Here is a 72089-nt window from a genome sequence, read left to right on the forward strand (position 1 = left end):
AGAGAGAGAGAGAGAGAGAGAGAGAGAGAGAGAGAGAGAGAGAGAGAGAGAGAGAGAGAGAGAGAGAGAGAGAGAGAGAGAGAGAGAGAGAGAGAGAGAGAGAGAGAGAGAGAGAGAGAGAGAGAGAGAGAGAGAGAGAGAGAGAGAGAGAGAGAGAGAGAGAGAGAGAGAGAGAGAGAGAGAGAGAGAGAGAGACTCCAGATATAACAAACTGACCCTAGCCCCCCGACACATAAACTACTGCAGCATAAATATTGGAGGCTGAGACAGGAGGGATATAACCCCACCCACTTTGCCAAAGCACAGCCCCCAGCTTACCATCCTGAGACAAGGCTGAGTATAGCCCACAAAGATCTCTGCCATGGCACAACCCAAGGGGGGGCGCCAACCCAGACAGGTGACGCACCCCCTCCAGGGACGGCATGAGAGAGCCCCTGTAATAGGGGTAGAGGCAGAGAATCCCAGTGGAAAGAGGGGAACCGGCCAGGCAGAGACAGCAAGGGCGGTTCGTTGCTCCAGAGCCTTTCCGTTCACCTTCCTACTCCTGGGCCAGACTACACTCAATCATATGACCCACTGAAGAGATGAGTCTTCAGTAAAGACTTAAAGGTTGAGACCGTGTTTGCGTCTCTGACATGGGTAGGCAGACCGTTCCATAAAAATGGAGCTCTATAGGAGAAAGCCCTGCCTCCAGCTGTTTGCTTAGAAATTCTAGGGACAATTAGGAAGCCTGCGTCTTGTGACCGTAGCGTACGTGTAGGTATGTACGGCAGGACCAAATCAGAGAGATAGGTAGGAGCAAGCCCATGTAATGCTTTGTAGGTTAGCAGTAAACCCTTGAAATCAGCCCTTGCTTTGACAGGAAGCCAGTGTAGAGAGGCTAGCACTGGAGTAATATGATAAAAATGTTTGGTTCTAGTCAGGATTCTAGCAGCCGTATTTAGCACCAACTGAAGTTTATTTAGTGCTTTATCCGGGTAGCCGGAAAGTAGAGCATTGCAGTAGTCTAACCTAGAAGTGACAAAGGCATGGATTAATTTTTCTGCATCATTTTTGGACAGAAAGTTTCTAATTTTTGCAATGTTACGTAGATGGAAAAAAAGCTGTCCTTGAAATGGTCTTGATATGTTCTTCAAAAGAGAGATCAGGGTCCAGAGTAACGCCGAGGTCCTTTACAGTTTTATTTGAGACGACTGTACAACCATTAAGATTAATTGTCAGATTCAACAGAAGATCTCTTTGTTTCTTGGGACCTAGAACAAGCATCTCTGTTTTGTCCGAGTTTAAAAGTAGAAAGTTTGCAGCCATCCACTTCCTTATGTCTGAAACTGTGTGTCATCCGCGTAGCAGTGAAAGTTAACATTATGTTTACGAATAACATCCCCAAGAGGTAAAATATATAGTGAAAACAATAGTGGTCCTAAAACGGAACCTTGAGGAACACCGAAATTTACAGTTGATTTGTCAGAGGACAAACCATTCACAGAGACAAACTGATATCTTTCCGACAGATAAGATCTAAACCAGGCCAGAACTTGTCCGTGTAGACCAATTTGGGTTTCCAATCTCTCCAAAAGAATGTGGTGATCGATGGTATCAAAAGCAGCACTAAGGTCTAGGAGCACGAGGACAGATGCAGAGCCTCGGTCCGATGCCATTAAAATGTCATTTACCACCTTCACAAGTTCATTCATCAGATCTGCTCTCTGTTTCTACCCTCTACACAATCATTCATCAACGACCATATGCCCACACTCTGAGATCTCTGCAGCATGTGTTGTTGAAATAATTCAACGTTGTTGAGATAATTCATGGCTGTTGATACAGTGTCCTTCTCAGAGTGGGAGTCTGGATACGTCACCATTCATGTATGCTTTATGGAGCTAGTAGAATTCATTGACTCTGGTCATCGTTGGTCTATATACATTAAGGCGAATTAGTGTTTGTTTACATTTACTTTGTTTACAAACATTTGAGTTAAACAAGCTTATATTTTGGGTTCTGATGAGGTACGCCAGTTGAAATAAGGTCATGAGGCATTTCTAAGTTTTGTTCCTCAAGAATCAATAGGTACATGTCATTCATTTATAAGTCCTTAAATTTACAGTATGCCTCCTTCAATGCATCCTTCTAGCTTTTCGCCGCCACACAGCGACCAATGAAAGGACTGGATGGGTGAAAGCAATGTTTCCTCCAATTAGCTTTAACTGATCCATGTCCATCATTTCTGTAATGATGCTTGTGAAAACGTTCTATAAAATAAAGTTGTATACAGCATTATGAATTTGTAGTGCCTTATCTATCACACCCATAACGCATTCATACCAGCTGTAGGCTGTTTACAACAACCTGCATGTCTTCACATGCATTCATTATGTCTTAGTCATATTTCTCAGTGTACTCATTTCTCTTAGTGTACTCATCTCTGTACTGTAGAAAGTATTCTTGAAAGCTCTCCCTCTGTCTTGCAGTCTTTGTTGTACGTGAAACCCAAGTGTAACTATGCAGAGCCAGCTCAAGCGACGCAGAGCTCTAAAGTGCTCAGCTCCGACTGCACCTCACAGGTCTGGGGCAGTAATCTGAACTATTTAAAGAGTATTACATCCTTCACAGTAGCCTTTGGACTAGAATAACACACACACCAGGGTGGTTAGGGTGACATTTTAGTCAAACGGACCAACCCTGAGCCCAGCCGGAGGGGGAAATTATAGACCTAAAGTAGATGAGACACATGGACGGTAAACCAGGGGATGGGGAGAACTAAGAACTAAGATCCCCCTCCTCTTCCTCCTAATTGGAACGTCCCCTTGTCCCTTTTGGTTAAGTGTAAATAAGTAAACCGACCCAATCAAGGGATGGGGGTGAAGGGGGAGGGTGGACTGAATGTTTGTGTGGGATTAAACAAAAGCAGAAAGGTAGTTGGCTGTGTTAAATTATTTTGAATTTTACCAAAGTAAAAAGAGAAGGAAAATGGAAGAAAGAACGTTAGTGAGAGAAAGGCAGAGAGTAGCTGGCGTTTTTTGAACTGAGCTCTGGAGGACCTATCATTACCAGATGGTACTGAATGGGAGCCTGCCAGCCTAGTCACTGCTTATTGCCTTAACTCTGCCTCTCTCTCTCCCTGCATTTCTCTCCCTCCTTTCTCCCTCCTTTCTTCCCTCCACTCTCCTCTTCTTGTCGCTCTGTGGCTGTTCATTTTTTAATTTTCCTCTCTTTTCTCTCCCTCTATTTCCAGCTGTTTTTGGAACGCTCTCTCTCTCTCTCTCTCTCGCTCTCGCTCTCGCTCTCGCTCTCGCTCTCGCTCTCGCTCTCGCTCTCGCTCTCGCTCGCTCTCTCTCTCTCTCTCTCTCTCTCTCTTTTGCTGGGGGAAGATCTCTCCACCAAGTGTCTCAATTTAACAGGAGCTCCCTCCCTCTCTCTCTTCCTCTCTCAGCCCCTTCCTCCTCCCCTTCGGCCGTGACAGAGCACACCTGCTTGGTCTTGGCTGCGCGCGCTCTCAGTGCAATTATCGCTCGGCCCCTTGCAGCACAGTGCAGAAGGCTCACAGTGATTCAGCCTATAGCCCCAACTGGATATTTGGAAGGAAAACCATCTGACCTCGGCGCACTCTAACTCTCTCTCTCTCCCACGATTCTAAAGAGCACAGGTAGGATAACACACTGGTAGATAGAGGGGATGGATCTTTGGGGGAAACTCTGGAAAGACTGGATTATAGGCCTGGCGAGTGTGGGAAGAGAGGGGGATTGTGAGGGGAGTTGTTAAAAGGGATTTGGAATTGGGGCTATTGTGTTTCGGGGGTCCCAAACGTGCAGACTTGGTTAGTAAAATGGTGATGCTGTGCTTGTGGTTTGAGGTTTTCTAATGGCTTGGTAGGTTCTGTGATGTGGATGCTCTTTTGATGTTCCTTCATTCCTTAACTCTGTCGCCAGACTCTGTGTGCAGTGGTTTTGTGGTTGAACTGGTCATGAACGGTTGTTCGTTTCAATGCTTTTGCACATACGTTCAATTAGAATGTACGACATGAGACATGCCAGGCATATCATGAAAGTCGTGCGTTTGTGCATGATATTGCAAACTTGTTGTGTGTGGGCGTAGGGTTAGTGTTAGTGTGTGTGTGTGTGTGTGTGTGTGTGTGTGTGTGTGTGTGTGTGTGTGCGTGGCCAGGTCTTAGTCTCACAACAGGACTGGCTTAGGGAGGAGAGACCATAGCTAATCATTCCCATACCAGACCATGTGATAGCCTACAGAATGATGAAGACAGCACCAGCTATAGGGAGGGGGTGTGGTGCTACTGTTGATGCTAGCACTTCACTCCCATGCCAATGTATGAGAAAACCCTACCCTGTTTATCCAACAGAGGATACCATGTTATCTTTCCTTGACTTTATGGGTTTATCTCTTGGCTAGCGGATTTTAGGTTTTTACCCCTCAAGGCACTTGAGCAAGTGAGCTGTTTTGTCAGTTAGTTGGCTTGTGGTTGTACATGTGGTTTTCCCTTACATCAAACTGTCCAGTGTGTTCGTTTATGGCTTTACATGCATTCAGAGGTGTTGTGGGCAGAGGAATAGAGAGAAAGAGAAGAGGTTTCTTTGATGTGAAGTCCCTGGAGAGGCTTCTCTCCTCTCTTGTCAGTAACTGGCCCTGGTGGAAAACCCATTACGTTTACCAGTGTCCTTTTCTTCAGTTGTAGCACTTTAATGCATTGCTTTCTCTCTTTTGTACTCTCCCTCTGGCACTTGGAGATCCTACAAGCGAAATAAAAACACAACAACAACAACAGGGATTTCTTTGTATTGCCTCAAGCCATGACAGTTCACTCTCAGCAGTTCAAGTCAGAATGAACCCATCCAGGGCATTTTAGACTGAAACAAATCGATCTGAAATGGTTTATTTAACTTGTCGTACTGCTGTTCTGTTTCACATCAACGTTAACGCACCGTTTCGGCCCACCTCGTGACCACTCTGCTTTGATGGATGCGCTGTAGACCCAAATCGCCCGGGCAACCAAAATTAAAGGGAGGACCTGCTTTGAAGTCGAAGAAAGGGGGAAAGAAAAAGCAGTACCTGGCAACCCAAAGCCTTATTAATCTACTAACAGTACAGCTTCCTCTACCACAGAGAGATCTGACTGATGGCTTCCCTGCAAGACACCGCAAAACTCCCAGCTAATAGCCAACATCCTCCAACACAGAGGGAGTTTTTTTTACAGGGCTGAACTGGAGTTGGAGAACAGAGTGGAGAGGAAGGGATTATGAGTTGGAGAACAGAGTGGAGAGGAAGGGATTATGAGTTGGAGAACAGAGTGGAGAGGAAGGGATTATGAGTTGGAGAACAGAGTGGAGAGGAAGGGATTATGAGTTGGAGAACAGAGTGGAGAGGAAGGGATTATGAGTTGGAGAACAGAGTGGAGAGGAAGGGATTATGAGTTGGAGAACAGAGTGGAGAGGAAGGGATTATGAGTTGGTGAACAGAGTGGAGAGGAAGGGATTATGAGTTGGAGAACAGAGTGGAGAGGAAGGGATTATGAGTTGGAGGACAGATTGGAGAGGAAGGGATTATGAGATGGAGAACAGAGTGGAGAGGAAGGGATTATGAGTTGGAGAACAGAGTGGAGAGGAAGGGATTATGAGTTGGAGAACAGAGTGGAGAGGAAGGGATTATGAGTTGGATAACAGATTGGAGAGGAAGGTATTATGAGATGGAGAACAGAGTGGAGAGGAAGGGATTATGAGTTGGAGAACAGAGTGAAGAGGAAGGGATTATGAGTTGGATAACAGAGTGGAGAGGAAGGGATTATGAGTTGGAGAACAGAGTGGAGAGGAAGGGATTATGAGTTGGAGAACAGAGTGGAGAGGAAGGGATTATGAGTTGGAGGACAGATTGGAGAGGAAGGGATTATGAGATGGAGAACAGAGTGGAGAGGAAGGGATTATGAGTTGGAGAACAGAGTGGAGAGGAAGGGATTATGAGTTGGAGAACAGAGTGGAGAGGAAGGGATTATGAGTTGGAGAACAGAGTGGAGAGGAAGGGATTATGAGTTGGATAACAGATTGGAGAGGAAGGTATTATGAGATGGAGAACAGAGTGGAGAGGAAGGGATTATGAGTTGGAGAACAGAGTGGAGAGGAAGGGATTATGAGTTGGAGAACAGAGTGGAGAGGAAGGGATTATGAGTTGGAGAACAGAGTTGAGAGGAAGGGATTATGAGTTGGAGAACAGATTGGAGAGGAAGGGATTATGAGTTGGAGAACAGAGTGGAGAGGAAGGGATTATGAGTTGGAGAACAGAGTGGAGAGGAAGGGATTATGAGTTAGAGAACAGAGTGGAGAGGAAGGGATTATGAGTTAGAGAACAGAGTGGAGAGGAAGGGATTATGAGTTGGAGAACAGAGTGGAGAGGAAGGGATTATGAGTTAGAGAACAGAGTGGAGAGGAAGGGATTATGAGTTGGAGAACAGAGTGGAGAGGAAGGGATTATGAGTTGGAGAACAGAGTGGAGAGGAAGGGATTATGAGTTGGAGAACAGAGTGGAGAGGAAGGGATTATGAGATGGAGGATAAACATGTTGATGGAGTCAAAATCTCGTTTGTTTGGACTAATTTGTACAGTATAGTTTGGTTAGCTCTGTATTAGAAAAATAAGACATGGGTCTTTAGAGGCGAGGCCCAGGGCCACATTTTCCCGTCTGGACTCACTGTAACTGTCCAGGTCGAGAGAGAACAATAAACTGAAAGATGGACGTGAGCCACAAATGATTTTTCCCTCATTGGAATAATATAAAGTTCCATTCTCCAGTAGTGCTCTTTCCAAAAAGGAAATGGTACTGCCAAAGGGTCAAAGAATAAATGTCTTAATCTATGGGAGATGGAGGGAGAGGGAAAAGAGAGAGAAAAGGAGTAGATGTTCACATCTGTTCAATACAGGCTGTAGATAATACAGGCTGTAGATAATACAGGCTGTAGAAAATACAAGCTGTAGATAATACAGGCTGTAGATAATACAAGCTGTAGATAATACAGGCTGTAGATAATACAAGCTGTAGATAATACAGGCTGTAGATAATACAGGCTGCAGATAATACAGGCTGTATATAATACAAGCTGTAGATAATACAGGTTGCAGATAATACAGGCTGTAGATAATACAGGCTGTAGATAATACAGGCTGTAGATAATTCAAGCTGTAGATAATACAGGCTGTAGATAATACAGTAGATAATACAGGCTGTAGATAATACAGGCTGTAGATAATACAGGCTGTAGATAATACAGGCTATAGATAATACAGTAGATAATACAGGCTGTAGATAATACAAGCTGTAGATAATACAGGCTGTAGATAATACAAGCTGTAGATAATACAGGCTGTAGATAATACAGGCTGTAGATAATACAGGCTATAGATAATACAGTAGATAATACAGGCTGTAGATAATACAAGCTGAAGATATTATAGGCTGCAGATAATACAGGCTGTAGATATTACAGGCTATAGATAATCCAGGCTGTAGATAATACAGGCTGTAGATATTACAGGCTATAGATAATACACGCTGTAGATAATACAGGCTGTAGATAATACAGGCTATAGATAATACACGCTGTAGATAATACAGTAGATAATACAGGCTGTAGATAATACAGGCTATAGATAATACACGCTGTAGATAATACAGGCTGTAGATAATACAGGCTATAGATAATACACGCTGTAGATAATACAGTAGATAATACAGGCTGTAGATAATACAGGCTATAGATAATACACGCTGTAGATAATACAGGCTGTAGATAATACAGGCTATAGATAATCCAGGCTGTAGATAATACAGTAGATAATACAGGCTGTAGATAATACACGCTGTAGATAATACAGGCTGTAGATAATACAGGCTGTAGATAATACAGTAGATAATACAGGCTGTAGATAATACAAGCTGTAGATAATACAGGCTGTAGATAATACAAGCTGTAGATAATACAGGCTGTAGATAATACAGGCTATAGATAATCCAGGCTGTAGATAATACAGTAGATAATACAGGCTGTAGATAATACAGGCTGTAGATAATACAGGCTGTAGATAATACAGGCTATAGATAATACAGTAGATAATACAGGCTGTAGATAATACAAGCTGTAGATAATACAGGCTGCAGATAATACAGGCTGTAGATATTACAGGCTATAGATAATACAGGCTGTAGATAATACAGGCTGTAGATAATACAGGCTGTATATAATACAGGCTATAGATAATACAGGCTATAGATAATACAGGCTGTAGATAATACAGGCTGTATATAATACAAGCTGTAGATAATACAGGTTGTAGATAATACCGGCTGTAGATAATACAGGCTGTAGATAATACAGGCTGTAGATAATACAGGCTGTAGATAATACAAGCTGTAGATAATACAGGCTGTAGATAATACAGGCTATAGATAATACAAGCTGTAGATAATACAGGCTGTAGATAATACAGGCTGTATATAATACAAGCTGTAGATAATACAGGTTGTAGATAATACCGGCTGTAGATAATACAAGCTGTAGATAATACAGGCTGTAGATAATACAAGCTGTAGATAATACAGGCTGTAGATAATACAAGCTGTAGATAATACAGGCTGTAGATAATACAAGCTGTAGATAATACAGGCTGTAGATAATACAAGCTGTAGATAATACAGGCTGTAGATAATACAAGCTGTAGATAATACAGGCTGTAGATAATACAAGCTGTAGATAATACAGGCTGTAGATCATACAAGCTGTAGATAATACAAGCTGTAGATAATACAGGCTGTACATAATACAGGCTGTAGATAATACAGGCTGTAGATAATACAGGCTGTAGATAATACAAGCTGTAGATAATACAGGCTGTAGATAATACAAGCTGTAGATAATACAAGCTGTAGATAATACAGGCTGTAGATAATACAGGCTATAGATAATACAAGCTGTAGATAATACAGGCTGTAGATAATACAGGCTGTAGATAATACAGGCTGTATATAATACAGGCTGTAGATAATACAAGCTGTAGATAATACAGGCTGTAGATAATACAAGCTGTAGATAATACAGGCTGTAGATAATACAGGCTGTAGATAATACAAGCTGTAGATAATACAGGCTGTAGATAATACAAGCTGTAGATAATACAAGCTGTAGATAATACAGGCTGTAGATAATACAGGCTGTAGATAATACAAGCTGTAGATAATACAGGCTGTAGATAATACAAGCTGTAGATAATACAAGCTGTAGATAATACAGGCTGTAGATAATACAGGCTGTAGATAATACAAGCTGTAGATAATACAGGCTATAGATAATACAAGCTGTAGATAATACAAGCTGTAGATAATACAGGCTGTAGATAATACAGGCTGTAGATAATACAGGCTGTAGATAATACAAGCTGTAGATAATACAGGCTGTAGATAATACAGGCTGTAGATAATACAAGCTGTAGATAATACAGGCTGTAGATAATACAGGCTGTAGATAATACAGGCTGTAGATAATACAAGCTGTAGATAATACAGGCTGTAGATAATACAGGCTGTAGATAATACAGGCTGTAGATAATACAAGCTGTAGATAATACAGGCTGTAGATAATACAAGCTGTAGATAATACAGGCTGTAGATAATACAGGCTGTAGATAATACAGGCTGTAGATAATACAGGCTGTAGATAATACAAGCATGGATATATAAATGTCAGCCATACAATACTTCCCAATTAAAGGGTCAAACGCGTTGTAACCATTCACTGGCTTTAACCTACAATGGTCCAAAACAGCACAGACGCTTCAGGGCTTTCTGCGGTCTGTCAACGATATGTGTTTTTATGACCCAAATTCTGAATATCTTTGGAGTTCTCCCAAAGAAATGCAAAGCTCGCAGACGTTGGTCTTGCAACTATTGTGACCACCGAAGGGGTTAGTGGTGCAGGCATTTCCTGTTGACAAAGCGCTGGTATATTATCTGTGTGCCCAATCTACCCATCACTTGACATGGATGGATCTCTGGTTTTCTCCCCATATAGATAAACTCTGTTGAACAATGACAAATGGAGACCTGTTAGTAGGATTTCAATATGGAGGCAGACGAATCACGCAGACAGACAAACTGGGTCTTGAGGACTGGAAATGGTTAGAACTGTCTGGGTATCTGTGTCTGGTTGGGGAGGAGTTGAGTTGTTGATGGGTTTAAAGGGGGCACACATGTTTCAGACATCTTGTAGCCTTGTAAACACATCCCATGGATTCGATACTGACAGGCCCCATGGATTCGTTACTGTAAACACAATAACCCTCTGTCATCCTCTCGCAAATGCTGCACAGGTCTGGAAAGGTATGAGTATGGGTTGATGACCTACATACTGTACATGTGGCATGGATGGAATACAGCTAATACAGCTGAATGGTGTCCGAGAGAGAGGGGGAGAGAGAGAGAGGGGGAGAGAGAGAGAGGGGGAGAGAGAGAGAGGGGGAGAGAGAGAGAGAGAGAGAGAGAGAGAGAGAGAGAGAGAGAGAGAGAGAGAGAGAGAGAGAGAGAGAGAGAGAGAGAGAGAGAGAGAGAGAGAGAGAGAGAGAGAGAGAGAGAGAGAGAGAGAGAGAGAGAGAGAGAGAGAGAGAGAGAGAGAGAAAGAAAAGACTGATATGTTACATAGTGTCTCTACTGTAATCTGCTTCCTCAGAAGTGTGTCAGAAAGTGGTGAGGGAGGGAAGGAGAGAGGGATGAGGGAGGGAGGGGGGTTGACAAGGCTGCTGCAACGAAAGGAAGTGTCAACCCCCACCCCTCCGCTCAGAGAGAAAGATCAGACTTGCTCTGACAAAACACAGCCCTTAGGCCTTACAGAGAATGAGAGGAGGAGGAGGAGGAGGAGGAGGAGGAGGATGAAAGGGAGAGGGTGTCTTTTGACTGCTCCTACCTTTCGATTATTGAACACAGGCAGTCAGACGCACACACACACACACACACACACACACACACACACACACACACACACACACACACACACATAGTATGAAGACACACACACAGAATGGGGACACATACACACACACACACAAACACATAGTATGAAGACACATACACACACACACAGTATGAAGACACACCTCCTTTTACACATTTTATTGAGGACACAAACTTTGAAGGCTGGAAAATAACCACTGATCTCAGAACTGTTAAAACTCTCTAGACCCTCATTGCACCGTGTTCCCTACTGATCCGGGAACTAAATAACATCTCGCATTACGCATCCGCAACATTAAAGACATCGCTCACAGCTAGCACTACAGCTAGTTACAGCCCTCCTCCTGTACGATCCAAATACGGATCCCGTCAGACGTCATTGTGTCGCTATTTACGTGTTTGTTGTCAATATCTCTAATCAATCTGGTTCTAGTAATCACGGTGATGTTGACCAGATGACACAAGTTGACTAACGTACACTAATTGTCACCTCATTAAAATACAAATAATTGCTAGATTAGGTCCACTTGAATGCATATGAACAGTATCTGGCCCTGTTGCCTTTGCTACTGTAACAGGCAGACAAAAAGATGGCTCTGACGTGATTTGGGGGGGCATCAGCGGAACGGCACGAATGGTGAGAGAGTTCAACAAACATGCCAATGTGCAAAAGCATATTGGTGGGCATTGCCCAGAACATCAATGAGACTAACTCAACTTGAGTGGTAAACCACACTGTAAAGTGCCACACTATTCTGCCCATTCAAGTTCCCTAAGCCATCAAACAATATCCAGAACAATAATTTGCATCGATGTCAAATACATGTTTTACTCTGCTGTATACACTAGTAAAATAGCCACGATCATATCAAATCAAATCAAATTTGATTAATCACATGCTTCGTAAACAACAGGTGTAGACTAACAGTGAAATGCTTACATGCGGGCCCTTCCCAACCATGCAGAGGGAAAGAAAATACAGAATAGAGAAAATAGAGAAAATAGTCATTAAATGTAATAATAAATACACAATGAGTAAGGATAACTTGGCTACATACACGAGGTACCATTACCAAGTGGATGTGCAGGGGTACGAGGTAATTGACGTAGATCTGTACATACAACTAGGAATAAAGTGACAGATAATCAACAGTAGCAGAGACAAAAAAGTAACTGCAAAAAGGGTCACTGCAGACAGTTCAGGTAGCTATTTTGTTAGCTATTTAACCAACTATATCCAATGGTCCTTAGATCCCTGACAACTGCTTCCCGGAGACGTTACCCTACAGCAGGGCCAACTACAACGCTGTGTGGTCTAGATACCTAGACACTGACTGAACCCATGTAAGGCCTTCACTCACACACTTTGCATTGTGCACCTCAGCCCTCTCAAAGCCTTTCATATACATTCCCTTTGGAATTAGTCATTAGAAGTACACTGAGAACTCATTCAAAAGATCCACCTAAACAAAACATCAATTAGAGAGAGAGAGAGAGAGACCTTGCTGGCCCAATAGACATTGCCAAACAGTTGGGAGATTGAGGACCAGCCAAAGGGCTGATGGGGGCAGGTTTTTTAAAATGGTTTAGCAGAGGATTGGCTCTGTCGTGTCGTGGCGTGCCGTGGACAAAGCCCTCTAGGTTCACACACAGACTTGCACTTCGAAGCATGTTTTTTTAGGGCCGTCTGTGATCTAACCAATGGATGCTCCAGATGCACCATGGGGGCCTCGCCAGATCAGTTCTTTATGCTTGTGAAGCTGTACCTCCACCCTCTCTCCTCTCCCCTCCTCTCTCCTGGATATCTTTCAGGAAACTACTGATGAAAGAGCCAATGCCTGGGGCTCCGTTGGACGTCTAATGGGATGTGTCTGCCTGCACAGGTTCAACCAAACTGTGACGAACTCCCTTCTGCATTGTTGGGTCTCATGGCATCGCTCAGCCTCTCTAGAATACAGATTAGTTAGAGAAAGGAAATGCATTCACTGCAGTTAGGCTACTGCACCTTACTATTAAATGGACTGGAATCAAGATCTAGATTGGCATGGTTTGCATGGTTTGCATGGTTTGCATGGTTTGCATGGTTTGCATGGTTTGCAAGCTTCCAACGTTTCCGTATTCACATTTTTCTCACAATTGTGTCAAATCCTTATCGTATTTTGCCTGTACACATGAAATAAGCTAACCTAGACATGTATTCCAGTTTTGATCATTACTAGCACCACATTGGATGTGACGTTGTTGGGTTAGCATATTACCAACCAATCAGCAGGTAGTATTATATAGTTGTTGCTGATGTGCCAGTTTAAGAGTTCATTAATAAAAACATGACTGACAGATCTCCCTCTTCAAGGAGATTGGTATCTCTTCCCTCCTGCCCTGCTTTGTTTTAATACGCCTCAGGAATGTTTATTATCACCTAGAAATGGGAGGACACACAGGAGGCTGCTTTTAATATGAATTCCTCTGTGTGTGCGTGTGTACGTGTGTGTACGTGTGTGTGCCTGCCTGCATGTACCTCCAGCAGTGGCTAACGTCCAAACACTGAGGAGATCAGGATCAATGCTTAGTGGTCAAGGACTATACGGGTCGTTCCACCAATTCAGTGCCTTTTGAGGAGTGTAACTTTAAAAAAACATGTGATTTCATCTTAAATCCGCCATAAATCCCCTTGTGACAGGGGGAATGGAAGTGTGTCGTGTGCAACAGGGAGTGGCAATCATAAAACAAAATCAATTGTTGTAACATTTCTAGCCTGTCTATCTATGGGTAACAGGGTAGACATGTTATGTGCACAGAGGGACATGTCAAAATGCTGAATTTTTGCACTTCAGCCAGTCTTTATCCATATAAAAAATCAGATTTATAAAATTTTCATTTAATATGACAGGCTTTTAAAATGCCCTATTTTTGTGGAATGACCCTTATGCAAATTAGTACAGCATTCCTGCTCTCAAACAGCAGGTTTCCTGCTCTCAAACCAATGAAGGTTTAACTAACAGGGCATTCCTTATGGATTCCCCTGCATATTGACTTATAGATAAGTTAAACCTAGAGCCAAGATTTGCCCTGTTCAAAAAGATTGGACCAATATGTGTGGTCCTCCATACTGTTAAGCTAAGATTGGACCAATATGTGTGGTCCTCCATACTGTTAAGCTAAGATTGGACCAATATGTTTGGTCCTCCGTACTGTTAAGCTAAGATTGGACCAATATGTGTGGTCCTCCATACTGTTAAGCTAAGATTGGACCAATATGTGTGGTCCTCCATACTTTTAAGCTAAGATTGGACCAATATGTGTGGTCCTCCATACTGTTAAGCTAAGATTGGACCAATATGTGTGGTCCTCCATACTGTTAAGCTAAGATTGGACCAATATGTGTGGTCCTCCATACTGTTAAGCTAAGATTGGACCAATATGTGTGGTCCTCCATACTGTTAAGCTAAGATTGGACCAATATGTGTGGTCCTCCATACTGTTAAGCTAAGATTGAACCAATATGTGTGGTCCTCCATACTGTTAAGCTAAGATTGGACCAATATGTGTGGTCCTCCATACTGTTAAGCTAAGATTGGACCAATATGTGTGGTCCTCCATACTGTTAAGCTAAGATTGGACCAATATGTGTGGTCCTCCATACTGTTAAGCTAAGATTGGACCAATATGTGTGGTCCTCCATACTGTTAAGCTAAGATTGGACCAATATGTGTGGTCCTCCATACTGTTAAGCTAAGATTGGACCAATATGTGTGGTCCTCCATACTGTTAAGCTAAGATTGAACCAATATGTGTGGTCCTCCATACTGTTAAGCTAAGATTGGACCAATATGTGTGGTCCTCCATACTGTTAAGCTAAGATTGGACCAATATGTGTGGTCCTCCATACTGTTAAGCTAAGATTGGACCAATATGTGTGGTCCTCCATACTGTTAAGCTAAGATTGGACCAATATGTGTGGTCCTCCATACTGTTAAGCTAAGATTGGACCAATATGTGTGGTCCTCCATACTGTTAAGCTAAGATTGGACCAATATGTGTGGTCCTCCATACTGTTAAGCTAAGATTGGACCAATATGTGTGGTCCTCCATACTGTTAAGCTAAGATTGGATCTGTTTTATCTCAGAGTTTCAACACATTTCCGCATGGCACATGTTTCCAACTCAGTGGCCTTGTGGTTAGTGTGTCCACCCTGAGATTGGAAGGTTGTGAGTTCAATCCCTGGCTGAGTCATAACAAAGACTAAAAACGGGGCCTGATTTGTCTCGCTTGACACTCAGTGTTTATCTCCTTAAGGAGATAGATTGGAGGTAAGGCCCTGTGATAGACTAGCATCCTGTCCAGGGGGTGTACTTGTACATCAAGCTGCCTCATGTTACAGAAACAGGAGAATGGCTCCTGCCCTATGAGTCGTTCCAGCTCGAAAAAGCCAAGGCTCGTGCAGGGCTACTTAATAACATGTTTCCATAGGCTACGGCTCAGTCCTCCATGGAAAATAGAAGTCAAAGTCACAGCATTACAAGTAAAATCCAATTGAATCCTTGTTTTGTTCGTCCACCCATATTACGATGAGCAGAGGCAAATGTCACACAGTTGGAATCCATTCCATTTCAATCCATCAACCCATACATTTTTTCATTAAATTGATCCCAACGGTGATAAGGTATTCTCAGAGAATACTGTTCCCATTGAGTGCTGTAATGTAGCTCTGTCTGTCTGTGTGATGGCTGTAGTGTGGGTTAGACCTATAATTACCCTGGATGTTCAGAGAGAGCCGCCGTAATGCCTGATCCTGTACCCATTGACCTGACGCCACCCTAAGAACCGGACACACACACACACCCAGCAATCTGTCTGTCATGCAAAGGTCCAGCAGACCCGCCTCTCTCTTTGGTCCCAAAGTAATTGAAGGGGCGGTGTGTAACCACAAACATCATGAGCTGAATAATAACACTGACCCTGAACCAGTTGGAGAGAACTGAAAGTACAGTATAGTAATCAGGCTGTGTTTGTCTGGGCTTGGAGTACAGGGTCAGTTTGACTGGACAGAGTGTGTTTTATGTGAATGGACTGGCCAGAAGGCTTGAGTGGGTCAAAAATGAACTGGAATGGATGACCATTGCGGTCATGACTTGTTGGTCAGAGAAGAAGACTGGAAGACTTCTCACAGCATATGGCAGGTTACCTATAATCTTAGAGGGCCTTGAAATGGAGAGAGATAAACAAGGAAAACACTATAAGTACAAATTATACAATTATACAAATCCTGTACAATTATACAGATATCAGTCATTGGTTCGACAAGATGTTTTTCACAAATCGTTACCATATATTGTTAATATGTATGCATACTTACTGTTTCTGCCCTGTGAAAGTGCACATACACTTGGTACAGCCTTGGTGGTCCCCCATTTTACAGATTGATACATTTTGCAATGTTCTTGGCTTTGCCCTGACCTCTCCTCTTTAACCTTTCTTAGGTAAATAGGCCATTCTCCCCCTGCTGACCTGTTACAAACCTAAGCAAATCCAGGTGCTTGGCCTTCTAGCCTATAGCCTCCTACCTCTGACCTTTACTCTTTCTCCTTTGCCCTCTCACCTTGTCACCCCCACACATCACCTCACAACCCGTTACTTGAATCAAAGGTTGGCCTCTTTCTATCCTTGACCTCTTAGGGAAGGGATCACTGCCGCCACCTCGCTTTGGAACCCAGGTGTTTGAGTTGATGAGCAAACTGAAGGAGAGAGGAGAGTCAGCAACGCTTGGAGGACAATGGAATACAATAAAAAAGCTTCTTTATTGCTAAAAGTAGAACACCTTAACCTCTCACCTCTGCCCCCATCCTTTACCACCCACCAATACCCATGCACCCCTCTACAGTAGTTCTAACCTCTAAGCCATGACCTTTTCCCTCCCTCCTAGGCTCCAGGACAAAGGCACCATGAGGTCAGCCTGTCTCTCCCTGCTCCTGGTCACAGCGTGCTGGTCACTTCCCTTCCGCCAGTCGGGCTTCCTGGACTTCATGATGGAGGATGAGGCGGGCTCTGGCTTGCCAGAGGTGCCCAGCGAGCCCAGCGTGGACATCCCCACCATGCCCGAAGGACCCAAGTGCCCCTTCCGCTGCCAGTGCCACCTGCGCGTGGTGCAGTGCTCCGACTTAGGTGAGACACTCTCCCAATAAATTATATTTAATATCATAACAGTATGTACTTCTGTGATTCAATGTGCTTTCATGAGCTGAGGTCAATTTGTCAGTGTAATACAGACAACCTGTTGCATCAGCTCTTCTCTCCCTCTCTCGTCTAACTGAGGCAGTACCTTAGTTTACAAGATACATCTTCCTGGTTCCCAAAGAGGTGTTCCCTCCATCTGGGGACCTCAGAGAAATGTTCAAAGAGTGTCTGGCGTTTGATCTACCCATCATCAGCTCGTTAATTGGCCTAAAAGAATATCGCCCCAGCCTGACCACTTTAAATGCTCTCAGATGCTGCGATTTTCATGCTCTTCCGCGACGATGACATAGTTTTGCCGTGACTTTGGCCTTTGTCTAATTTTCCTAATTGTTTTTGCAGACGCAGGGATATAAAAGGTTAGCGGGGCTTGGGAAAGTCTCGAACTCACCCCGGTTTAACAAGCCCAATGTTCTATAGCTTGTTTTTTTCTCCATCAGATCGCTCCTTTCTCCATCCCCACTGGAGGCAAACAAACTCTGCCACGAATTAGCCTGGCGCTCTGTTTCCACACAGTTAAAATGATTTACTTGATCCTCTTAATTGTTTGCGAGATGATCCTGTTTATTTGCTTCATTCACCCTTATGCTTTGTCCTGACTCATCTCTAGGACTACTGCTCTGCCAAGGGAAGTCACTGACCCAGTTGTTTGGCTGTAGCTTATGTAGCTTGTATAACTTCTCTTCTCTATGAGTTTGGTTGGTTTTGGGGCTTTACTCTTGTTTTAAAAGGGAGGAGCACAGAGAGGAGAGAGAGAAGAAAGAAAGAGACAGACAAAGACAGAGTGAGAGGTACAGATGGACTGGGATGTATGCACAGAGAGGAGAGAGAGAAGAAAGAAAGAGACAGACAAAGACAGAGTGAGAGGTACAGATGGACTGGGATGTATACACAGAGAGGAGAGAGAGAAGAAAGAAAGAGACAGACAAAGACAGAGTGAGAGGTACAGATGGACTGGGATGTATACACAGAGAGGAGAGAGAGAAGAAAGAAAGAGACAGACAAAGACAGAGTGAGAGGTACAGATGGACTGGGATGTATGCACAGAGAGGAGAGAGAGAAGAAAGAAAGAGACAGACAAAGACAGAGTGAGAGGTACAGATGGACTGGGATGTATGCACAGAGAGGAGAGAGAGAAGAAAGAAAGAGACAGACAAAGACAGAGTGAGAGGTACAGATGGACTGGGATGTATGCACAGAGAGGAGAGAGAGAAGAAAGAAAGAGACAGACAAAGACAGAGTGAGAGGTACAGATGGACTGGGATGTATACACAGAGAGGAGAGAGAGAAGAAAGAGACAGACAGACAGAAAGACAGAAAGAGAGAGTGAGAGATACAGATGGACTGGAATGTATACACAGAGAGGAGAGAGAGAAGAAAGAAAGAGACAGAGAAAGAGACAGAGACCTGTGAAAGAGAAGGAGGGAGAGGGACAGAGAAAGAGAGGAGGGAAATCAAGGAAACTGTGAGTTCCAGTGGAGGAAGAGAAAGACACAGACAGAAAGAGACAGAGACCTGTGAAAGAGAAGGAGATAGAGGGACAGAGAAGGACACAGACTGACCCACGCAGCCAGACAGACAGACAGAACAACTCCGACAGACAGATGGAGAGACTGATGATCAGGAAAGGGCTGGTTCCATTACCTCACTGGGTCCTGTTAGCGCTGAACGTCTCCCAGGAGCCCCAGAGTTGGATCGTCATCTCTGGCACCGGCCCCTCTGGCCTGGAGACTGCATCTGTTCCCCAGACCTGCTGGCACAAACACAGGCCTGGGAGGGGAGGGGGCTGGATTGGATTGGTTTGCTTTCCATCCAATGTCACCCCCTTTTACAGTTAGAAAACTGGATGATAAAGGAGAAGTTAGCACAGAGCCTTATTTCTGCAGGTGTCCAGCTGGCGGTGCGTGCTACAGTTATCAAATGTGTATGTGCAGAGATGAAGCGGGAAGTAGGGCAGAGGCTAGTAGTCTAGACGTTCACCAGACGTAGTTACAGTACATTTATTTCAAAAATACTTTTGGCAATTACTCGACAGGCATTGTGGTGTACAGGGTTGGGTAGGTTACTTTCTAAATGTAATCCATTACAATTACTAATTACTTCTCCAAAATTGTAATCAGTAACGTAACTTTTGAATTACCCAAACTCAGTAACGTAATCTGATTACATTATGTTACTTTTAGATTACTTTCCCCTTAAGAGGCATTAGAAGAATGTAAAAATGTATGTTACCAATTGAACATCATCTATTGCAGGATAAATCAGTGTTAAAGTTTACATAACGGGCCATAGATGGATCTTAAATTTTACTTTATGGGTTGGTTATGTTGGCTTCTTCTAACCCATTGCTTTCTCCTACAAAAAAGAATAATATGATTAAATTATATCTTTATATTAAAAACCAAAGTCTATCAGAAATCCAGTCATTCCAATAAATGTTATACCACTTGATCGTTAAGAATAGGACTTGGAAATATGGAAGTATAGATTAGCCAAATAGTTTTACCTGAGCATGACCCTAAAAAGAAGGACTTATTAGCGAGCCCTACTCTGTTGTTTATGATTTTGTGGTCATGGAGGACTAATTGGGCTCGTTGATTCGAGTTGAACAATAAATGCTATGCTCATGGAATGGCTTGCTTTGAGCACTACCGAAAGTGCTATTTACATGTGAAAGATGAATGTCATATGCTGCATTAGCTATTGGCCTATTGTTTACCTTTTTGTTGGTGACACTTTGATATCTTGATAATATGCAATTATCAGCAAATCCACAGATGAAACAATAAAACGGCTGCCCCGCCTCTGTTTTGGTTCAAAGCTGAGGGATGGGCCTGGAGTGATATAACCACTCTCAGATTAATATTTGTAAAAATGTTTTATCCATGGTATAAGGCTAATGTTTACAAACATTGGAGTAAAACAAGCTTATATTCTTGGTTCTGATGGAGTGTGACAGTTGAACTAAGCTCATGAGGCATTTATAAGTTATATTCTTCAAAAATCAATGGACATACTGTATATATAATTTATACGTCCAGAAATGGATGTAGCAACTACAGATTGCCCCTTTAAGTATATCAAAGGTGTGCAAGTGTGAGCATGTGTCCATTAGGCCTATGGATTTATAAATTTTTTTCAGCATGAATTAGATTGAGCAATAAATGCACCCACATTTATTTCATAGTCTTGGATCCACACTATGCAGCTGTTGCAAGAACACATTTTTCACTGGCTGTCCACTGGTTTCAAAAACAATGATTGAGAGACAGCTTAAACTTCTTGAATTGATACATTATTGGGTTCAAATACACATTTAGATTTGTGAACAGCCATCCACAACAACCGCAATCCATAAGGTGCAAATAGCTAAAAGAGAGAGCAGCAGTGTGACTCACATCAATGCGCTGTGTAGATATCAATAATAAGTGATATCCGTATCACCGTACACTACACCACTACTGTCATCCTTACCTCCAGGCGTTTATTCAAGTTGGATAATCTTTGGATGCCGACAGCAGTCACACCATTGGAAGACATATGTTGGGCTGTAGCCTACAAAACCTTTTCCTGCTCTTTTCCCACGATCCATCAAACACATTTGGTGTGTCGTCATAGCTCATATAAATGTCATTGAGAAAACAGAGAAATGTCAAAGATGTATTTTTTCAAATATCCTGAATTAAAAAGTAATCCTTAAAGTAATCATCTAGTTTTTCAAAAGTATCTGTAATCGATTTACTATATTACATGTAATCCGTTACTCCCCAACCCTGGTGGTGCACTATCAAAACAGATTCCTTTCTTTCTGAGTTAGGAAATTAGGTTTAATGAACACAAGGCTCTTCATAAAAAAATGCTCAGTTTCATTAAAGTTTAGATTAAAAACAGGCTGATGTTACAGTCGTCAAAGACCTTCATCCGACAGGGATATAAGGTTCCCAGTTACCTTGAACTATCCTATCTAGGAGTTTGATTTAATGGGTCCCTATGTGTCAACAGGTGCTGTGGATGACAGAAGCCCTTCTTTTTCCCAATGCTCTAACTGAACTGAGTGATTACTAGTGTTGCTGACAGACGTAGCTACACTGTGCTGCTGTGAATGGACAACATAATGGAAAACTCACGCTCAACTAAGGGACAATCAGACCCATAATGACTGAACAGACCTTCCCCTCACAAGGAGAGAAAGTTACAGTACACTCCCCAAATAAAGGATTGCAGGGCGGAAATTGTATAAACGTTGCAATTAATTATTGGATGTGCTGAAAGCATGAGGGCGAGAGGCCAGGTCAAACATATGCTTGATATCACATTAATTTGGCTTTTATTGAAATTGCTACAATAAAGGGACTATGTTGGCATTCAGCTCCTATTTTTCTAGTCTGCCACTTGTCAAGAGGTCATCTTACCGTGCCAGTATCTCAACAAGAACAGAGCGTACTATCTCAACCTCTGGTTTCTCTCACTTACTTACTGTATGTATCAGCCAAGCCGACTTTCTTAAATGAATAATCTGCAGAGCACTGAGACGATCTGACCAGCCATTTTACCCGTGACATTGCTATGGAAATGCTCCCAAGTTTGAACAAACTAATTCACTTAATATATTTTTGGGGAAGATTCCAATCAAATCAAATCAAATTGTATGAGTCACATGTGCCGAATACAACCTTACAGTGAAATGCTTACTATCCATCCCCTAACCGACAGTGCAGTTTAAAGAAATACGGAGAAGAATAAGAGATAAAAGTAACAAGCAATTAAAGAAGAGCAGTTAAATAACAATATATACAGGGGAGTGCAGGTACAGAGTCAATGTGCGGGGGCACCGGTTAGTTGAGGTAGTATGTACATGTACGTAGGGTTTATTAAAGTGACTATGCATAGATGACAACAGAGAGTTGCAGCGGTGTGGAGACAGGAGGGTAGGGGGGGGGGGGGGGATGCGAATAGTCTGGGTAGCCATTTGACTAGATGTTCAGGAGTCTTATGGCTTGGGGGTGGAAGCTGTTTAGAAGCCTCTTGGACCTAGACTTGGCCCTCCAGTACCGCTTGCCATGTGGTAGCAGAGAGAATAGCCTATGACTAGGGTGGCTGGAGTCTTTGACAATTTTTAGGGCCTTCCTCTGACACTGCCTGGTATAGTGGTCCTGGATGGCAGGAAGCTTGGCCCCAGTGATGTACTGGGCCGTTCGCACTACCCTCTGTAGTGCCTTGCGGTCGGAGGCCGAGCAGTTGCCATACCAGGCAGTGATGCAACCATGCTCTCGAAGGTGCAGTGGTAGAACCTTTTGAGGATCTGAGGACCCATGCCAAATCTTTTCAGTATCCTGAGGGGGAATAGGCTTTGTCGTGCCCGCTTCACAACTGTCATGGTGTGTCAAGGAACGACTGGAACCTCTCAACCTGCTTCACTGCAGCCCCATCGATGAGAATGGGAGTGTGCTTGGTCCTCTTTTTCCTGTAGTCCACAATCATCTCCTTTGTCAAATCAAATTTTATTTGTCACATACACATGGTTAGCAGATGTTAATGCGAGTGTAGCGAAATGCTTGTGCTTCTAGTTCCGACAATGCAGTAATAACGAACAAGTAATCTAACTAACAATTACAAAAAAAAAACTGCTGTCTTATACACAGTGTAAGGGGATAAGGAATATGTACATAAGGATATATGAATGAGTGATGGTACAGAGCAGCATAGGCAAGATACAGTAGATGATATCGAGTACAGTATAACATATGAGATGAGTATGTAAACAAAGTGGCATAGTTAAAGGGGCTAGTGATACATGTAGTACATAAGGATGCAGTCGATGATATAGAGTCCAGTATATACGTATGCATATGAGATGAATAATGTAGGGTAAGTAACATTATATAAGGTAGCATTGTTTAAAGTGGTTAGTGATATATTTACATCATTGCCCATCAATTCCCATTATTAAAGTGGCTGGAGTTGAGTCAGTGTCATTGACAGTGTGTTGGCAGCAGCCACTCAATGTTAGTGGTGGCTGTTTAACAGTCTGATGGCCTTGAGATAGAAGCTGTTTTTCAGTCTCTCGGTCCCAGCTTTGATGCACCTGTACTGACCTCGCCTTCTGGATGACAGCGGGGTGAACAGGCAGTGGCTCGTGTGGTTGATGTCCTTGATGATCTTTATGGCCTTCCTGTAGCATCGGGTGGTGTAGGTGTCCTGGAGGGCAGGTAGTTTGCCCCCGGTGATGCGTTGTGCAGACCTCACTACCCTCTGGAGAGCCTTACGGTTGAGGGCGGTGCAGTTGCCATACCAGGCGGTGATACAGCCCGCCAGGATGCTCTCGATTGTGCATCTGTAGAAGTTTGTGAGTGCTTTTGGTGACAAGCCGAATTTCTTCAGCCTCCTGAGGTTGAAGAGGTGCTGCTGCGCCTTCTTCACGATGCTGTCTGTGTGAGTGGACCAATTCAGTTTGTCTGTGATGTGTATGCCAAGGAACTTAAAACTTGCTACCCTCTCCACTACTGTTCCATCGATGTGGATAGGGGGGTGTTCCCTCTGCTGTTTCCTGAAGTCCACAATCATCTCCTTAGTTTTGTTGACGTTGAGTGTGAGGTTATTTTCCTGACACCACACTCCGAGGGCCCTCACCTCCTCCCTGTAGGCCGTCTCGTCGTTGTTGGTAATCAAGCCTACCACTGTTGTGTCGTCCGCAAACTTGATGATTGAGTTGGAGGCGTGCGTGGCCACGCAGTCGTGGGTAAACAAGGAGTACAGGAGAGGGCTCAGAACGCACCCTTGTGGGGCCCCAGTGTTGAGGATCAGTGGGGAGGAGATGTTGTTGCCTACCCTCACCACCTGGGGGCGGCCCGTCGGGAAGTCCAGTACCCAGTTACCCAGGGTCTCGAGCTTGATGACGAGCTTGGAGGGTACTATGGTGTTGAATGCCGAGCTGTAGTCGATGAACAGCATTCTCACATAGGTATTCCTCTTGTCCAGATGGGTTAGGGCAGTGTGCAGTGTGGTTGAGATTGCATCGTCTGTGGACCTATTTGGGCGGTAAGCAAATTGGAGTGGGTCTAGGGTGTCAGGTAGGGTGGAGGTGATATGGTCCTTGACTAGTCTCTCAAAGCACTTCATGATGACGGATGTGAGTGCTACGGGGCGGTAGTCGTTTAGCTCAGTTACCTTAGCTTTCTTGGGAACAGGAACAATGGTGGCCCTCTTGAAGCATGTGGGAACAGCAGACAGGTATAGGGATTGATTGAATATGTCCGTAAACACACCGGCCAGCTGGTCTGCGCATGCTCTGAGGGCGCGGCTGGGGATGCCGTCTGGGCCTGCAGCCTTGCGAGGGTTAACACGTTTAAATGTCTTACTCACCTCGGCTGCAGTGAAGGAGAGACCGCATGTTTTCGTTGCAGGCCGTGTCAGTGGCACAGTATTGTCCTCAAAGCGGGCAAAAAAGTTATTTAGTCTGCCTGGGAGCAAGACATCCTGGTCCGTGACTGGGCTGGATTTCTTCCTGTAGTCCGTGATTGACTGTAGACCCTGCCACATACCTCTTGTGTCTGAGCCGTTGAATTGAGATTCTACTTTGTCTCTGTACTGGCGCTTAGCTTGTTTGATAGCCTTGCGGAGGGAATAGCTGCACTGTTTGTATTCGGTCATGTTACCAGACACCTTGCCCTGATTAAAAGCAGTGGTTCGCGCTTTCAGTTTCACACGAATGCTGCCATCAATCCACGGTTTCTGGTTAGGGAATGTTTTAATCGTTGCTATGGGAACGACATCTTCAACGCACGTTCTAATGAACTCGCACACCGAATCAGCGTATTCGTCAATGTTGTTATCTGACGCAATACGAAACATCTCCCAGTCCACGTGATGGAAGCAGTCTTGGAGTGTGGAGTCAGCTTGGTCGGACCAGCGTTGGACAGACCTCAGCGTGGGAGCTTCTTGTTTTAGTTTCTGTCTGTAGGCAGGGATCAACAAAATGGAGTTGTGGTCAGCTTTTCCGAAAGGGGGGCGGGGCAGGGCCTTATATGCGTCGCGGAAGTTAGAGTAACAATGATCCAAGGTCTTTCCACCCCTGGTTGTGCAATCGATATGCTGATAAAATTTAGGGAGTCTTGTTTTCAGATTAGCCTTGTTAAAATCCCCAGCTACAATGAATGCAGCCTCCGGATAAATTGTTTCCAGTTTGCAGAGAGTTAAATAAAGTTCGTTCAGAGCCATCGATGTGTCTGCTTGGGGGGGGATATATACGGCTGTGATTATAATCGAAGAGAATTCTCTTGGCAGATAATGCGGTCTACATTTGATTGTGAGGAATTCTAAATCAGGTGAACAGAAGGATTTGAGTTCCTGTATGTTTCTTTCATCACACCATGTCACGTTGGCCATAAGGCATACGCCCCCACCCCTCTTCTTACCAGAAAGATGTTTGTTTCTGTCGGCGCGATGCGTGGAGAAACCCGTTGGCTGCACCACTTCGGATAGCGTCTCTCCGGTGAGCCATGTTTCCGTGAAGCAGAGAACGTTACAGTCTCTGATGTCCCTCTGGAATGCTACCCTTGCTCGGATTTCATCAACCTTGTTGTCAAGAGACTGGACATTGGCAAGAAGAATGCTAGGGAGTGGTGCACGGTGTGCCCGTCTCCGGAGTCTGACCAGAAGACCGCCTCGTTTGTCTTGATCACGTTGAGGGAGTTGTCCTGGCACCACACGGCCAGGTCTCTGACCTCCTCCCTATAGGCTGTCTCGCTGTTGTCGGTGATAAGGCCTACAACACTGTTGTATCATTGGCAAATTTAATGATGGTGTTGGAGTCGTGCCTGGCCATGCAGTCATGAGTGAACAGGGAGTACAGGAGGGGGCTGAGCACGCACCCCTGAGGGGTCCCTGTGTTGAAGATCAGCGTGGCGTATGTGTTGTTACCCTCCCTTACCACCTGGGGGCGGCCCGTCAGGAAGTCCAGGATCCAGTTGCAGAGGGAGGGGTTTAGTCCCAGGTTTCTTAGCTTATTGATGAGCTTTGAGGGCACTATGGTGTTGAACGCTAAGCTGTAGTCAATGAATAGCATTCTCACATAGGTGTTCCTTTTGTCCCAGTTGGAAAGAGCCGTGTGGAGTGCAATAGAGACTGCATCATCTGTGTTTCTGTTGAGGCGGTATGCAAATTGGAGTGGGTCTAAGGGTTTCTGGGATGCAGGTTACCTTAGTGTTCTTGGGCACAGGCACGGTGGTGGTCTGCTGGTGTTACAGACTCGGACAGGGAGGGGTTGAAAATGTCCATGAAGACACTTGCTAGTTGGTCAGCGCATGCTCGCAGTACACGTCCAGGTAATCCGTCTGGCCCTGCGGCCTTGTGAATGTTGACCTGTCTAAAGATCTTACTCACATCGGCTGCAGAGAGCATGATCACACAGTCTTTCGGTTGTGCTTGGGACCAGTGAGTGTGACCAGAGGCACTGTAAATACATCCATTACACACAGGTGGCTCATAACAGAAGTCTGTTGTCTGCTATTCAAACCTTCCAGAGGACAAAAACCCTGATACTAAACATCTCAACCAGACTTTCCTGCGACCTGCCTCTCAGTAACTGACCTCTCATCCCTGTATCCCTCTCCTAAACGTAGAGAGAAGGCGATGGATGGAAAAGGGGAGTGAGTAGATGAGAAAGAGACGTGATGGAAGGGTGAAGGGATATGAGAGAAGGACATGAGGAGTGAGAGAAGATATTAAGTGGGAGATGGAGAGAGGGAGCACAGTGGTGATATGCTGCACAGTGAGAGCCTACAGACAGCTGTGTGGAGGATTGTGGGGCTTGGGCAGGGTAGGAGAAACTGATAGAAAAGCCATCTGAGCTGAAGAGAATGTTTGTGCTCAAAGCTTTTAAGCCAAAGTGTGTCTGCATATGTGGAGTTTAAAAGACACAGCTTTTAAGCCCTGAATAACTAAACAGCTATTCCAGAGACAACCGCCGTCTTCTAGAATGGAAACTAGCCATGTGAACCTTGACCCTTAGACATTGTGTTGATGACTTGTGGTAGCTCTCTGTGTTCGCCCTCTATTTAAAACAATACCAATAGAATAGAATAGAGTAGAATATGGAATAATAGAATAGAATGGAATGGAATAGAACACAACAGAATAGAATAGAATGTAATAGAACACAATAGAATAGAAAATAATAGAATAAAACAGAATAGAATAGAATAGAACACAATAGAATAGAATGGAATAGAATATAACAGAACAGAACAGAATATAATAGAAAAGTTTGAATAGAACAGAATAGAACAGAATCATATTACACAAAAATACATAATTTACCCAATACATCTACATGGTGTATACATCACCCCATCTCATAATTCCCTCAGTGTTCTCCCTCAGAACATATGGTTCTGGTTTACCAGTCATATAGACAGATGACATTTACTGTCTCAGTGCCAAATAATGCAATGTACTCTCCAACCCAAACTGCATGCAATGAGGTCAGTGTCCAGGTATGTGGACACTTGAAATTGAGGGAAATTCATTTTGAGTCCCATTTCCACACTGTGTGCCATAGATTGTTTCAATGCTAACTCATGGGGTATCTGGTATCACTCATATCTGGACTATTACCATGAAACACATCATACATTGGTTCTTTGTGGTTATTCACTGTTGACATGCTAAACATTTAGACATTTCTGACTTGCTAACTGGTTGAACGCGGCACATGTATAACTACAACCAGTTAGAAAGTCTGAAATGTCCTAGTTTCCTTGTTCCGACTAGCACGTGAAGACGTCATAATCTCTCGACCACACTTTACTGCGAACTTCATTTCCCATCAGCTAGCAGGCACAGCTGCAGCACAGCTCAGGAAGTCTCCTGTCACCTGGACCAACATACCAAACACACGGCCAAGCGTGCACACTATCTCTCACACACACACACACACACACACTCCTTGTCGTGCCTCATCATGCACACAAATGCTTAAGGCAGGGTGCTATGAAACTAGCTTCAACGGACTGGCCTAGAAGTATCTCTCCTCTCCTTCCTGTTTTGTCTCGGTCTGTGAGTATCTCTACTCTCCTTTCTTTCTTCTGCAGGGCTGAAGAGTGTTCCAGATGAGATCCCAGCAGACAGCACCCTGCTGGACCTGCAGAACAACAAGATCACTGAGATCAAGGAGAATGACTTCAAGACTCTGAAGGGACTCCAAGTAAGAGTTTACCACTCAATATGTCCCCTCCACTAAACACTCAATATGTCCACTAAACACTTGATACTGTATGCCCACTAAACACTCAATATGTCCACGAAACACTCAATATGTCCACTAAACACTTAATACTGTATGCCCACTAAATCATCAATATGTCCACTAAACACTCAATATGTCCACTAAACACTTAATGCTGTATGCCCACTAAACACTCAATATGTCCACTAAACACTTAATACTGTATGCCCACTAAATCATCAATATGTCCACTAAACACTCAATATGTCCACTAAACACTCAATATGTCCACTAAACACTTAATACTGTATGCCCACTAAACACTCAATATGTCCACTAAACACTCAATATCTCCACTAAACACGCTATATGTCCACTAAACACTCAATATGTCCACTAAACACTGAATGCTGTATGCCCACTAAACACTCAATATGCCCACTAAACACTCAATATGTCCACAAACACTCAATATGTCCACTAAACACTCAATATGTCCACTAAACACTTAATACTGTATGCCCACTAAACACTCAATATGTCCACTAAACACTCAATATCTCCACTAAACACGCAATATGTCCACTAAACACTCAATATGTCCACTAAACACTGAATGCTGTATGCCCACTAAACACTCAATATGCCCACTAAACACTCAATATCTCCACTAAACACTCAATATCTCCACTAAACATGCAATATGTCCACTAAACACTCAATATGTCCACTAAACACTTAATGCTGTATGCCCAGTAAACACTCAATATGTCCACTAAACACTCAATATGTCTACTAAACACTTAATGCTGTATGCCCACTAAACACTCAATATGTCCACAAACACTCAATATGTCCACTAAACACTCAATATGTCCACTAAACACTTAATACTGTATGCCCACAAAACACTCATATGTCCAATAAACACTCAAATATGTCCACTAAACACTCAAAATGCCCACAAAACACTCAACATGTCCACTAAACACATAATATGTCCACTAAACACCCAATTTGTCCACTAAACACTCAATATGTCCACTAAACACTTAATACTGTATGTCCACTAGACACTCAATATGTCCACTAAACACTTAATACTGTATGTCCACTAAACACTCAATATCTCCACTAAACACTCAATATGTACACTAAATACTCAATATGTCCACTAAACACTCAATATCTCCACTAAACACTTAATATATATATATATGTGTGTGTGTGTGTGTGTGTGTGTGTGTGTGTGTGTGTGTGTGTGTGTGTGTGTGTGTGTGTGTGTGTGTGTGTGTGTGTGTGTGTGTGTGTGTGTGTGTGTGTGTGTGTGTGTGTGTGTGTGTTCTATTTTTGGAGTGCTGATTTCCTGATCACATTCCAAACCACTAACATGTTTAACTAACATGTTTAACTCGGATCAAAGATCCTAAAAATAGTCTACCAAAGGAAACAGCACTGTAAACATTTGTTTTAACCACAGGAATCCAGGTACCAATGTGCCATGGAAACTATTCTCCTCTGGGCCATCGCGTGACCTCTCTACACGTGTATAGCTTTCTGACCTGTAATAAATAGCCTACCTCTGTGAAACGGCCCACACTATTTCTACCCCCGTACATTAGTTGTTCTCTCCAGGGGGAATTTTCTGTATTCTCCATTCTTCCACCCCCGTCTGCAGCCTTGAGTAAGGAACGGTCCACTAGAGACACAGCAATTTCTCTTGCGAAATTTCACAGAAATTGCCTCCAATCACAACAACCCTGGCGCCTGTACTCTTTAAGACGAGGTCCAAGGGTGTGTTGGGCTTACTGAACAGACGTTAAAAACAATCTCACATTTCAGTTACCTTGGATACGTTCAATTGAGTCAGTCCATACTTGGGAAATGTAATCAAACAGTCTGCAATAGGTCTAGAACATCGTATTTTGTTGATGTCAAGTGTTTAAGATGCTCGTCGACTAGTACAAAATAGCCTAAAATAGTCCAGTCTGTTTGTGAAGCAATTTTTGCAACCTCACTATGATATAATGAAAAGTCTGCCTTCAATTACTTCATTTTACACACATAAACAATGATCACATACACCGACGGGAAGTTGTAGCCACATTAAAGTAGCCAGTGACGAAACAAATTTCAGAGTAACACATTGGGGCGCCAGGGTAGCCTAGTGGTTAGAGCGTTGGACTAGTAACTGAAAGGTTGCAAGTTCGAATCCCTGAGCTGACAAGTTACAAATCTGTCGTTCTGCCCCTAAACAGGCAGTTAACCCACTGTTCCTAGGCCGTCATTGAAAATAAGAATTTGTTCTTAACTGACTTGCCTAGTTAAATAAAGGTAAAATTAAAAATTGCTAATGATAATAGTGATATATTGCAATAATGAAAAAGCAATCTCAAATAGAAAAAGCAATCTCAAATAGAAAAAGCAGTTGCCCAATTGCACATTAGCATAAATATCTACATAGTAATTAGCATTACCACAAACATACTCATTATAATTAGCATAAACATATAAATGATAATTAGCTAAACATACACATTAGCGTTAGCTTAAATATAACAGGGATTGTTCTCTCTCCAATCTCCCCAGACCCTGATCCTGGTGAACAACCAGATCACCACAATCCACCCCAAGGCCTTCCTTCCCCTGGGCAAGCTGCAGCGCCTCTACCTCTCCAAGAACCACCTCAAGGAAATGCCCGCCAACATGCCCAAGAGCCTGCAGGAGCTTCGCATCCACGAGAACGAGATCACTAAGATCAAGAAGGCCTCCTTCGAGGGCATGGCCCAGGTCATCGTCATGGGTATGAACCAGACCTGGGTTCAAATAATATTAGAAATCTTTCAGATATTTTGTGCCCTTGCTTTAGCCTGCCTGGATTGCCTTAATGACAAGTTTGTTTTCTTCTGTTGGGTGCATGGTGAACTCAACCCATCCCTTGTTCTGTACTCAAATTCCAAACGATAGAACTAGTCTAATCCTTTACACACATATACCGTACACACAGTCACTTGAACATGTTTCCTTAATTGACTGTACAGTAGCAATATGACAGGAGCAAGTTAACAAGTTTTCAGCTAAAAAGTACACTAAAACATTACAGTCAGAGACTGATGATCAAAGTGTTGTGTAACCATGAATTACAACGTGTCAGTGTTTTAGAGAGTGCCAGCAATCGCCTACAGAGAGGAAGGGTTGGTTCATTGCTTGCAGAGTGGAGAGTGGAATTTGAAGGTGCCAGCAGCAGAGAGAGTGACAGAGTGTGTGCGTGTGTGTGTGCGTGCGTGTGTGTGTGTGCGTGTGTGCGTGTGCGTGTGCGTGTGCGTGTGTGTGTGTGTGTGTGTGTGTGTGTGTGTGTGTGTGTGCGTGCATGTGTGCGTGTGTGCGCGTGTGCGTGTGTGTGTGTGTGTGTGTGTGCACATGTATACATTTATTTATAATGTCTCTATTCTGGTGTGTGTTACATTCCCTCTCAGAATGTAAAGTATCTCATTACAGCATAGCTGAAGTACTGGAGCGGTATGCCCTAAACACACTGATCCTCAGATTATATCCCCAGTGTGACAAATCGGCCAATCCAGCGAGGCTAAAGGACAGGGCTTATGGACAATATCCCACGCCGGCCGCAAACCATGTTTATACATGAGTCAGGTTGAGATTCCCGTAACACACCGGGACTGGAATGTGGTTAATGGACCTTTTTTTTCCTCTGTTTTCTTTTCTGTCTCCTCCCCTGATTGTCTACCTCTATTTATCTTCCTCTCTGTCTCTCTCTTGCCCTCTCTTTATTTCTGCTCCCTCCATCTCCCTTAATTCTCTCTCTGTCTCTCTCTCCCTCCTTCTCTTTCCAGAGCTCGGCTCCAACCCCCTGAAGAGTGCAGGGGTTGAGGCTGGGGCGTTCGGGGCCCTGAAGAAGGTCTCATACATCCGCATTGCAGACACCAACCTGACAGAGATCCCCAAAGGTACTGCCCTCTCTGGTCACCCCATCACAAATCATCCTTCCTTCCAGTCCCTTGAAGGGATCATAGGAAATCTAACACAAGGCTAGGTATGAGATCCATTACATAGCTTTCACCTATCCAGCCATGTCAGATCCTTTCACTGTGAGGATCCAACTAAAGAATATGGAAAATAACATGTCATTTCAATAAAGGATGGCTGTAAGGATTTTGACCACACTACAACAACAAAAGATGTATTCAACATACTGTATAATTCTAAGGCAACCAGCTGCAATGGGATTGTGAAAATGTTTGTTGAGCAAACTCACAACAATAGTTGGTGTGTGAACATTTTGTTGAGCAAACTCACAATTGCAACTTAATGCCTTTCAATTGTACGTTGAATCAACATCTTTTTTTTTACAGTGCAGGGGCTGAATCTCTATTTTCAACCAGGACTGGTTTGAATACTTCACAGCTCAATAGCTCCAGCTAAAACAAAGGAATTCAAGTTAACAGCGAGGATCTCTTACTCAATCGACCACAGCCAAAATCATCAATCATCTTGCACTGCAAGAATGCACATGTGGATTCATAGGCTCCACTGAACAATGGATACAGTGTGGAACCAAGACAGGAAAACTAAAACAGCATATTCATTCAAAGGCGTGTAAGATGAATGTTATCTGGTCCATTGTGGGAATCTGGCAACCAGTTCAGATGGAATAGTACTCAGAGAGAGATCCTCTAATCTAATGCTTTAATAGGAATAGAAGGGATGAAGGATAGGCCTCTGGATGTTAGAGGCTGCGTCTGAGTTTGCATCCTATTCCCTATAGTGCACTATTACCTTGTCAAAAGTAGTGCACTAGGGATTAGGGTGCCATTTCAGATGCATTAGACTTAGTATGGATTCAGAGTCCTACTGGCATACTGTACGTAGACTTACCTTCCCCTCACCATAACTGCTGCGGTTTCCCCGGTTGTTTGTCCTCTCGTCACTGTCTCTCTCCTGTGGGTTGCCAGGTCTGCCCTCCTCCCTCTCCGAGCTCCACCTGGACAGCAACAAGATCACCAAGGTGCAGGCGGACAACCTGAAGGGCCTCAAGAACCTGGCTAAGTAAAGATGTTTCAACACTTCTACTCAATGTTTCAAAAAAAAAAAGTCAAAAACGGTTGATAAATGCTCTTGACGAGGACAAAGCATGCTTACAGTATTCTTCTTCACTGGATTTGATGAGTGGGTCAACACTTCATAAGTAGTCCTGTAGTGGGATATTGGGTCATCTCTAGACAACAGTGCCCCGCACACACACACACACACACACACACACACACACACACACACACACACACACACACACACACACACCCTAGTATGTATTTCAAACCTCAGCAACAATCCTGGGTTAGTTCAGTTATATAAGGAGTATTTGAATGATGCGGTGCTTCTTGGCTTTGTTTTTTGTACCACATCGTCTCATTCACTAGGGAGGTTAGACTGGAGCAGCATGTCCAAAACTCCCTGTCTGCCCTGTACTCTGCTGCTAGTACTGTCTCTCTCTCTCGGTGTGTCTCTCTGTGTCTCTCTCTGTGTCTCTCTGTGTGTCTCTGTCTCTCACTCTCCCACTCTCTGTCTCTCTCTCTCTCTCTCTCTCTGTCTCTCTCTCTCTCTCTCTCTCTCTGTGTCTCTCTCTCTGTCTCTCTGTGTGTCTCTCTGTGTCTCTCACTGTGTCTCTCTGTGTGTCTCTGTCTCTCACTCTCCCACTCTCTGTCTCTCTCTCTCTCTCTCTCTGTCTCTCTGTATGTCTCTCTGTGTCTCTCTCTGTGTCTCTCTGTGTGTCTCTGTCTCTGTCTCTCTCTCTGTCTCTGTCTCTGTCTCTGTCTCTCTCTCTCTCTCTCTCTCTCTCTCTCTCTCTCTCTCTCTCTCTCTCTCTCTCTGTGTCTCTCTCTGTGTCTGTGTCTCTGTCTCTCACTCTCACTCTCTGTCTCTCTCTCTCTCTCTCTCTCTCTCTCTCTCTCTGTGTGTGTCTCTCTGTGTGTCTCTCTGTGTGTCTCTCTCTCTCTCTCTCTCTCTCTCTCTCTCTCTCTGTCTCTCTGTGTGTCTCTCTGTGTGACTCTCTGTGTCTCTCTGTCTCTCTCTCACCCTCTCTCTCTATCTCTCTCTGTGTCCCTCTCTCTGTGTCTCTCTCTCTGTTTCTCTCTTGCACGCACTCTCTCTCTCTTTCCCTCTCTCTCTCTCTCTCTCTCTCTCTTCCTTCGTCATCACTCAGTTGTCCACTCTGCTCAACGCTGAGTGCGTTCTGCAATTGGAGTCCACTGCTGTATTTGTGGAAAGTCGCCAGGGCTTGAGAAAGAGCTATACATCAGTACCAGATCTAAACCAACCAGACAGACTCACTCAGAGAACCCAACCTCTGGTTCTCTCTCACCCCTTGTGGCTGTGCCTGTCAGAGCTCTCTCACTCTGTCACTCTCTCTCTGTCTCTCACTCTCTGTCTCTCATTGAGACATTGGGGGCGTTGATTTATCAAGGCATTATGTGTTTGAGAGTTTTGACCAAATTGATATGAAAGCAATGTTTCTGAAAATCAACAGCTTGGTTTATAAGATCACCACTTCGAGGACAGGAAAAGACTCATGCCAAAGTAGGTAGACTAAACAACAGAAATATCCTTTCATGCAGTACAAGGCAGTTTATTTTGGAAGAGCTACAGGATTCACAGAAAATATTATTTTCCATATTCTGGATCGGCAACACGTTCGCTAGCGAGTATTTCATTTTGTCAACGAAGTTGGTCCCTTGGCAAAAATAAAGCCTCTTTCTCATTTGCTAGTCTACATTCTGCCCATGGTTTTCATTGGCAGAAAAACAGTTTGTGTCTTTCCCATTGGATGTTTTCTTTCCCTCATTTGTTTTTATACATTCTGTACATTGGGACTTGTAGGGACAGCTCAGGGCTTCATGCCCTCTTTTATCTCTCTTCTTCTGTACCTCTGTCTCATTGGCTCGTTTACACATTGTGTCTCTTTCCCATTGGCTCTGACTCATGCTGTGTCTCTTCCCATTGGCTGGTTTGTCTCCTAGGCTGGGTCTAAGCTACAATGAGATCAGCCAGGTGGAGAACGGTTCTCTGGCCATGGTTCCTCACCTCAGAGAGCTTCACCTGGACAACAATGCCCTGACCACCGTGCCTGCAGGCCTGCCTGACCACAAGTACATCCAGGTGGGTTCCACCGGACACACAGGTGTCCCGCCACACCTGGGAGAATGGGTAGATGCTTCATGTCCATGAATGTTCCACCTCACACAGGGTTTTCTCAGGAGGGTGTAACCATTACAGATCAATCTCATGATGATGATGATGAAATAAATATTAATAAGTTGATTGACACAGAAATTATTTTCTGCCATTCAACAAAAGGAATTGTGTTAGCTTCATACATGACCTTTCTATATATGCAATGTTCATTTCCAGACATCCCTCCCTCTAACCACTCATTGTGGTTGATATGTTCCCAGGTGATCTACCTCCACAGCAACAAGATAGGGGTGGTGGGAACCCAGGACTTCTGCCCACCGGGCTACAATACCAAGAAGGCCATGTACTCTGGCATCAGCCTGTTCTCCAACCCCGTCCCTTACTGGGAGGTGCAGCCCATCACCTTCCGCTGTGTGTTCGACCGCTCCGCCATCCAGCTGGGCAACTACAGGAAGAAATAGAGAAAAAGTAGTCCACCCCCAGAGAGAGGGAGAGTGTGTGTGTGTGTGTGTGTGTGTGTGTGTGTGTGTGTGTGTGTGTGTGTGTGTGTGTGTGTGTGTGTGTGTGTGTGTGTGTGTGTGTGTGTGTGTGTGTGTGTGTGTGTGTGTGTGTGTGTGTGAACCGCAGCCCCCCATCCACAACACTGATCGGCAACTTTATCCCCATTTTAAAACCATAACGAACATCCAATACAGTTTTAACAGTTACAGTACTTAATGTTTTCATGAGCAAAGACAGAACAGTTACAAAACTCAGTACCAAACCTTCCATAGATGGCTTAGTAATAACTCAAACCAGCTCTGTGTGCAAACAGTTGATTTATAATAGTCCATGTGTAATTTGTACATTTCATATTCTACAACAGTAATCACTGGCATTATCCTGTAACAGGTCTTCCATACACAATAAACTGTCAACTCATGAAATACTGTAACACTACCTCATGGTAGTTATCTGTCAAAAAGCTCAACTTAAAGGGGATGTCACCCACTTTTCAACCTCATTTTCATTATCTCCATTACAATACCATTGTCTACATATGTGAAAATGTCCCATTTCTATGTTTTGTAGAAAACAAATATCAAGTTAAAAAGATATACCCAATGACATCATCAAGAAAATACCATCCCTCTGGCTAGAAACTCGTTGCAGGTTTTGAAAATCACTGTTTTAAAAAAAAATGTTTACTCCTACCCTGTGATGTCACAGAGAAGCATTTTTTTAGGACCTCTCTTATCTTTTTACCCACAGATCATAGACTAAACGTGTCATTTTCACACATGTAGACACTGATATGGTGCTGGAGATAATGAATATGAGGTTGAAAAGTGGCGGAATTGCCCTTTAACAGAAGTCTGTGCAATGGTTTCGAAGTGTGTGCCCTCAGATTGCATGACTGAAATGTTATTTTGTGTGTGAAAGAAACATTATGAAAGACAACAAAATATTTTCAACAACAACAAAAAATATCTATGACCACTTTGAAAATATGTACACGATTAACCCTTTAATACCTCACACATGTCAACTGGTTGAGATTGGCCGAAAAATCTGAATTTGACCGGTGTAGACATGTTGTGTGCAACAAGCCTTTACGTGCATAAGTCTGTGACAATTACAGAAGGTAAGCTGACCTGCGGAGCGGGCAGCCAAAGGGTTAAGTCCTGTCTTAATATCATTAACACCAGCTAGGATACTAGAATGTACTAGAGTATATTACCTGTGTAGTAGCTAGCGTTCAAAGTGTACCTTCACAATATGTCGTACTATTTGAAAGATTTCCGATTTTCTTTCTGTCACATTGTAGTCGATTGCCATGTCTCCTGCTTGCTTCACTGTTGATGTTTGGTTGTTTTGACGAAATGTTCCGACAGTTTAAAGATTTCAGATTTTCCGTCAAGCATTTCTTTCTTCTTCTACACATTCCATTCCCCCATCTGTCATGTAACATCAGCTCCTTACAACCCAGATGAACATAGCTCTTAAAGATGTAGAATAAACAATATATACGTTCCGAAACAGAAGCCATGCCCAAAGATCTATACGCATGCTTTTCTTCTTTTGACTTGAAGCAAGGTTGTGCTTTCTGGAATGACATGTTAATGCCTGTTTTGTTTCTCTTCTTTTCTTCTTTGCCTTTCTTTTCTTCTTTTTATAAGTCTGAAGAGAATTGGAGGCTTGCAGGCGGACTGTCATGCCTTCAGTGCCCATGTTAGTGTGAATGTTTGTATGTATAGACGCTGTATATAAATGCTGTATAAGAAAAACTCTCATTGCTTAAAAGCACAAGCACTTACAGTAGTTCAGACTTAATATATCAGCAATAAAGATGTTCCTCTCTTTTTTTCTGAGCAGGGGCTCTGCCTAAGGCTTCCTGAACCAAATAAAAATACCAATTAAAAAGCAGCATTTTTCTGGGGGTGTCGCCATCAGAGGTCATAACCCTTGGTTGTGTGTGTCATTGTCATAGAGTTGGAAAGAGGGCCCACCTCCTATCTTTTACATTATTGCTTCTGTGATAGCATAGGTTTTGTGGAAAGTGCGGCCTCTAACCAACTCTATGGTCGGTGTGTGGATGTCGCTACTTGCCCTGTCGCTAGATGGAGCTGTAATATCTATCGAGTGTAGTCAAACGAGTGTAGACTTCACAGTGATGGACAAGTTTTCCAGGTGAACAAGGTCATGAGGAGGAACAGGTGAGACCCCGGAGAAAGCAGGTGAGAAAGTATTCACACTGTAATATTCTACAGTCACACACCAAACACAGAGTACTGGAGAGACTCTTAGAAGACTCTTAAAAGTTGAAAGGCCCTCATAACAAGTAAGCATACGTGATTTTGTGCAAAACAACAACTATATCCATTAGGTGAAATATCAATGAGAAATATCAATGTTTTCTGTAGTTGCCAGAACTATTGTTGTGCTGGCTCTCTGTTGAGAAGTTCAGGGAGGGGACTGGACATCTGAAAAAAACAGGATCCAAGGTAAACAGTAAGTGGTGTAATGTAGATATACAGAATAATATTATATCAACAACAAGCTGAAGGCAACAGTAGTGTTAAAAATCACATCGCTTCAGTGAATATGAGCTACATTTATGGATTTTATATTAAATATTTAAATGCGACAACTAATCAAGTAAAATGTAAATTGCCTATGGTTGTGGTTGAATAGTCTTGGGTATCAAGATACATTGTAAATACTGTATATTGTTTAATAGCTGACAGATTTGATACGAGGCCAGTGACACCCAGATAACTGTGGTAAAAAAAAGATTTATCCCCAAAAACATGTCTGCTCTATAGGGGATATCTTCAGTCTTTTTCATGAATCATACTCCCGCAACAGGCAGCATGCCCTGGACCTCACAACATGCAGCATGCCCTGGACCTCACAACATGCAGCATGCCCTGGACCTATGAACTATTGGAAGGTTGTGTTAACAAAGATAGACACTTTAAAACAAGTTTACTCCCTTGACTCTTTAAAAAAAACGTAGGAAACCCGATATATTATATTTACTGTGATAGTAATGATATCATTCATGGTGTAAGATAGGTCTGTAAAGCCTCCATGATTCCTTGCAGATTTGGGTCACTTACACACACTGAGATACCAGACAATACACATATTGCATATTGACAGGGAGATATTTATACAGCAGTGTTTCCCAAACCTCTCTGTGAGTTCTTCCAACTGGTCAACGTATTTTCAAACCTAGATTAAAATCAGGTGCGCTCAGCCTGGCCTCAGAGCCATAGGAAACATACTATACATATAGGCGAGTTGGTTGTTTAGCAACAAAACCAACGCATGCGCAACTATGGGGCAAAATTAGATTGTTGACAACATGTCAACTATATTTAGTCTCCAAATGTTTATTGAAAACAAGTAAATTTGCACAATATGCACTTGTTGTCTCTTAAATACGTTGTTACAGTTGTTGGTTAGCTAGCTAGTGAATTTTAGCCTTATTAGCATTGACATAAAATCCGTCAAAACACCTCAAAACAAGACGTGGTATCAAGAACAAGATTAAACTAGGTGAAACGAGCCACCTATGATTCCCCACATGGCAGCTTGTCATTTTTGCTAGCTTTCTGATCGTTCGGAATGATAACAAAGTACGACTTCCGACCACGTCAATGTGCGTGCATGATTTTTGTGACATTGTCAGCCAACACGTCTATTTCTGAGCACCTCTAAGACATATTATATATACTAATGGTCTAGTTATTTCAGACAGAAAGTATTGAGGTTGGTCGGGGAGGAAGGGTGGATTTAAACTGCGACTGTCTAGCAAAAGGTTGACGTCGGGGACAACTGTAGCATTTTAGCAGGATTGGGTATGTTACTTTCTAAATGTAATCCGTTAGTTACTAGTTACCAGTCCAAAATTGTGAATAGTAATGTAACTTTTGGATTACCCAAACTCAGTCAAATAATCTGACTACTTTCAGTTTCTTTTGGATTACTTTCCCCTTAAGAAGCATTAGAAGAAGACAAAAAAGGCAAACACACAAATGCATTTGGTGTGTCATCATAGTCTCTGACTTTCAAAGTATCTGGAATCCTATTATTGATTGGAATGTTTTTGCTGGTAACGTAACTGATTACAGTTTGTTTGTAATCAAATGGCATGTATCTGACTAAGTAATCAGTTACTCCAAAACGTTGCATTTTAGTTGAACCCTTCCCCTAACCCTTATTCTAACCTTAACCCAATTCACCTCACCTGGATAATATCAGATGAGGGAATGGTACAGTATTCTGGTGTTATGTACTTGTCACAATGGGGCCTGTTATTTAGTGTGTAATACACAGTAATACTAAATGCTCTACAGAATGCTCTTCTCTAACAGAAGGAAAGGTTGGTGCCAAATAAGCCTATTCTACCAGAACACAAATTGCACTGTCCATCATTTCTAGAGAGATTTATGATTTGAATGACTTGCTGTATGATCAAACAAGGTCTTCAATTAAATAACTGTCCATAACATAAGGATTACCAGAGAGCTTTTTGACAGGGCTGGAGCCCCAACCAGTAAGGTGATTGGTGGACGTTATAAGGAAGGTGAAGCATGTAGATCCATGACAGGAGTGCATCAGTGTTGGAGCCTCTGGCAGTGGCACACACACATCTGTTAGTCACACTACAGCGTCATGGGTCTCCTGCCCCTCTCTGTCGCCCCCATGTGGCGGGTATTGGCTTCTCTCCATCGCTCTCTCTGTCGACCCCCTCTGCACACACACACACGTGTGTGTGTGTGTGTGTGTGAGTGAGTGAGTGAGTGAGTGAGTGAGTGTGCATGTGTGTGTATACATAATGCACACACGGGTTGGCAGGTACATGCATGTGTGTGTTATGGCTTGCATCATGTGCATATGTGTGTGTGTGAGGGAGAGACAGGCAGGAAAAGGTGCATGCATGACAGTGTGAATGTCTCTATCCATGTGCCCATGTGTCAGAGTGAAACCGTATGTGTGAGTGAGACTACACTAGCTGTGAGTGAGACTACAGTATGTGTGTGAGTAAGATGACAGTATGTGTGAGTGAGACGACACCAGGTGTGTGAGACTACACTAGGTGTGAGTGAGACGACAGTATGTGTGAGTGAGACTACTGTATGTGTGTGAGTTAGACTACAGTAGGTGTGAGTGAGACTACAGTAGGTGTGAATGAGACTACACTAGGTGTGAGTGAGACGACAGTATGTGTGAGGGAGACTACAGTAGGTGTGAATGAGACTACACTAGGTGTGAGTGAGACTACAGTATGTGTGTGAGTGAGACTACAGTATGTGTGTGCGTGAGACTACAGTAGGTGTGAGTGAGACTATACTAGGTGTGAGTGAGACTACAGTGTGTATGTGAGTGAGACTATACTAGGTGTGAGTGAGACTACAGTATGTGTGTGAGTGAGACTACAGTATGTGTGTGAGTTAAACTACAGTATGTGTGTGAGTGAGACTACAGTAGGTGTAAGTGCGACTACACTAGGTGTGAGTGAGACTACAGTAGGTGTGAGTGAGACTACACTAGATGTAAGTGAGACTACAGTATGTGTGTGAGTGAGACGAAAAGCACAGATCTCTGCAAAAAATACCATAAAACAATCTCTCCATCATGGTAATTTAAAGTAAGTCAACTGCATGTGATGCAATTGCGAGTGGCAGTATTTGGAACACACACTGAATAATTTTCCTTCCTGTCTATTTGAAATGTTATGGTATTTTGATCAGAACAGTGATCTTTTGCATGACAAACATGTTGCCTGGAATGAGCCCAACATATATAGCCGTCAATACAGGGCTAAAATCGAATCATTCTACACCGGCTCGGACGCTCGACAGATGTGGCAGGGCTTGCAAACTATCACGGATTACAAAAGGGAAACCCAGCTGTGAGATGCCCAGCGACGCGATCCTACCAGCAGAGCTAAATGTCTTCAATACTCGCAAGCAACACTGAACCATGCATGAGAGCACCAGCTGTTCCGGAAGACTGTGTGATCTCGCTCTCCATAGCCAATGTGAGTAAGACCTTTAAACAGGTTGACATTCACAAAGCCACAGGGCCAGATGGAATACCAGGATGCATACTCAGAGCATGCTCTGACCAGCTTGCAAGTGTCTTCACTGACATTTAAAATGTTCAAGTTTTAATGTCACGTGCACAAGTACAGTGAAATGCTTTTCTTGCAAGCTCTAAACCCAACAATCCAGTAAAAAGAACAAAAAATAAGAAATCCCCTATCCTTGACCCGGTCTGTAATACCAACTTGTTTCAAGCAGACTACCACAGACCACTATAGTCCCCGTGCCCAAGAACGCCAAAGTAACCTGCCTAAATTGCTATTGCCCCGTAGTACTACCATCTATAGCCATGAAATGCTTTGAAAGGCTGGTCATGGCTCACATCAACACCATCATCCCAGACACCCTGGACCCACTCCAATTCGCACATAGCCCGCACAGATCCACAGATGACGCAATCTTTATTGCACTGCCCTCACCCACCTGGACAAAATAATACCTATGTAAGAATTATGTTCATTGACTACAGCTCAGCATTCAACACCATAGTCCCCTCCAAGCTCATCACCAAGCTCAGGACAATGGGGCTGAACACCTCCCTCTGCCACTGGATCCTGGACTATGCTTACCGGTAGCCAGTGATATAGTGTTCCAAAACATAGGTGGGTTAACTCTGATTGCCGGTAGTGGGGAAAAAAGTAACTCTCCCCATGCTTTCAATGTTTTTTTTAGGTGGGTAAACAGCATTTACTTGCGTTTTCCCTCCACTAGGCCTACACCCCTGCCGGTAGCCTACCCTCTCAGCCAAATCATTTTTAAACACATGAACACACGCAGAATAGGTAGTCTACATTCAAAACAATACATGAGTTCAATTAAAACATTGTCCATATTTAATGAGTTAAATGCTTGGAGTTTTCACAGATCGTGTGACATAAAACACAACCTTTCTTTCTTTACATTAATGCCATTTATGACAGTGTTATTTGTCATTACTATCAGGAATCAAGGTAAGACACAAGTGCTGACTGTGTGAAGTAACAATGTTTATTGTAACCAACGGGGAAGGTAAATGACAGGTCAAAGCAGGCAGGGGTCGACAATCCAGAGTAGAGGCAAATGTACAGGACGGCAGGCAGGTACAGGGTCAGGACAGGCAAGGGTCAAAAACCAGGAGGACGAGAGAAAGAGAAGCTGGGAAAAGACAGGAGGAAAAGACAGGACGACCGCTGGTAAGCTTGACAAACAAGACCAACTGGCAACAGACAAACACAAAACACAGGTATAAATACACAGGGGATAATGGGGAAGATGGGCGACACCTGGAGGTGTGTATAAATACACAGGGGATAATGGGGAAGATGGGCGACATCTGGAGGTGTGTATAAGTACACAGGGGATAATGGGGAAGATGGGCGACACCTGGAGGTGTGTATAAGTACACAGGGGATAATGGGGAAGATGGGCGACACCTGGAGGTGTGTATAAATACACAGGGGATAATGGGGAAGATGGGCGACACCTGGAGGTGTGTATAAGTACACAGGGGATAATGGGGAAGATGGGCGACACCTGGAGGTGTGTATAAGTACACAGGGGATAATGGGGAAGATGGGTGACACCTGGAGGTGTGTATAAGTACACAGGGGATAATGGGGAAGATGGGCGACACCTGGAGGTGTGTATAAGTACACAGGGGATAATGGGGAAGATGGGCGACACCTGGAGGGGGGTGGAGACAAGCACAAAGACAGGTGAAACAGATCAGGGCATGACAATTACTAAGCATTTACCAATTGAATTAGAAAATGTGGCTTAAACCCTGTATGAATCATGGATCTTGGAGATTTTGGAAAATTCACTGTAAGTCTAACTATGCCTAAGTAACATTTCATGATGTTTCTTGTGAAAAACAGTTCTCATGGGCACACAAATCCACAATAATGTCGGACTATGCCATTGCAAAATGTAATGCTTCTAACCCAAAGAGTCAACCATAGGCCTACTGTCATTAACATATGCTTGTTGGATGGATTGGATGATCATTGGTGTCTAGCTGTAGGATAGTTGTCTAGCGGTATTGTCGATCATCATCAGCTGATCCAGAAAAGAAAACAAATATTGATAGAAAGTAATAAAGCTGTATAAATGGTCTGGTACTTCTGTCCCCGGACAGCACAGAGAAGAACAGTACCCATGCGCACCTGAAAAACAAAACAATTAGCGCTCTAAACAACAGACCGACAAAAACAAACAATGATGAATCAACAGATTAAACTAATGCACTGGAATAAAGGCTATTTTTAATCAGGGACGCATGGCAAAAAAATTGAGAAAATGAGGATGTACAAAGGAAAATCTATGCATGAAGAATACTACCACATATAAATAAATGGTTTAAACCATGACAGAGAGGTAGGGGTGTTTGAGTTGAAGATTTTCATATTTACCACTAAATAATTTAGAGAAACCCCCCCAAAGTTAAAATGTTGTTGCATTTAGGGGAGCTAACATCTCATTGAGGGGAGCTGAGCCCCCCCTTGTCCCCCATAATTCACACGTTACTGGTACTCTCTGTATATAGCCATGCATTTTTACTAGTTGTTGTTCATTATTCACTGTATTTATTCCCTGTTACTATTTCTATTTTATCACATTTATCTTTATCTTTAACTCTGCATTTCATGTTAGTCGACACCTGAAGCTTGACAAATAGATTTGAAATCCTAGAAACCAAATGCTCTGTGCGCGTGTGTCTGTGTTTGTGCGGATACTCAAGTGTGTGTGTGTTGTATAAATGGGCTTAACCAGCTTAGTCCATCTTACATTAAGTGGATCTATTGGTTGCCCTTTTAATGCTTCGGTCAGCTCTGGTCAATGGTCCTGCTGCACATGTAGTACTTCATACAGTGTGTGAGTGCCAGGATGAGGGATGGGCTGATCTGGCCAGGGATGAGCCAACCTGTTTTAAGACAAATTAAACACAGAGTGCGAACAAAAAGTGTGTGTGTGTGTGTGTGTGTGTGTGTTTATTAATATCAGGACCTGGTTAACAAGTTGTTGGTTTCCCAGGAACGTACCAGTGTATTTCCTATAGTGGACATATCATTCTGTGCGCGTGTGCGAGAGTGTAAGTGTTTGCTACATGCACATATGAAAGTGTTAAATCTGGAACGTCTGGAAAATTTGAGCATTCCAATAAACAGAACAAAATGGAGTTTGTTATTTCTGGATTGGCTGTATAAAGTTGTGATGCATTGTTTAACTGAGCAGACATAATGTTCTGTATACATGTTTAAATGGTTAATGAAACCATATGCTGTACTTAATGGCTGGACATCAAAAAACTTACAGAAATAGAGGGATTTAGCTCATTAGCTAAATAAGATGGCTTAACTTAGTGTCCCACCTCGCCAACAGCCAGTGAAATTGCAGGGCGCCAAATTCAAAACAACAGAAATCCCATAATTCAAGTATTTTACACCATTTTAAAGATAAACTTCTTGTAAAACCAGCCACAGTATTTCAAATAGGCTTTACAGCAAAAGCACACCAAACGATTATGTTAGGTCAGCACCTAGTCACAGAAAACCATACAGCCATTTTCCAGCCAAGGAGAGGGCTCACAAAAATCAGAAATAGCGATTAAATTCATCACTAACCTTTGATGATCTTCATCAGATGGCACTCACAGGACTTCATGTTACACAATAAATGTGTGTTTTGTTCGAAAAAGTTAATCTTTCTAAAACCTTATTTTAAATTGGTGTGTTATGATCAGAAATGCATTGTCTCAAACAAACATCCGGTGAAAGTGCAGAGAGCCACATCAAATAACAGAAATACTCATAATAAACATTGATAAAAGATACAAATGTTATACATGGAAATATAGATAAACTTCTCCTTATTAATGCAACCGCTGTGTCTGATTTCAAAATGGCTTTACGGTGAAAGCAGAAGAACATCCAGCCATTTTCCAAAGAAGGAGAGGTGTCAGAAGAGTCAGAAATAGCGTTATAAATATTCACTTACCTTTGAGGATCTTGATAGGAATGCACTCCCAGGCATCCCAGTTCCACAATAAATGCTTGTTTTATTCGATAAAGTCCATAATTGATGTCCAAATACCTCCTTTTTGTTTGCGCGTTTATCCCAGTAATCCAAATGCATAATGCACTTGTTCAGACGAAATGTCAAAAAAGTTATATTACAGTTCGTAGAAACATGTCAAACGATGTATAGAATCAATCTTTAGGATGTTTTTAACATAAATCTTCAATAATGTTCCAACCGGAGAATTCCTTTGTCTTTAGAAATGCAATGGAACGCAGCTACCTCTCACGGGCGCACGCTTGATCAGCTCAAGGCACTCTGCCAGACACCTGGTTGAAACAGCTCTCTTTCTCTCCCCCTTCACAGTAGAAGCCTCAAACAAGGTTCTAAAGACTGTTGACATATAGTGGAAGCCTTTGGAAGTGCAATATTACCCCATAGACACTGTATATTCGATAGGTAATGATTTGAAAAACTACAAACCACTTCTTGGTTGGATTTTTTCTCAGGTTCTTGCCTGCCATATGAGTTCTGTTATACTCACAGACCTCATTCAAACAGTTTAAGAAACTTCAGAGTGTTTTCCATCCATATCTACTAAGTATATGCATATTCTTGCTTTTGGGCCTGAGTAGCAGGCAGTTTACTCTGGGCACCTTTTTATCCAAGCTACTCAATACTGCCCACTAGTCCCAAAGAAGTTAATACCAAATGGTATAAATACCTATTTAATTGTGTTGGAGCAGAGTCTTGCAGTTCATCTAAATGTATAGATGTAATTCAGAAGTTGTTGAGAAAGTAAAAAGATACTTCCAATTTTTCCATCAATGAAACAGCCATCATTTGACTTATTTACATATATTGTAATAGTTCATTGGGAAGAACTGTGGGTTACTGGTTTGTGAAGAAAATGGGACTGGAAACAGAGGTTGTATTCTGTACCAAAACAGCTTTTGATGACATAACGTTCCAGTGCCATCCGTTAGAGACTTAGAACTTGACCAGTATTAACACCAGAAAAGGAAAAACAATGTTACTGGAATATAAATGGGGAAAATAGTCCTTAGAGCCAAGACCCATCATTTTCAAACCATTGGCTCAGTTCTGAGACGTGGAGAGGATGTGAGAGCATCAGGGTTGACGTCATCAAAGCGAACAGAGGAAGCAAGGTGACTGGGAAGAATATCTGTTTTCCAAACTTTTGAGCGATTGAATAGGTAGGGGTGGGAGTCTTGCCAAAGGAAAATGCAGCAATAACAGGACTGAAACGTCAACACATCATCTTCAAGACATAAACACTGATGATGAGGTGGTAAACCAACCCACAAGGACAGGACTGGACAATGGAAAGCACTAAGAAACATCCCACTGGGCAAAAATGTCAATTCAATGTTGGTTCAAAGTAATTTCTTTGAAATTACCTGGAAACAACGTTGATTCAACCAGTGGGATTACACTGTTTTCTGGAGGATTCATAACAGTATATTTTCCACCTTTTGTCAATGTTATGTCCTTCGAGAGATGATTGAAACAATAGATTGGCTTGTACAATGCCAGAATGCCCCCTTTGAATGTTGTCAGCTAAGACAATATAAGGGAACGTATTTGGATAAACATAACACATTTAACCAGTCAGCCCCAAAGTAGATCAGTATATCTAATGACTGTGTTTACTGATCATTAATAGGTAATACATTCTTGACCCCTAATTAGTCATGCTAATAAGGTAGTGAGAATAAACAGCACCACCTCTTTAGGGGGTCTGTGGAGGACATGGATTCAGATGTCTGAACTGGTATTCATGTCTACTATAGAATGTGTCAGAGTTAGAATCAAAGCTGCCAAAATGGATGTTCATTCCAAAATAAACATTTTGCATTACTTAGACCTGCAACAGGCATGAATTCAATGAGTAATTAGCCATTTCCATTGGTTTAATCCTAACCTTCCAGCTAACCGTGTAACTTTCCCTTGCTTCTAAGGTCAGCACACCCCAAGTCCACTACAGTATCATCAAATCCAATTCAATTTCATTGATCACATACACATGGTTAGCAGATGTTAATGCGAGTGTAGCGAAATGTGGTTCTAGTTCCGACCACATATACAAACAAATGTAAAGGGATGATAAGAATATGTACATATAAATGTATGGAGGAGCGATGGCCGAATGGCATTGGCAAGATGCAATAGATGGTATAAAATACAGTATATACATATGGGATGAGTAACGTAGGATATGTAAACATTATTAAAGTGGCATTATTTAAAGTGACTAGTGATACCTTTATTAAATCCATTTATTAAAGTGGTCAGTGATTTGAGTCTGTATGTTGGCAGCAGCCTCTCTATGTTAGTGATGTCTGATAGCCTTGAGATAGAAGCTGTTTTTCAGTCTCTCGGTCCCAGCTTTGATGCACCTGTACTAACCTCACCTTCTGGATGGTAGCGGGGTGAACAGGCAGTGGCTCGGGTGGTTGTTGTCCTTCATGATATTTTTGTCCTCCTGTGACATCGGGTGTTGTAGGTGTCCTGGAGGGCAGGTTAGTTTGCCACCGGTGATGCATTGTGCAGACCGAACTACCCTCTGGAGAGTCTTGCGGTTGAGGGCGGTGCAGTTGCCGTACCAGGCAGTGATCGATTGTGCATCTGTAAAAGTTTGTGAGGTATTTAGATGATAAGCCAAGTTTCTATTGCGCCTTCTTCACCACGCTGTCTGTGTGGGTGAACCATTTCAGTTTGTCTGTGATGTTTACGCCGAGGAACTTGAAACTTTCCACCTTCTCCACTACTGTCCCGTAGATGTGGATAGGTGGGTGCTCCCTCTGCTGTTTCCTGAAGTCCACGATCATCTCCTTTGTTTTGTTGACGTTAAGTGAGAGGTTATTTTCCTGACACCACACTCCAAGCACCCTCACCTCCTCCCTGTAGGCCGTCTCGTCATTTTTGGTAATCAAGCCTACCACTGTAGTGTCGTCTGCAAACTTGATGATTGAGTTTGAGGTGTGCATGGCCACGCAGTCATGGGTGAATAGGGAGTACAGGAGAGGACTGAGAAAGCACCCTTGTAGGGCCCCAGTGTTGAGGATCAACAGAGTGGAGATGTTGTTTCCTACCTTCACCAACTGGGGGCGGCCCGTCAAAGTCCAGGGCCCAGTTGCACAGGGCGGGGTCAAGACCCAGGGTCTCAAGCTTAATGACGAATTTGGAGGGTACTATGGTGTTGAATGCTGAGCTGTAATCAATGAACAGCATTCTTACATAGGTATTCCTCTTGTCCAGATGGGATAGGGCAGTGTGCAGTGTGATGGCAATTGCATCGTCTGTGGACCTATTGGGGCGGTATGCAAATTGGAGTGGGTCTAGGGTAACAGGTAGGGTGGAGCTAATGTGATCCTTGACTAGTCTCTCAAAGCACTTCATGATGACAGAAGTGAGTGCTACGGGGCGATAGTCATTTAGTTCAGTTACCTTAGCTTTCTTGGGAACAGAAACAATGGTGGCCATCTTGAAGCATGTGGGGACAGCAGACTGGGATAGGGATTGATTGAATATGTCTGCAAACACACCAGCCAGCTGGTCTGCGCACGCTCTGAGGATGCGCCTAGGGATGCCGTCTGGGCCTGCAGCCTTGCACGGGTCAACACATTTAAATGTTTTACTCATGTCGGCCATGGAGAAGGAGAGCCCAGATTCTATGGTAGTGGGCCGTATCGGTGGCACTGTATTGTCCTCAAAGCGTGCAAAGAAGTTGTTTAATTTGTCTGGGAGCAAGACATCAATGTTCGCGACGGGGCTGGTTTTCTTTTTGTTATCTGTGATTATCTGTAGACCCTGCCACATACGTGTTTGAATTGCGACTCCAATTTGCCTCTATACTGATGCTTTGCTTGTTTGGTTGCCTTGCGGAGGGAATAACTACACTGTTTGTATTTGGTCATGTTTCCACTTAAAACCATGACCTAGGCCTTCAACTAGATGGGATGGTGAGATGGAGGAGAAATCGAGGGACAGTTGCTTAAGTTTGGAACGACCATGGGGGACATGAAGAAGAAAATGATCTAAAGACAAGAAGGATGGAGGTGAACACAGAAGCAAGCAAGGACATGGCTTTTTAAAACAGTTTGAAAGCAATACATATGGTCAAAGCTCTCGAGGATGCTAGTCTTATCAGAAGTGTCTGGAAGCTACTGCAATTTGTCAAGTTGAGAATCTTGAGCAATTCGTTTAGGTGTGAGTAGGGCGAATGTTCATTGTCAAACTAATCCTAGGTTTTTGTAACCATAAGCTTCCCAGTAGACCACAGTGGTTTTATTTCCAAGAAAACCATTGTGTGAGTTAGAAGCATGTTCATTGTTAACTGAATCATGGGTTTTTGTAGCGATAGGCTATAGGAAACGGTCAAAAAGAAGTACACACATGCTCCTCCTCAAATCCACTCTGCAGTCCAATATTGACGCGGGAAGTCTTTTCAATATAAGATGGCCGCCAGAAAGGCATGAACTGTGTTCGAATACTCATACTAACCACACTAACCGTACTATTTGTGACGTGAATTGAGTATATAGTATGTTTATTGGTCATAGTATGGATATAGTTAGTATGCCAAAAGTTCCCGGATGTCGCCAAAATATGAAGTATATAGGCATAGCACACTATTTCCGTACTTTAGGGCCCATAATGCAATTCTTCAGAAAATGGGTGTGGCTTCACATCGTTTTCAGATTTGAAGAAAATGGTGGAAAATATGCAGCTGAAGTACAACGAGAGTGGATACAAATTCATTGCTTTAACTAATTATGACAAATGTTAAGAAAAGTTTGAGCAATGTAATAAAGTAATGACTTCAAATAAGTTACCTTACACGTTATGTTGACTGACAATTTGTTAGCTACGCTGTCCTTACGAACCACATTGCAAATCATTACAGCAGTATGTACTGGTATGTCAAACTTGCCAGTATATTAACTATAGGCTATCTAACTACCCAGCGTTTATTGACTTGATTATTCCAGTCATTCTTAGCTTTGCTAAATGGTATAGTCGTTGTGCGTTCTCAATGGACATTCGGGTGCTTTCGTAAATTCGGGCTGGCTATCTACTCTCGTCTGAGTGTACCAGAAATCAGAATAATGAATTTATTTGAAAATGGCCAGTGTCAGTAAACGTTGGCAAAAAACCCATTGAAAATGGCTGGTGTCAAAGAAACGTCGCGAAACGCTCTCTGAATTTACAAACGGACAACCTGAAAACGCTCTGAATTTATAAGCGCACTCTGACACTCCACATTGAATTTAAGAACACACCCGAAGTTGTAAAATGTCTAACTAGTCATTTGTTATGCTAACTAGCTAACAAGAGGTTGCATAGCAACAGCGTCAACATCTTGTAGACAGGTCGAAGAGCTAGTACGCTCAAATGAAAGCATACTGTTCGTTTATAGTATACTAAAATGAACTAATAGTATATAGTGTGTAGTATATACTCATGAAGTATGTAGTATACGGTATGTTAGTATGGGTATTCAAACACAGCTATGGTTTCCACTAGTAACCACAGCCACAAAGTCAAAATTGGCTATATCGTAAAAATATTTGAAAACAAAAAGTACTTATTTGGTCTTAATTTAAGGTTAGGGTTAGGCATAGTGTTATCAGTGTGGTTAAGGTTAGGTTTAAAATCACATTTTAAGAAGATATTCTTTAGAAATGGGTGGGGTTTATGATTTTGTGGCTGTGGTAACTAGTGGCGACTGAAAGACGTGTGTGGAGACACACATGGGACTGTGACCAATTGAATCCAGACGACAGCCCTGCAGTGACGCAAGAGTTGAACATAAACAAAGAAAGGTGAAATTGGGAAACCACTATAATTTCAGTCTTCTTCAGCAATTTCAACAAAATCTTCTAGAAGAGCCATTGTCTTGAAACGTGTACTGTAGATGCAGTGGAGTCTGCAGACGGATAGTTGGATATGGAAGGAGATGAAGAGCACTTTGAAGTGTGTGAAGATAAATGGAGGGAGGAGGAGAAGGAGGGGGTCTGACGGCACTTGAGTGATTTACAGTGGGGATCAGAGGAGGTTGGCGGGAGGAGCTATAGGAGGACGGGCTCATCGTAATGGCTGGAATGGAATGAATTAAACAGAGTCAAACATGTGGTTTCCATATGTTTGATGTGTTTGATACGGGTTCAATGAGCCCATCCTCCCATACCTTCTCCCACCAGCCTCCTCTGCTGGGGACATATGGAATTCATTGGACTCACGTCTGCCTCACCTTACTTTCCTCTATTATGGTACCATGGGTTTACCATGAAGAGGCAGATGAGGTTAGGGTTTAGGGGCTAGGCACTCTCCACGGGCTCGGAAGAAAGCGGATGTTTCCGGTTTTCAGGATTACGGTATTTTCAACCTAACTTCCGTTTCCCCTGAAATATGGATGTGGGGACTCAGGAGTCTTCTTACACCTGCTACGTTAGGTTAGGGGCTAGGGGTCCATTTGGGATTCAGAATAGGCTGTTTTATAATCCATTTCTGGTCCATTAAGACCTCGTCACTTTTTCCGAGACCCTATTTAAGGTTTCATGCTGCAGCATAACAATTGGCAGCTGGCTCTGGCTGCAGACAGATTTTTTTCCACACACCTTCTTTACCATTCCAGGAACCTTTTGTTTTAACATGTATCCACTTCGCTTTTTTGTTAGTAGGGGAAAGGAAGAAAGGGAGGTGGTCGTTTGGTGGAAAGGGAGGGAAAATGACAGATATATATGATGCCATGTGTCCTTTGTGAGGCTTCGCATCCTCATTCACACACGAGGCGAACCTCGTATCTCAGACTGCACTGGTGCACCTGTGACTAGTTAGGCAGAGCCCATAATTCTCAGATTCCATGCCTTAAAAACTCATGTCGATGCCATCGTCTTTGTATACTAGAGTGTGACTTCAGTTTGGGCAGCTGCCTTCTGTCAATCCGGGACCACAGTCATCTGAAGAAGCAGAAGCTTTCCCACCCCTTTCCCTCGCTCTCTCTTTCTCTCACTCTCTTTATCTCCCCCTCCCTCTCCCTTTCTCCCTCGTTCTCCTCCCTCTCTCCAGAGACATCTGGCTTTTGAGCAACCACAGTCTTCTTACCTGCTGACCTTCCATCCCACACGCAGAGGGAGAGAGAGAGAAAGAGGAGAGAAAGGTAAGAGGAATGGACTCTTGTCATTTCCTGAAGGGTTCCTGCTCGGTTGTCCCTAGGTATTTGGTCTTTCCATGCTGGGATTGATAGCCAGCCCAGTCCCAGCTAAACTCTGGGGGAGGATTGTGTGTGATACAGGGTTAACTAGTTGTCACTTGACAAGAGAAAGGAGTGGAGAGATTTTTGTACCTCGACGTTATCTGATGCTTTTCATGTTTTGTTGGACAATGTGTTGTTCTTATATTGCACCGTGGCATGAATGCATTTATAAAATGAATAAACTGTATTGATGCACAGTATTGTTAGTCAAAGGCATTAATGTGTTTGCATTTGCAGTACGGTATTATCATGTGATGACATGTCATACTTTAAATCAACACATTGAGTTAAATCCTCTTAAAAGTGTCAATATGTTGTGATGATATTTATTGCCTTTATTTGTTGACATTATAAAGTGTGTGTTCACTGAAAAACCTGCATTGTTGGTTCATAGATAGTTCTGAGTATTTACAGTAGGGATCTGCCTCTTTTTTTTAAAGAGATTTACAATTCACTGGTATTACCAGATTGCTGCTTTAGGGTGATTCATGAATAGTTTGTCAATTGAGCTTTTTCAATAGATGTTTTTTTCTCTCTGGGAACCCTAGTGGCCTGAGATGAATGTTTCTATCTTGGAATCTGTAACAAGTCCATTCTTTACCAGTTTATGTCGTCTATCATCCAATCGAAATGTCATGTATTTAACTGTTCAAATAGAGTTTGTTCTCTGTAGATTTTAAAATCAAAGTACCACTCAGGATAATAGTCGGTAAGACTATGTAGGAAATGTTCAAGATGTGGTAGACAAACTTTTGCTGACTTTCTCCCCGTTTCACTTTACAACTTTTTTCTTTGTCTCCCTTTCTCCCTCTGTCTGTTTTCTTCTCCCCAGTACAGTTATGTTTCCCCTCCGTGTCCCCATCTTTGCGGTGCTGGTCAGCCTGACCGTGGGTCAGTACGATGACTACGACTACCAGCCGGCCTCCCAGTATGGCCCGTCCAGCGCCAACTGTGCCCAGGAATGCGAGTGCCCCATCAACTTCCCCACTGCCATGTACTGTGACTCCCGCAACCTTAAGTTTGTGCCCATTGTGCCCTCAGGCATCAAGTACCTGTACCTGCAGAACAACCTGATCGAGGAGATCAAGGCTGGGGTCTTCGACAATGTCACGGCTGAACTCCGTTGGCTGGTCCTGGACCATAACCAGATCACCAATGAGAAGGTGGCCAAGGGAACCATCGACAAGCTGACCGGACTTCATAAGATCTTGTTCAGCTTCAACAAACTGACGGAAGCTGTGATCCCTCCCTCCATGTCTTTGGACGAGCTGAAGATGATGAACAACCAGCTGTCCAAGTTCCCCGCAGGGAGTCTGGCCGGCATGCAGAACCTGACCTCGGTCCACCTCCAGAACAACGAGTTGACCTCTAAAGCTCTTAATGGGGTCTTCAAGGGCCTCAACAAGCTGGTGGCCATAGACTTGACCAACAACAAGCTGAAGAAGCTGCCCTCAGGCATGCCCAGTTCGCTGGAGACCTTCTATGGCGATCACAATGGCATCAGCAGCATCGCCGCCGGGGACCTCAAAGAGCTGCCCAAGCTGGCGTACCTGAGGTTGGCCTACAATCAGATGACGGATGCAGGGATTCCGGCGGGCGTGTTCAATGTGACGAGCCTGATCGAGCTGGATCTGTCCTACAACAAGCTGCAGTCCATCCCTGAGATCAACGAACAGCTGGAGCATCTCTATCTGCAGGTCAACGAAATCAACAGTGAGTGATTTGTATTTCCTCTTTTTTTTCATTCTCTTTTCTCTTCTCTCTTTCTCTTCTCTCCCTTTTCTCTATTCTCTTTTCTCTCTTTCAACATTCTCTTTCCGTTCTCTTTCTCTATTTCGACATTGCAATTACAAATACATCTAAATCAGTCATATCCATCCTCAAGTCTACCTCCAGGAAGTGTCAGGCAATCGGTTAGGATGTGTACATACAGTAGGAAATGTTGAATCATGTATGAGTCAGTTCACCAAACCCCTTCCCACCCTTCCAGAGTTCAACCTGGAGAACATTTGCAAGTTCTCTGGCCCTCTGAACTACTCCAGACTGAAGCACCTGCGTCTGGATGGGAACAACATCACACATGCCGACCTTCCCCATGACTCCTCCAACTGCCTGCGCCAGGCCTCTGACATCATCTTCGACTAAGGACCCTCCCCTCATCCGCAAGACTCCCTCTGTGACCCTCCCCCGGAACCACGACCTACCCTAAACTAATCCTTCAAACCCCAATAGACACAATGTGGCTATATTCCAATATCTACAATAGCATACTACTCAGAGTATATGCCCAGTATGTTTCTTTATTCTAAGTGGAATGCTAGTGTGGATAATGAACCCGAGCAACAGTGTTTGCAACAACCCTAAATATGTATCCTCCCCCTACCGGCGAAATCGAGGTCACCTCTGTCAACTGATCGGTAGTCCTTTCTGTAAACACAGACTATGAAATAACAAACCAACAAAGGTTAGAAACCCCGGAGAGACCTTTATTTTGCAGTGCATCATGGTATTCTCATGACAACCATAGGGTATTTTGGCCGTAGCAAATGGCTGGCCCTGTACTAATAGTTTTACCCAAATCAAATCAAACAATCGGCAAATCAAACAATCGGCCACAATATAATGTAATGGTGCATCGTAAAAAGCACTTGAACTGTACTTGTCTGTACTTGTTTCAAACAACAGGTGCCTGTTCTTGTGCAAAAGAGACAATATAGGAACATAGTGATTCCTGAATGAAGTGCTTTTAATGAAAATGCAGCTCACACACTTCAAACATTCCAAAAGTAGTGGCACATGTTGTTTTCAGACAAGTACATTGAGGAATATGGGAATAAATCTCACTTGCAAATAAATACATTGCTCATTCCTCTTTTGTATGTTTGTCATGATGTTTTTTAAAGGTTTCTTGTATTTAGTCAGTACACTCCCAGAATTATATTGCTGTGCAAAAGACCTGCAGGTAAGGAATAAAAGTATCTAAGAGAGCTGTGTTGTGTACTCTGGTGTAATGTCTACTGGGGAAATATTGAACAGTGGAACACTTTTGGAACCAAATTAAAACTCATATGTCATATGTCAAAAGCTTTGGCATATTACCCACCTTTCTGTATGAATGTTGGGGGGAAAGTTATTAACCATCCTTATCGACAAGATTCAAAGGCTCGACACTGAATAGCTCCGCTGAAGTAATTTACTGTTTTTTGAATGAGTTATTATGCAGTTAAATAAGAGTCAATGGCCCGTTCATTGCAGATCACCGTTGTTATGCCGACATTTATACAACATTTGCATTGCTTGCATGCATCTCATGGTAACTCTGTATGATAATAAAAGCTAGCATTTTACGTTTTTATCCATTCATGGTTACCTTGTTTGCCATGTTTAATGTGTGCTTTTGCCCGTATAGCTTTATCAGAATAGCAACAATTTGTTGTGACGCTAACTTTATCTTGCTCTGTTGTGGCAACGTTGGTGGAATGTCATGTGCTATTTGGGCAGAGTATATCCAGATTTATTTTCATTATGGCTTTTGACTCAGTAATCGCTGGTGAATTTACTGTAAGGACATAACATACATTTGAATAAACTACATTTCCAATACTCATGTATAGTAAATGTTTGTTTTAAACCTATAATACTCAGTCGTAAATTCAGCAGAAGATTTTTTAAAATGACTACATTTACCATATACTGTTTCCTGAGGAAACAGACAGTAAAATGTGTCTGCAGTATGACAACATACACAAAACACGTGACACAAGTAGAAAGAGATCTGTCTAGTCTCTTACCCCCCAGGCCCAACACTGACACAAGAAGAAAGAGATCTGTCTAGTCTCTTACCCCCCAGGCCCAACACTGACACAAGAAGAAAGAGATCTATCTAGTCTCTTACTCTCCAGGCCCAACACTGACACAAGAAGAAAGAGATTTCTCTAGTCTCTTACTCCCCAGGCCCAACACTGACACAAGAAGAAAGAGATTTCTCTTACTCCCCAGGCCCAACACTGACACAAGAAGAAAGAGATTTCTCTAGTCTCTTACTCCCCAGGCCCTACACTGACACAAGAAGAAAGAGATTTCTCTAGTCTCTTACTCCCCAGGCCCTACACGTGGCACAAGAAGAATGGGATCTATCTAGTCTCTTACCTCCCAGGCCCTACACTGACACATGTATGTTGCTTCTTACTTTAAGTTTTCCTGAGTGGGTTGTGTTTTAGGGGTTAATGTGTTGTGTTTGGGCCTGCACCCCGATGGTTGGCAACTCTCTTCCTGCAGGAAATGGGTCTTCTCCCAGTGTCATGCTGTGTCTCTGTACATGAATATCAAGTGGAACATTCTGATCTATTCCATATTCTCCTTGGATGGGTGGGTGGGTGGGTTTGGTGGGTTTGGTGGATGGGTGGGAGGGTGGATGTAGTGCCAGTGCAGGCATGCAGGTATGTAGATCCTATGGTCCTGGAGGGCTGCAGGGGTTGCAGGGTTTGACTGGGAACCAGAGCTGAAATGCTCAGTTGAGGTAGCTGTAACTATCCACGCGGTTAGCCTTGATGTAATGATGTGTGGTAAACAGGTTTTTGGTGTTCCAATAATAAACAGTAAGTAACGCCAGACAGGTCAAGCAGCCACTTGGGTGATGTTTGGCGGCCATTTTGTGCAGTGTGCACCACCTCCAACACAGGATCATAATGGCCCAGTGGTGATTTTCCATCAGAATGATGAACAACCAGCTGTCCAACCAGCTGTCCAACCAGCAGTGCGCGCTAACCAAGGTTGCCAGGTGCACGGTGTTTCCTCCGACACATTGGTGCGGCTGGCTTCCGGGTTGGATGCGAGCTGTGTTAAGAAGCAGTGCGGCTTGGTTGGGTTGTGTATCGGAGGACGCATGACTTTCAACCTTCGTCTCTCCCGAGCCCGTACAGGAGTTGTAACGATGAGACAAGATAGTAGCTACTAAACAATTGGATACCACGAAATTGAGGAGAAAACGGGGTAAAATAAGAAATAAAAAAGAATGACATAAACACGTAATTCGGTGCCTACAATTTCCAAACAGGTCTACACGTAGGCACTGGTTGTTTTTGCAGATGGTTTTGCAGATGTTGACAACCTCTCTGAAGTGTCCAGGGTGGGTGGGACTGGGGGAGTCCATTTGGGATAGGGAGAGGGGATTTGGATGAGCAGAACCAGTGGACTAATGCATTTCTCACATTGTACCAAGCTGTAATCCCATACACTCCTCCTCATCTTTTCCAAAGACCAGACATGGCAAATTCCTGGCGCAGACAGTCCACAGAAAAATACACCATCCAGAGTGAGGAACGTTGGACTAATTTGGTGAAGCAATTCTTCCAGTTCAAACGCCGAGGCTGAGAAATCACGAAAGTGCCGGTGTTGAGGGAGGGATACTTTAAAACATTTACTCCCTCACGTGGAAATATGCATCTGTTGGTTTTCTTGTGTAGTTTTACACGGAAGACATTTCTGTTTTAATGTGTAGTAGGAGTGAACTGTTAGCATGCTGCCTATGTAAAATCGTATTTGGGATGGGATCTGTGCTGGGATCTGTGGTGTCGGCTAACTCGTGCATGCCTAATTAGAGCAGGCACTTTCTACAGGCTCCAGGTCAGCTAATTAGCTAAACGTCTTTTGCGAGTATCACTGAACAGGTTGCCAGACGTAAAATTTTTCCAGCCTGTTACTTGTAATAAGATCCCGCTGTTATAGTCCATCACACCTTGCAATTGCTCCTCATGCACAAATAATATCGTTGAGAGGGCTATATTATATTTGACACAGTGGTTTTCTTTCACTCTAGGCTGAGTGCTTTTCTGCCGGTGCTTCTATATGTCTAGTCACTCTAGAATATTCCTGGATATTCTTTGACCTAAACAAGAGACCTACCTCAAATGACGTCCTATGGAAATTTGTACCAATTGAAGCATGAGCGGCAGGATTTATAAAAAACCCTAAATTACCTAGATGACATGTATCATATTAGTCTTTACAATATTGCTCACGTCTTATTGTGTTTTTGCACCACCATTCTTACTGACGCCAAATCCAATATAATTTCCTCCTCTTCCTCCTCGCCATTTCCATTGGAGAATAGCTTGGAGCTCTTGCTGCCCTGTCTAGACAATAAAGCTTTTCATAAAGTCATGGCCCGCACTTCCTCTTCCCTGCCTTTGGAAATGTTTCATGAAAGTTTAATCAGCTGCCTGGCCAGGACGTTCGGCTCAAAGGCCCATCCTAGGCACCTTCTCCAGCTGTTCTCACTCTGCGCTTTCTTTCCTCCTCTGTTAAATGTTTTTGTCTCCCCTCTCTCCCTCCCTCCTTTCTCTATTTTCTCTGTCTGAATAGTCAATTCCTGTGATAATCAACTAGATTCAGCCATGGGACGATTTTTTTCTTGAGCGGATGGTCGAGTGGCTGGAATATAATTACAAATCATTTGTAGACTGCAAATTGATTTCAAGAAGCCCAAACAGATATACAGTGCCTTGCGAAAGTATTCGGCCCCCTTGAACTTTGCGACCTTTTGCCACATTTCAGGCTTCAAACATAAATTTATAAAACTGTATTTTTTTGTGAAGAATCAACAACAAGTGGGACACAATCATGAAGTGGAACGACATTTATTGCATATTTCAAACTTTTTTAACAAATCAAAAACTGAAAAATTGGGCATGCTAAATTATTCAGCCCCTTTACTTTCAGTGCAGCAAACTCTCTCCAGAAGTTCAGTGAGGATCTCTGAATGATCCAATGTTGACCTAAATGACTAATGATGTTAAATACAATCTACCTGTGTGTAATCAAGTCTCCGTATAAATGCACCTGCACTGTGATAGTCTCAGAGGTCCGTTAAAAGCGCAGAGAGCATCATGAAGAACAAGGAACACACCAGGCAGGTCCGAGATACTGTTGTGAAGAAGTTTAAAGCCGGATTTGGATACAAAAAGATTTCCCAAGCTTTAAACATCCCAAGGAGCACTGTGCAAGCGATAATATTGAAATGGAAGGAGTATCAGACCACTGCAAATCTACCAAGACCTGGCCGTCCCTCTAAACTTTCAGCTCATACAAGGAGAAGACTGATCAGAGATGCAGCCAAGAGGCCCATGATCACTCTGGATGAACTGCAGAGATCTACAGCTGAGGTGGGAGACTCTGCCCATAGGACAACAATCAGTCGTATATTGCACAAATCTGGCCTTTATGGAAGAGTGGCAAGAAGAAAGACATTTCTTAAAGATATCCATAAAAAGTGTTGTTTAAAGTTTGCCACAAGCCACCTGGGAGACACACCAAACATGTGGAAGAAGGTGCTCTGGTCAGATGAAACCAAAATTGAACTTTTTGGCAACAATGCAAAACGTTATGTTTGGCGTAAAAGCAACACAGTTCATCACCCTGAACACACCATCCCCACTGTCAAACATGGTGGTGGCAGCATCATGGTTTGGGCCTGCTTTTCTTCAGCAGGGACAGGGAAGATGGTTAAAATTGATGGGAAGATGGATGGAGCCAAATACAGGACCATTCTGGAAGAAAACCTGATGGAGTCTGCAAAAGACCTGAGACTGGGACGGAGATTTGTCTTCCAACAAGACAATGATCCAAAACATAAAGCAAAATCTACAATGGAATGGTTCAAAAATAAACATATCCAGGTGTTAGAATGGCCAAGTCAAAGTCCAGACCTGAATCCAATCGAGAATCTGTGGAAAGAACTGAAAACTGCTGTTCACAAATGCTCTCCATCCAACCTCACTGAGCTCGAGCTGTTTTGCAAGGAGGAATGGGAAAAAATGTCAGTCTCTCGATGTGCAAAACTGATAGAGACATACCCCAAGCGACTTACAGCTGTAATCGCAGCAAAAGGTGGCGCTACAAAGTATTAACTTAAGGGGGCTGAATCATTTTGCACGCCCAATTTTTCAGTTTTTGATTTGTTAAAAAAGTTTGAAATATCCAATAAATGTCGTTCCACTTCATGATTGTGTCCCACTTGTTGTTGATTCTTCACAAAAAAATACAGTTTATATCTTTATGTTTGAAGCCTGAAATGTGGCAAAAGGTCGCAAAGTTCAAGGGGGCCGAATACTTTCGCAAGGCACTGTAATATTTGACTAAAACAAAATAATGTAAAATATTACTTACATTTGTATACAATCCGTGTGTCTCTGTACTATGCATGAGAATACTTGGGAAGAGATTTCCTAAATTAAAATCACTGATTTCCTGGTGTTTTTATATTCTTATATCCAACAATGAAAATCATTTTTGCTCAGAAAACTTTGGGGGCAAGTTTTCTCTCTACTCTCTTTCCCATATCCTCTATTCTCTCGCCCCCTCAATTCTCTCTACTCTCTTTCCCATATCCTCTATTCTCTCACCCCCTCAATTCTCTCTACTCTCTTTCCCATATCCTCTATTCTCTCACCCCCTCAATTCTCTCTACTCTCTTTCCTATATCCCCTATTCTCTCACCCCCTCAATTCTCTATACTCTCTTTCCCATATCCTCTATTCTCTCACCCCCTCAATTCTCCCTACTCTCTTTCCCATATCCTCTATTCTCTCACCCCCTCAATTCTCTCTACTCTCTTTCCCATATCCCCTATTCTCTCACCCCCTCAATTCTCTCTACTCTCTTTCCCATATCCCCTATTCTCTCACCCCCTCAATTCTCTCTACTCTCTTTCCCATTATCCCCTATTCTCTCACCCCCTCAATTCTCTCTACTCTCTTTCCCATATCCCCTATTCTCTCACCCCCTCAATTCTCTCTACTCTCTTTCCCATATCCCCTATTCTCTCACCCCCTCAATTCTCTCTACTCTCTTTCCCATATCCTCTATTCTCTCACCCCCTCAATTCTCCCTACTCTCTTTCCCATATCCTCTATTCTCTCACCCCCTCAATTCTCTCTACTCTCTTTCCCATATCCCCTATTCTCTCACCCCCTCAATTCTCTCTACTCTCTTTCCCATTATCCCCTATTCTCTCACCCCCTCAATTCTCTCTACTCTCTTTCCCATATCCCCTATTCTCTCACCCCCTCAATTCTCTCTACTCTCTTTCCCATATCCCCTATTCTCTCACCCCCTCAATTCTCTCTACTCTCTTTCCCATATCCTCTATTCTCTCACCCCCTCAATTCTCTCTACTCTCTTTCCCATATCCCCTATTCTCTCACCCCCTCAATTCTCTCTACTCTCTTTCCAATATCCCCTATTCTCTCACCCCCTCAATTCTCTCTACTCTCTTTCCCATATCCTCTATTCTCTCACCCCCTCAATTCTCTCTACTCTCTTTCCCATATCCTCTATTCTCTCACCCCCTCAATTCTCTCTACTCTCTTTCCCATATCCCCTATTCTCTCACCCCCTCAATTCTCTCTACTCTCTTTCCCATATCCCCTATTCTCTCACCCCCTCAATTCTCTCTACTCTCTTTCCCATATCCCCTATTCTCTCACCCCCTCAATTCTCTCTACTCTCTTTCCCATTATCCCCTATTCTCTCACCCCCTCAATTCTCTCTACTCTCTTTCCCATATCCCCTATTCTCTCACCCCCTCAATTCTCTCTACTCTCTTTCCCATATCCCCTATTCTCTCACCCCCTCAATTCTCTCTACTCTCTTTCCCATATCCTCTATTCTCTCACCCCCTCAATTCTCCCTACTCTCTTTCCCATATCCTCTATTCTCTCACCCCCTCAATTCTCTCTACTCTCTTTCCCATATCCCCTATTCTCTCACCCCCTCAATTCTCTCTACTCTCTTTCCCATTATCCCCTATTCTCTCACCCCCTCAATTCTCTCTACTCTCTTTCCCATATCCCCTATTCTCTCACCCCCTCAATTCTCTCTACTCTCTTTCCCATATCCCCTATTCTCTCACCCCCTCAATTCTCTCTACTCTCTTTCCCATATCCTCTATTCTCTCACCCCCTCAATTCTCTCTACTCTCTTTCCCATATCCCCTATTCTCTCACCCCCTCAATTCTCTCTACTCTCTTTCCAATATCCCCTATTCTCTCACCCCCTCAATTCTCTCTACTCTCTTTCCCATATCCTCTATTCTCTCGCCCCCTCAATTCTCTCTACTCTCTTTCCCATATCCTCTATTCTCTCACCCCCTCAATTCTCTCTACTCTCTTTCCTATATCCCCTATTCTCTCACCCCCTCAATTCTCTCTACTCTCTTTCCCATATCCTCTATTCTCTCGCCCCCTCAATTCTCTCTACTCTCTTTCCCATATCCTCTATTCTCTTGCCCCCTCAATTCTCTCTACTCTCTTTCCCATATCCCCTATTCTCTCACCCCCTCAATTCTCTCTACTCTCTTTCCCATATCCTCTATTCTCTCACCCCCTCAATTCTCTCTACTCTCTTTCCCATATCCTCTATTCTCTCGCCCCCTCAATTCTCTCTACTCTCTTTCCCATATCCTCTATTCTCTCACCCCCTCAATTCTCTCTACTCTCTTTCCCATATCCTCTATTCTCTCACCCCCTCAATTCTCTCTACTCTCTTTCCTATATCCCCTATTCTCTCACCCCCTCAATTCTCTATACTCTCTTTCCCATATCCTCTATTCTCTCACCCCCTCAATTCTCCCTACTCTCTTTCCCATATCCTCTATTCTCTCACCCCCTCAATTCTCTCTACTCTCTTTCCCATATCCCCTATTCTCTCACCCCCTCAATTCTCTCTACTCTCTTTCCCATATCCCCTATTCTCTCACCCCCTCAATTCTCTCTACTCTCTTTCCCATTATCCCCTATTCTCTCACCCCCTCAATTCTCTCTACTCTCTTTCCCATATCCCCTATTCTCTCACCCCCTCAATTCTCTCTACTCTCTTTCCCATATCCCCTATTCTCTCACCCCCTCAATTCTCTCTACTCTCTTTCCCATATCCTCTATTCTCTCACCCCCTCAATTCTCCCTACTCTCTTTCCCATATCCTCTATTCTCTCACCCCCTCAATTCTCTCTACTCTCTTTCCCATATCCCCTATTCTCTCACCCCCTCAATTCTCTCTACTCTCTTTCCCATTATCCCCTATTCTCTCACCCCCTCAATTCTCTCTACTCTCTTTCCCATATCCCCTATTCTCTCACCCCCTCAATTCTCTCTACTCTCTTTCCCATATCCCCTATTCTCTCACCCCCTCAATTCTCTCTACTCTCTTTCCCATATCCTCTATTCTCTCACCCCCTCAATTCTCTCTACTCTCTTTCCCATATCCCCTATTCTCTCACCCCCTCAATTCTCTCTACTCTCTTTCCAATATCCCCTATTCTCTCACCCCCTCAATTCTCTCTACTCTCTTTCCCATATCCTCTATTCTCTCGCCCCCTCAATTCTCTCTACTCTCTTTCCCATATCCTCTATTCTCTCACCCCCTCAATTCTCTCTACTCTCTTTCCTATATCCCCTATTCTCTCACCCCCTCAATTCTCTCTACTCTCTTTCCCATATCCTCTATTCTCTCGCCCCCTCAATTCTCTCTACTCTCTTTCCCATATCCTCTATTCTCTTGCCCCCTCAATTCTCTCTACTCTCTTTCCCATATCCCCTATTCTCTCACCCCCTCAATTCTCTCTACTCTCTTTCCCATATCCTCTATTCTCTCACCCCCTCAATTCTCTCTACTCTCTTTCCCATATCCCCTATTCTCTCACCCCCTCAATTCTCTCTACTCTCTTTCCCATATCCCCTATTCTCTCACACCCTCAATTCTCTCTACTCTCTTTCCCATATCCCCTATTCTCTCGCCCCCTCAATTCTCCATCTCCCTGTTTCGTTCTCCCTCTTTCTCTCCACAGAGAGCAGGATCCAGATGTCCCTGCTCTGCTCCTTTCCGCCCTGGCCCTGACCTGTTTATCACACACAAACAGAGAAAGAGAGAAAGAGAGAGAGAGAGAGAGAGAGAGAGAGAGAGAGAGAGAGAGAAAGAGAGAGAGAGAACAGAATACATAAACAGACGGCCTGAAGGGATGAAGGGACAGTAGAGAGAGAGGTAGAGTGCTGCAGTGTTAACCCTGTCAATGTTCTTTGTGTGTGTGCATGTTGCTCTGTTTGTGTCACTAAGTGCCTGTGAGTGTTAGTACTCAGTAGCCTTACATTCTTGGTTATCAAGGTGCCTGAACAATTCCCTAAGCTCCACTCAGTCCTGGACTGTCACTATAATAAACATAACCTATGAAGAGGTCATGTGCATTGCTATGGCGATGATGATGGGGTGCAGGCTGACGTTCCAGCTTGGGCCGGGACAATACCAGTATCACCATTTTTTTTCCATGGCAACAATTAAAACACAAAGCAGACCAAACTCTTTGGTCCTTTAAAAACTTGCTGTATGCTGGGCTGGTGAAAAGTAGCCAATGAACACTACCGAAAAGATAATCCCCACCCTTATCCGCACACACCCATACCCCCACCCTTACCCGCGCACATACACACACCCACTCTCACCCCCATCCTCACCTGTACACCCCACCCTCACACACACCCCCACCCTCACCCCTACCCCCACCCTCACCCACACCCCCACCCTCACCCGTACACCCCACCCACCCTTACACACACCCCCACCCTTAACCCTACACCTACTCTTACCCCCCCCCCCCCCTCACCCTCACACACACACCCTCTCTCTGCTCCACTAGTGGATGTCAAAGGCACAGCCTTGAGGAAATAATATTAAAAACAATACAGAATCTAATAGGGCTTTCTCTCTCTCTCCTCCTTGGTCGCAGGGAGCAACTGAGACTGTTAGAGCACTGTGGACCAGCACCAGAGAAGAGTACTGGAGGACCAGACAACCACTACTACCCCTGAGCCAAGCATCACCTGGCCATACACTACCAACAAACACCGTTTGGAGAAGCAGGTATTGTTTTTCCTGAAGAGGGGTGAAAGGCTAAAAGGGGTGTGGATGGGTCATCCTTTTCGGTTCTTTTCTTTTGGGGGGCATTATTTTCATCTGGAGAGACTGATATGAGAAGTGTTCTGGTCTTTACCTTTGATCTTTGTGCTGCCGGTTTCTGTTCCAAAAACTAACAATGCGTTCAAGAGATCTAACTGTATTTTGTGCATTTTGCTGCAGTCTTGCAGGGGGTGGGTCATTCAATTAGAATTAGAACAGGATTTTGTGCAGTTTGCTGCAGTCTTGCAGGGGGTGGGCCATTCAATTAGAATTAGAACAGGATTTTGTGCATTTTGCTGCAGTCTTGCAGGGGGTGGGCCATTCAATTAGAATTAGAACAGGATTTTGTGCAGTTTGCTGCAGTCTTGCAGGGGGTGGGCCATTCAATTAGAATTAGAACAGGATTTTGTGCATTTTGCTGCAGTCTTGCAGGGGGTGGGCCATTCAATTAGAATTAGAACAGGATTTTGGGCAGTTTGCTGCAGTCTTGCAGGGGGTGGGCCATTCAATTAGAATTAGAACAGGATTTTGGGCAGTTTGCTGCAGTCTTGCAGGGGGTGGGCCATTCAATTAGAATTAGAACAGGATTTTGTGCATTTTGCTGCAGTCTTGCAGGGGGTGGGCCATTCAATTAGAATTAGAACAGGATTTTGGCACAAGTGTACTCGCAGATTGTTTCTTAGTTAAATGTCTGCCTTGAAAAGTATGTTTTGAAGTTTGTTAGTAGAAAGAAATAATGCAGTAATAGATTGATTATGAAGAAGAGTGGAAGTGGAAGAGTGGAAGTGGAAGTGGAAGAGTTTATAGAAATGTTTGTGGTCATACACACATCCTTAAAAACGTAGGTGCTGGGCTAAAGAATGAAACATGAAAGAACAGAGGCCTGCATAATGAATATGCTCCCAAATTACCACCTTTTACTGACAACGGTTCAATCCAGCACTGAACATTATCAGGTCAAGAGCCAGTGGTAAATTGAGAGCATATTCAGTGTGCGGGCCTCTGTTCTTTCCAAGTGGAAGAGTTTATTCCATAATCAGTCTCTTGTAAATATCCAGAAATACTATTGTAAAATCTGCAGAGATAAAAACTGCATCATGTTTGATATTCCAATGCCAGACATAGTTCTGCTTTCCAGAGCCTTGTAGTCTTATGTTGACACAGGGCTTGTTTAACACAGCTGTAACTGAGCTGAATGTCCTCTGATCAATGCTGGAGAGAAGTCCATTTAATTTCAGCGTAGTCATCAAGTAGAGCTGAACCCAACTGAAGCCCGTTCAAACACAGTCCTTTAACTAATTAACATAGCTGGCTTTGACTGGAAACCTCTTCCAGGAAATTGACATTATCATACTCCTCCACATGTTTCCTTTCAGATTGTCAAACAGGGAAGTGGCCAACATTTGTTTTTCCATCCTGCTTTGTTCCATTCTGCAACATAATCAGAAGCCCTGGGTCACAAGTTAATAATACAGTGAGATCATGAAAACTTGGTTGTCACTTTGCCATTAAATCAATAGTAATGTAGTTATACTAATGAAAATCCTAATGGATGGATTCCCTCGTGGTGCATATCTGCAGTCTAATCTTTCATTTGATGAGAGACATCTGATTTCCATCAAGACGAGGTAAAAACATGACTGAAGTATTGCCAAGTTACTGTGGTTGGTTTGCAGTGCAGAACACTTCATTAATTGTTATTGTTTGTCCATTTCATGCACATTTCTCATGACCAGTTTTACTATATAGTTACTGCTGATGTGTAAGTGCCTCTAAGGAGAAACAAATGATTTTAAAAATTAAATGTAACCCTTATTTTGTAATGTAAGTTGACTGAGAACATGTTCTCATGTACAGCAACGTCCTGGGGAATTGTTACAGGGGAGAGGAGGGGGGATGAATGAGCCAATTGGAAGCTGGGGATGATGTGTAGGTGTGGAGCACTTGACTCTGGCAATGACCACACCTTTCTCCATCTTTATTGATATACCAGCTCTGCTAGACTGATACCACTATAGAGTGGTGGGCATATGCTGAGGGTGTCTTTTCAACAGCAAAGTGCTTTGTGATGGAGATGGAGATCAAACAAATTGTAGACCGTTATCTGAGAGCATGTCAGATGAGATGCTGTATATGCCAAACCAGAAACTCACATATTTTCATTATAAGTGGACATGAAGTAAACAATATGCATCACTGATTTGCAACTTCCAGGTTTTGAAAACTCCTAAAGTCTTTTTTAGGAGTTTTCTATTTTTGAGTGAAAGCAACATGGTGTCTGTTCCCATTTTGAGGTAAAATAACCTGTGAGGAGATAGGCACCGTGACTCAAGCACAGTCACTATTCATTCGTTTACCTTCACGTTTTGCGCTTTGACCTTTGAAGTGTAGTCAGTTTAAATGTGTTGGGGATTTAAGGTAGCTAAATTCTCTTAAGGGGTTAGAGTGTTTCTACCTCTCACATTGTGTTGAGGAGTGACTGTATTGTGTGCTAACAGCTTGCCAGACACGAGACAATCCCTATTGGTCTCTCGCGGCACATCTTGGATCAAGGCTAGCTCCAACCTGGACAAGCCAATCAGATGAGATTATCCCAAGGTATTAGGTGGGCCTATGGCAGCTTCAAAGGAAATGAGAATGAGCTAAACAAAATGACCTACCCATCCCAGCTAGCCCAAACCCAATGCTAACTTGAGAACACTTTGCCAACCCAGTCTACACCTTTTAAATCCCATTATTTTCATTCTAACCCCACCCCATTAAGTCTCATGTCTGGACAGACCGATGTGTACTTAATTGTACTGGGTTTGATTTATTTTAAGGTCAGAGTCTGATTGTGTCCGATTGTGCTGGAAGATTGTTGGGTGGGTCCGCATCAGAAAGGATTTAAACAAATCTGAATCATTAGCAAAAGCCAATTTGTTCCCACGGTGTATAATTTGTTTGCAGTTCTCTGAATTCCAATTCAGAGAACTCCAAGAACACCAAAAGAACACCAAGGACTGAAAGACATTGTCAAAGCCATACGTTGTGAGTAGGATAATCCTATTGTCGCGAATTGGCCCAAAAGAGGGCCATCAGCATATCCTTTATCATACCAACACAAGGAGACACTGTGACCATATTTCTCCTGGGTTTTTATAGCCAAGTCACTATTATGAGGAACACATGGATTGCTATTGCACCATTCTGCACAAAAGAATTAGGAGAAGAAGATTTGTTTCTTTCAAACAGAGTTGAGTTGTTCCATTCAGACATCGCTGCCTGATTAGCGCTAAGAACATTAGAGATCTCAGCAGGACATTTACCTGAAGGACATAAACAGAGAGATGATGCCAAGTGCCAACTATGGGAGAACGGGGAGTGGACAGAAGGGTTAGGGTGGTTTCATAGTGAGTATAGGCCCGTATTAGCCTGATTTGGAAGTGGGCCAAGTCTCAAGGCCTCAGCTACCACACCGCCACAGGCTTAACAGGGAAAGAGTCACCGCATGGATTATGACCTCTGATTACAGGCCTCTGATTGGCCGAGAGGAACTACAGTGTGACTGTCAATGAAGGGTTCCCACCAACTGAATGAAGACACCGATGGTACAAATACAGGGGAGGTGAGCGGTGTTTCTCTGAGTTTGGGACTACAGTTGCTACCACATTTCTTGAGCAAGGCAGAAACAGGGCGCAAAGACAGACTTTGGAAAATCTCTTGAACTCAAAGGTACGTGTAATTCTAGTGGACGATTAAATTGGGTTTCCAGTTTGAGGAAAAGTAGGTATAGATGGGACTTTGCTTGCAAACTAATGGTCAGAAAGACAATGTGAGTTCAGTTCTGGGAGATGACAGTTGAGGCACATTGAGTGGCTGGACCTTTATCTTTTGTGATTTTCTGCGTTCATTTGTACTATACTGTAGGTAATCTTGCACTGAAAAGCCAGAGCTTGTGAATGGCTTTGAGGCTTTGAACGAATGAGGCTCTGGAGAGATTCCTGTTATGGTCTTTACGGCAGTTTGCTTAACAGGAAAGTAACTTTTCCTGACCTTGGCCAAACTAAATACTAGCAGCTATAATTATGGTCAGGTGGAAAGTTTAACCCAACAGTTGGGTCTCTAAGTTTAGAGGCATAGACACATTGTGTTCCATAGATCTTTGGCCCCGTACAGTGAGATACGAGATGCCAGGTGCCCCAGAACCAGGTGAGCGGGCCACGTCTTTGAAGTGGGCCCAGCCATAACCAGGCCTGTTGAAAATTAGTTCCAGACCAACGTGTGGAGCACACACCAAGAATTTAAAACAGCACCAGATGACAGTTGAGAGGAATCAAGCATTCTGGGACAGGATGGGTGGATGTGCTATTGCAGAGTTTAGATGCCTCTGAGTTATTGTCTGCCTCTGTCAATCTCTTTGTCACTTTGGCTTCCTGTCTCGCTATCATCCCCAGTTCCTCTTTTCTCCATGTTTTTCCTCTTCTATGGAGGTTAATTCCACTTTCTCTGTCATGATTGCGTGGAGAATGTATCTGCTTTTATATGCATCTGTGTACTGTATGTATAAATGTTTATATGGCATTCCACGGCTCGGTGTGTTGGTGGGTACTTTAATTCATTACCAATGTCAGGTGTAACACATTGTGCTTCATCCACAACAGAGTCAGGTGGATTTGGTTTGCTCTGTGTTTTACTCCTAAAGGAGCACCCAACCTCAGGTAACTTCTATTGCCTCCTGCATGTGCCGATTTTACAGATTAGCATCCAATCAGAAGTATTTGTGTAAGGCCATTAGCTGACCTGGCAGTGCGTCCTGTCCTTAAGAAAGCTTATAATCTCCCATGGTCCCAGTGGACAGCTGGCCTGACCGCATGATGTGCCAACGCTCATTAACTTCATGTAAACTCGAATGCTTATGACCTTGCGTCAATGCAGGAGATTTTAAGCTAGCTACGGCTAGTTTGGGCTAGCCATTGATGGAAGGCCTGGCAGTTTTCTCAATAAGGGACTAAATTAATAAGATACCTGGAATCGTTGTTGTTTACATGTGAATGAACTTAAGGCAGCTTGATGAACACTTGCACACTTAATGCACCATGTCCAAATAAGCTCATCTGTACTTGAAAGCACTTAATCTAAAATAAGGTGAGAGGAAACGAGACTCTCCTATAAAAAACAGGATAGGTCACAATGAAGTGCTAACACCTACCTGTAGTTCTCAAGCCGGTCCATGTTGAGCTATCTTGGAACATGTAGAGATCATCATCTGTGTATTTGGGTCGGTGTGTTTGTTCAACCATGTTCTTGATCTTGTCTTCAGGGTTTGTGTCTGTGCCTGTATCTGTGTCTGTGTTTTGCATAAGAGTCAGTCTCATCTCATGTGTTTTCTCTCTCCTCTACCCCAGGCTGAGTGTTAAGATGGCGCTTCTCCTGGCCTTTTCCTCTGTCCTCCTTCTGGTCGGTCCAGCTCTGGCCCAGAGCCCTGACATGTCCTACGAAGACTATATGGCCCAGTTACAGGCCTGTCCCAAAGAGTGCCGCTGCCCACCCAGCTTCCCCAACGCCGTCTACTGCGACAACAAGGCTCTGAAGCGCATCCCCACCATCCCCCCACACACCTGGTATCTG

The 72089-nt window shown here is 43.3% G+C and overlaps 3 protein-coding genes across 7 annotated transcripts in view; all 3 read left to right on the forward strand.

Moving 5' to 3' along the window:
• The first annotated feature begins 3051 nt into the window (after nt 1-3051).
• On the forward strand, nt 3052-38066 carry LOC109883887 (decorin-like). Its single transcript, XM_031797473.1, has 8 exons — nt 3052-3646; nt 16923-17161; nt 28321-28433; nt 31044-31257; nt 32306-32419; nt 33425-33518; nt 35486-35624; nt 35921-38066. Exons 2-8 carry the CDS (start codon nt 16942-16944, stop codon nt 36119-36121), a joined length of 1095 nt encoding a protein of 364 aa, XP_031653333.1. The 5' UTR covers nt 3052-3646; nt 16923-16941; the 3' UTR covers nt 36122-38066.
• Nucleotides 38067-52024: 13958 nt separating this feature from the next.
• Nucleotides 52025-57137, forward strand: LOC109887609 (lumican). Of its 4 annotated transcripts, none has more exons than XM_031797475.1 (4): nt 52025-52101; nt 53348-53438; nt 54367-55247; nt 55525-57137. In XM_031797475.1, exons 3-4 carry the CDS (start codon nt 54374-54376, stop codon nt 55677-55679), a joined length of 1029 nt encoding a protein of 342 aa, XP_031653335.1. In that variant the 5' UTR covers nt 52025-52101; nt 53348-53438; nt 54367-54373; the 3' UTR covers nt 55680-57137. The 4 variants fall into 4 exon arrangements, with proteins under 4 accessions (XP_031653335.1, XP_031653336.1, XP_031653334.1 ...); XM_031797476.1 differs by having other exon boundaries at nt 54372-55247; XM_031797474.1 differs by lacking the exon at nt 52025-52101 and having other exon boundaries at nt 52682-53438.
• Nucleotides 57138-66184: 9047 nt separating this feature from the next.
• The window catches only part of LOC109883892 (keratocan), a 7989-nt gene continuing 2084 nt past the window's right edge, over nt 66185-72089 (forward strand). Inside the window, exons 1-2 of one of the 2 annotated variants that reach the window (XM_031797478.1) lie at nt 66185-66443; nt 71867-72089. The exon at nt 71867-72089 is cut by the window's right edge and continues 658 nt beyond it. In XM_031797478.1, coding sequence (XP_031653338.1) covers nt 71880-72089 — 210 coding nt within the window. In that variant the 5' untranslated portion in view covers nt 66185-66443; nt 71867-71879. Of the gene's footprint in view, nt 66444-70061; nt 70194-71866 lie in introns of those variants that run through there. The other variant, XM_031797479.1, reaches the window with a different exon arrangement.

This window comes from Oncorhynchus kisutch, linkage group LG19 (assembly GCF_002021735.2).
Source record: "Oncorhynchus kisutch isolate 150728-3 linkage group LG19, Okis_V2, whole genome shotgun sequence".
Lineage (NCBI taxonomy): Eukaryota > Metazoa > Chordata > Actinopteri > Salmoniformes > Salmonidae > Oncorhynchus > Oncorhynchus kisutch.

Coding starts and splice junctions, on each gene's coding strand:
- LOC109883887 (XM_031797473.1), top strand. CDS start 16,942: ATGAGGTCAGCCTGTCTCTCCCTGCTCCTGGTCACAGCGTGCTGGTCA. Junction 31,258..32,305: donor GGCCCAGGTCATCGTCATGG/GTATGAACCAGA, acceptor TTCTCTTTCCAG/AGCTCGGCTCCAACCCCCTG. Junction 33,519..35,485: donor GGCCTCAAGAACCTGGCTAA/GTAAAGATGTTT, acceptor TTTGTCTCCTAG/GCTGGGTCTAAGCTACAATG.
- LOC109887609 (XM_031797475.1), top strand. CDS start 54,374: ATGTTTCCCCTCCGTGTCCCCATCTTTGCGGTGCTGGTCAGCCTGACC. Junction 55,248..55,524: donor GCAGGTCAACGAAATCAACA/GTGAGTGATTTG, acceptor CCACCCTTCCAG/AGTTCAACCTGGAGAACATT.